Genomic DNA, 69,868 nt, shown 5'->3' on the forward strand with positions numbered 1-69,868 from the left:
CATTTCTATATACTAGATTGAAGAGTAGTTATGACAACAAAACAGAAATGTGTAAATATGCAATCCATACGCACAGCAGCAAACATGCCTTACACAATAAACAGGTCATTAGCATCACATCGACATAAGCAAATAAATGTTCATATGTAATCTTAATAAGTACACATGAAGGCGCAAGCAGATAAATCACAAAGTATAACTTACATATCTAACCACATCAGCACAATTAATCAGGTGACAATTATAATTTAAATAAATAAGCACAGCAGGCACATAATAGAAAAATATGACATCAGTGAAAAAGCATAGCAGCCAAGCGATGCATAATATACACAGGTAATAACACTGTTCATTAATCAATAATTGTCAAAATCAGCAAATGTACACAAGCACGTCGCTTCACAAGTAAATTCATAGAACATGAAATTTAGCACAAAGTATGAATCACGTAATCGCAAGCAGCAAATTACGTCTAAAGTACGTACCTAAGTGGAATTATGTTACCTGAAAAATAAACTCGATCAATAGTTACCCTTTTTAGTTTATTACCTTTTTTTTTTTTCGAAATTACATTCTTTCTGAAATTTTCTCCATAGTAAGTCGTCTTAACGTCGGACACGCACAGAATTTACCTGAAGGTCTTAAATATTTTACACACCGTATCCTGAAAAATACTGAACGTTAATAACATAATTTTTGAAGTCATTATAGCTTTATACTGAATTTAGTCGGAGAAATTAGACTGTGTATTTGTTTACGTCTGTCAGTGCATTCGCACTGAGCGCTCGATCAGCTGTAGGCGCGTGACGTAGGAAGTGATTGTTTGCGGTCAACGACTGCCTTGTGCGGCGCGCAGACTGACTGTTGCTTTGAGTATGTGCCGCCGCCAAAACACAGCGCGGTACTCTTGCATTCTCCGCATGTTTACGTAGCTGTTAGTTTCTCTAAAGTATGTCATTCTACAAAAATTTTTACGTTCGATATATGATGTATTCCCTTAGAGCGCCGAGATTTAAGAGTTTCTACTTCAACAGTGTTATCATGAATAATTTTGCGAACTCTATACGGACCGTTATAAAGCAGAAAAAATTTGCGACACAAGCCTTTTCCTTTATGAGATAAACGGTGGGACTTAATTAACACCTTCTGACCAACTGACAAAGTTTTTAAACGACCAGGACGCTTAGCTGATTTCTCTCTTCTAGCAGCTGCAGATGCAATATTTTGCAGAGCCAGGCTGACAACTTCAGAATGCCGCAGTTTCCGTGAAGGCGGAAAAGGAACGATTTCAGAAATGCGATTTGTTGGTACTTTATTTTTTAATATCAATAGAGGCGGTAAAGAAGTTGAGTCATTAGGAAGTTCATTCAGAATGTTTTGAAAAATATGAAGATACTGATCCCAAGTTCTGTGATTCTGATGACAATAAAGACGACACAGTTGATTGATTTCCTTCATCCATCTCTCTGAAGCATTAGATTGAGGGTGAAAAAGTGAAATGAAGATTGGTTTAATTTTACGACGCCGTAGAGTACGAAGCCAAATTTTAGAGCGAAACTGTGATCCATTATCTGATATAACCTTATCAACATGACCAACTTCTTTAAGAAAATGTTTGATGAAAGCATTAGATACTGAACGAGCTGTTGCTTTGCGTAAAGGTGTAAAACACACATATTTTGATGTCAATTCCACTGCTACGAAAATGTACGCAAAACCATTAGTAGAACGAACCACTGGACCGAACAAATCGACTGCAGCCATGTCCTTTAATTTCGCTGGAATGATAGGAAACAACGGTGCTCTGTGAGAAACTGTTGGCGGCTTAGCCTTTTGACATAATTTGCATTTGGCAAGAACAGATCGAATACGTTTTTCCATATTACTGAAGTAACAATTTTCTCGCAATTTATGAAAGCATTTTCTGGAACTAAAGTGCGCATAACTGAAATGTGTAAACGAGATGTGGCCAAATCATCCAATCTAACAAAGCGTCTAAGAAAATTACAGACTCCAAGGAAACTACGAACATCACGTTTTGTGGTAGGAACAGCATAATTACGAATAGCGTCTAATTTCTCTGGATCAGGGAGAATACCTTCTGTAGAAATAATGTGACCGAGAAATTTCACCTGAGAACGACCAAATTCAGATTTTTCAAAGTTCACAGTAATGCCAACTCTTGCAAAAATACGTAATAATGAATCCAAAATTTTGTTGTGCTCATTCCAAGAACGTTTAGCAATAAGGATGTCGTCAACATATGAAGTAATATTGTCACGAAGATAAACAGGTAAAATTTCATTTAAGCTACGAATGAATGCTGCAGAAAATATAGTAAGTCCAAACGGTAATTTCCCAAGTCACTTTCGGGTAAAACAGTCAAATCTGGTTATTCTTTACCTATTGTCTAGATAGATTGATAGTAGAAGAGTTGTTTTTATAGATGCAAAGAATAGTGAAAGAGTACGCAGCGGTGCAGAAAACTAAAAGGGAAATAGCACCACTACAGCTCGGGGCCCTGTGATCGCTACGGCACATATTCACTTAGTGTAGTGAATCCCCTGAGGACTTTAATAACTGCACATAAATTTCAGTTTGTGACTCAGTGGCAAATCTGGCGGAAGTGCGCACGTAAATCGATCCAACCATGAACATGGACGTCTGTCATTCCTAGAATTGCAAAAGATCTTAAATTTCCGAACAGTCAAGAAGTGTTCACAGTCAAAGCTTCCGCCTCGCGGCGACAAAGACCTACCACGTCTGTCCCAGTTTGAATGTCGATTATTGTCAAGTTCGCGCGCCTGGCGCTCTCTTGTTGCATCCCGTAAATGAAACAAATTACTTTCTTCAAACCCCTCTGGTATCTGTGTTTCTAAATTCCTTCTACTGTCTTTTCCTACGATTTCGCCTTCAGTTTGTTTGACTTGCTTTTGTAATGCCTCTACTTCCCTTTTAACGCGTTCATTAAACTTTCCCTGATTTTCAACATGCTTATTTATGTTCTGGTACTCTTCGGTTTCTGCAAATGGTAATGGAGCTGTATCATCCGAATCTCTGTCCCCATGTAAACTAAGATTTGTCAATTTATCTGAAATTTCCTCAACTCTTTCCGATAAGTCACCTATTTTTTCTCTCTGTTTACCTACGTCTTCCGTAAGTGTCGCGACTCGGGTTTCAGTGTTGACACATTTGGTAGTTAACTGTTCATATTGTTGTGTTAGGTTATTTATTCTGTCATTTGGTACGGATTCCTCGATTCTCTCAAATATCTCTTCCTTATCGTGTGCACGTTGTAAATTTAACTCTGAAAATTTTTGTACTATCACGCGATCTCTTTCTTCCTGTTCTCTATCCTGTTCCCTTTGTCTAATCTCTACTGCAACTAATCTACTATTGTGAGTATTCAAAATTGGTTGTACTTCTTCTCTGATTTCTCTCTTTAATTCATCTTTCATATTTTTAAAACAAGTCCCTATTCGTGAATCTAACCGTGTTTCCATTGTTTCCATCTGTGTTTTTAATTCAGATCTAAACTGTGTTTCCATTGTTCCCATATCATTTTTTAATTCAGATCCCAAAGTTCCCATCCGTGTTCCCATTCGTGTTTCCATTGTTCCCATCTGTGTTTTTAATTCAGATCCCAAATTTAATATTATACCCATCAACTGCTCCATTTGATCTGGTTCGAAATTCTTTTCGCCCCTATCATTTCTCGCAAAACCAGTTTCCTTCGTCATAGCTGTATAGCCATCTGTGTTCGATACTATTCCAGAATCTTCTGTCGTTAGTCTCGAATTCTGAAAATTTTCTAATTGTGAAAAGTTTTGAATTGGTTCCGGACTATTTTCCCGACTTATTACATTGTTTTCCACTTCATTATTCAACATACTGTTCTCTTGTGTTGGCGAGTTCGCCATGTCAACAATTTCATCATTCTCACTATTCATCATTTTTGCCTTTTTCATTGATCGCGTAATCATTTACAAAACAAACAAAACTCGTCACTGTACGAAAATTACACACAATGACTCTTTATCATCAACAATACCATTCACTCGAAATGTTTCCCTCAAACACGATTAACGAACAATTGAAATAATTGCACTAAATCGTCAAACGCGTATACAAGACAACAAATCAAATTCAGAGAAAAAATACCATTATAAGAATGACAATTACCAAATCTACACATGCAAAACAGACTATAATTACTAAACTACAAGTTACTACAACAATGCTACTGTCTACTATTTTTACAATCAGAAGATTCCAAGGGACGATCCGAAGCAGTGGTCGCCACGTGCATGGGGGCTTAATTCTATGTAATGAAAATAATTTTAATTTTTGCTTTAGTAGCTGTCTGTCCGTTTACGAAGTCTCGTAACGGTTGGCCCTGACTAGTATTATTACGCTATCTGACTGCATAGAACAACAACAAGGAATGAAATGGAAATTTTCATTAACACAATTAATTAATTAATTAATTAAGTCCCCAGCAACTATAAAACCTACGAAACCAAAGCACAAGTATCACTGTTCTGTGTGTGGGAGTGTGACTCAACGTACACATCTGGCACGGTTCTTCTTCAAAAGACAAGAATTTCAAATACCATTTATACTGAATTAATTAAAGAAAATACAAATACCATAATTACTCAAGAGAACCACAATTACACTCTAATCCAAGAACACAAGCCAGATGCTTTGTTGACTGAACCTGTAATGACACATTATTTAAAACATGGAAATAATGAAAAATAAATCAAGTTTCGTTACCTTCATATATTGACCAAAATCACTCTCATAATTACAATATATCTCCACACCGACTCGCTATTACCACATCTCAACAAGAACCTTTCAGCATCACATCTCAGCAAGCACTCCCTACTAGCACATCTGAACACGAACTGACTACCACGAGTCCTCGACAAGCACTGACTACTACGACATCCCAATAATCACTGCCCGTGGAGGCGGCGGAACAATGCTCTCTAGCGATCTCTGGCGCTGTGGCTCAGTGTAGCCACCTTTCATTCCCACATTTGCGTTTTTCCCACATTTGCGTTTTTCCCACATTTGCGTTTTTCCCACATTTGCGTTTTTCCCACATTTGCGTTTTTCCCACATTTGCGTTTTTCCCACATTTGCGTTTTTCCCACATTTGCGTTTTTCCCACATTTGCGTTTTTCCCACATTTGCGTTTTTCCCACATTTGCGTTTTTCCCACATTTGCGTTTTTCCCACATTTGCGTTTTTCCCACATTTGCGTTTTTCCCACATTTGCGTTTTTCCCACATTTGCGTTTTTCCCACATTTGCGTTTTTCCCACATTTGCGTTTTTCCCCACATTTGCGTTTTTCCCCACATTTGCGTTTTTCCCCACATTTGCGTTTTTCCCACATTTGCGTTTTTCCCACATTTGCGTTTTTCCCACATTTGCGTTTTTCCCACATTTGCGTTTTTCCCACATTTGCGTTTTTCCCACATTTGCGTTTTTCCCACATTTGCGTTTTTCCCACATTTGCGTTTTTCCCACATTTGCGTTTTTCCCACATTTGCGTTTTTCCCACATTTGCGTTTTTCCCACATTTGCGTTTTTCCCACATTTGCGTTTTTCCCACATTTGCGTTTTTCCCACATTTGCGTTTCTCCCATATATCTCCGACCAACCGAATCCTTCCTCTAGCCAAGTTGACCCACAAATTTCTCTTTTCCCATATTTTCGTTTTTCCCGTATTTGCGTCTTTCCCATCTTTGCGTCTTTCCAATCTTTGCGTCTTTCCAATCTTTGCGTCTTTCCCATCTTTGCGTCTTTCCCATCTTTGCGTCTTTCCCATCTTTGCGTCTTTCCCATCTTTGCGTCTTTCCCATCTTTGCGTCTTTCCCATCTTTGCGTCTTTCCCATCTTTGCATCTTTCCCATCTTTGCGTCTTTCCCATCTTTGCGTCTTTCCCATCTTTGCGTCTTTCCCATCTTTGCGTCTTTCCCATCTTTGCGTCTTTCCCATCTTTGCGTCTTTCCCATCTTTGCGTCTTTCCCATCTTTGCGTCTTTCCCATCTTTGCGTCTTTCCCATCTTTGCGTCTTTCCCATCTTTGCGTCTTTCCCATCTTTGCGTCTTTCCCATCTTTGCGTCTTTCCCATCTTTGCGTCTTTCCCATCTTTGCGTCTTTCCCATCTTTGCGTCTTTCCCATCTTTGCGTCTTTCCCATCTTTGCGTCTTTCCCATCTTTGCGTCTTTCCCATGTTTGCGTCTTTCCCATCTTTGGGTATTTCCCATCTTTGGGTATTTCCCATCTTTGCGTATTTCCCATCTTTGCGTATTTCCCATCTTTGCGTCTTTCCCATCTTTGCGTCTTTCCCGTCTTTGCGTCTTTCCCGTCTTTGCGTCTTTCCCGTCTTTGCGTCTTTCCCGTCTTTGCGTCTTTCCCGTCTTTGCGTCTTTCCCGTCTTTGCGTCTTTCCCGTCTTTGCGTCTTTCCCGTCTTTGCGTCTTTCCCGTCTTTGCGTCTTTCCCGTCTTTGCGTCTTTCCCGTCTTTGCGTCTTTCCCGCCTTTGCGTATTTCCCATCTTTGCGTATTTCCCATCTTTGCGTATTTCCCATCTTTGCGTATTTCCCATCTTTGCGTATTTCCCATCTTTGCGTATTTCCCATCTTTGCGTATTTCCCATCTTTGCGTATTTCCCATCTTTGCGTATTTCCCATCTTTGCGTCTTTCCCATCTTTGCGTCTTTCCCATCTTTGCGTATTTCCCATCTTTGCGTATTTCCCATCTTTGCGTATTTCCCATATTTGCGTTTTTCCCATCTTTGCGTTTTTCCCATCTTTGCGTTTTTCCCATCTTTGCGTTTTTCCCATATTTGCGTTTTTCCCATATTTGCGTTTTTCCCATATTTGCGTTTTTCCCATATTTGCGTTTTTCCCATATTTGCGTTTTTCCCATATTTGCTTTTTTCCCATATTTGCTTTTTTCCCATATTTGCTTTTTTCCCATATTTGCGTTTTTCCCATATTTGCGTTTTTCCCATATTTGCGTTTTTCCCATATTTGCGTTTTTCCCATATTTGCGTTTTTCCCATATTTGCGTTTTTCCCATATTTGCGTTTTTCCCATATTTGCGTTTTTCCCATATTTGCGTTTTTCCCATATTTGCGTTTTTCCCACATTTGCGTTTTTCCCACATTTGCGTTTTTCCCACATTTGCGTTTTTCCCATATTTGCGTTTTTCCCATATTTGCGTTTTTCCCATATTTGCGTTTTTCCCATATTTGCGTTTCTCCCATATTTGCGTTTCTCCCATATTTGCGTTTCTCCCATATTTGCGTTTCTCCCATATTTGCGTTTCTCCCATATTTGCGTTTCTCCCATATTTGCGTTTCTCCCATATTTGCGTTTCTCCCATATTTGCGTTTCTCCCATATTTGCGTTTTTCCCATATTTGCGTTTCTCCCATATATCTCCGACCAACCGAATCCTTCCTCTAGCCAAGTTGACCCACAAATTTCTCTTTCCCCATATTTTCGTTTTTCCCGTATTTGCGTCTTTCCCATCTTTGCGTCTTTCCCGTCTTTGCGTCTTTCCCGTCTTTGCGTCTTTCCCGTCTTTGCGTCTTTCCCGTCTTTGCGTCTTTCCCGTCTTTGCGTCTTTCCCGTCTTTGCGTCTTTCCCGCCTTTGCGTCTTTCCCGCCTTTGCGTCTTTCCCGCCTTTGCGTCTTTCCCGCCTTTGCGTCTTTCCCGCCTTTGCGTCTTTCCCGCCTTTGCGTCTTTCCCGCCTTTGCGTCTTTCCCGCCTTTGCGTCTTTCCCGCCTTTGCGTCTTTCTCGCCTTTGCGTCTTTCCCGCCTTTGCGTCTTTCCCGCCTTTGCGTCTTTCCCGCCTTTGCGTCTTTCCCGCCATTGCGTCTTTCCCGTCTTTGCGTCTTTCCCGTCTTTGCGTCTTTCCCGTCTTTGCGTCTTTCCCGTCTTTGCGTCTTTCCCGTCTTTGCGTCTTTCCCGTCTTTGCGTCTTTCCCGTCTTTGCGTCTTTCCCGTCTTTGCGTCTTTCCCGTCTTTGCGTCTTTCCCGTCTTTGCGTCTTTCCCGTCTTTGCGTCTTTCCCGTCTTTGCGTCTTTCCCGTCTTTGCGTCTTTCCCATACTGGCGTCTTTCCCGTCTTTGCGTCTTTCCCGTCTTTGCGTCTTTCCCATACTGGCGTCTCTCCCATACTGGCGTCTTTCCCATACTGGCGTCTTTCCCATACTGGCGTCTTTCCCATACTGGCGTCTTTCCCATACTGGCGTCTTTCCCATACTGGCGTCTTTCCCATACTGGCGTCTTTCCCATACTGGCGTCTTTCCCATACTGGCGTCTTTCCCATACTGGCGTCTTTCCCATACTGGCGTCTTTCCAATACTGGCGTCTTTCCCATACTGGCGTCTTTCCCATACTGGCGTCTTTCCCATACTGGCGTCTTTCCCATACTGGCGTCTTTCCCATACTGGCGTCTTCCCCATACTGGCGTCTTCCCCATACTGGCGTCTTCCCCATACTGGCGTCTTCCCCATACTGGCGTCTTTCCCATACTGGCGTCTTTCCCATACTGGCGTCTTTCCCATACTGGCGTCTTTCCCATACTGGCGTCTTTCCCATACTGGCGTCTTTCCCATACTGGCGTCTTTCCCATACTGGCGTCTTTCCCATACTGGCGTCTTTCCCATACTGGCGTCTTTCCCATACTGGCGTCTTTCCCATACTGGCGTCTTTCCCATACTGGCGTCTTTCCCATACTGGCGTCTTTCCCATACTGGCGTCTTTCCCATACTGGCGTCTTTCCCATACTGGCGACTTTCCCATACTGGCGACTTTCCCATACTGGCGTCTTTCCCATGCTGGCGTCTTTCCCATACTGGCGTCTTTCCCATACTGGCGTCTTTCCCATACTGGCGTCTTTCCCATACTGGCGTCTTTCCCATACTGGCGTCTTTCCCATACTGGCGTCTTTCCCATGCTGGCGTCTTTCCCATGCTGGCGTCTTTCCCATGCTGGCGTCTTTCCCATGCTGGCGTCTTTCCCATGCTGGCGTCTTTCCCATGCTGGCGTCTTTCCCATGCTGGCGTCTTTCCCATGCTGGCGTCTTTCCCATGCTGGCGTCTTTCCCATGCTGGCGTCTTTCCCATGCTGGCGTCTTTCCCATGCTGGCGTCTTTCCCATGCTGGCGTCTTTCCCATGCTGGCGTCTTTCCCATGCTGGCGTCTTTCCCATGCTGGCGTCTTTCCCATGCTGGCGTCTTTCCCATGCTGGCGTCTTTCCCATGCTGGCGTCTTTCCCATACTGGCGTCTTTCCCATACTGGCGTCTTTCCCATACTGGCGTCTTTCCCATACTGGCGTCTTTCCCATACTGGCGTCTTTCCCATACTGGCGTCTTTCCCATACTGGCGTCTTTCCCATACTGGCGTCGTTTCCCATACTGGCGTCGTTTCCCCATACTGGCGTCGTTTCCCCATACTGGCGTCGTTTCCCCATACTGGCGTCGTTTCCCCATACTGGCGTCGTTTCCCCATACTGGCGTCGTTTCCCCATACTGGCGTCGTTTCCCCATACTGGCGTCGTTTCCCCATACTGGCGTCGTTTCCCCATACTGGCGTCGTTTCCCCATACTGGCGTCGTTTCCCCATACTGGCGTCGTTTCCCCATACTGGCGTCGTTTCCCCATACTGGCGTCGTTTCCCCATACTGGCGTCGTTTCCCCATACTGGCGTCGTTTCCCCATACTGGCGTCGTTTCCCCATACTGGCGTCGTTTCCCCATACTGGCGTCGTTTCCCCATACTGGCGTCGTTTCCCCATACTGGCGTCGTTTCCCCATACTGGCGTCGTTTCCCCATACTGGCGTCGTTTCCCCATACTGGCGTCGTTTCCCCATACTGGCGTCGTTTCCCCATACTGGCGTCGTTTCCCCATACTGGCGTCGTTTCCCCATACTGGCGTCGTTTCCCCATACTGGCGTCGTTTCCCCATACTGGCGTCGTTTCCCCATACTGGCGTCGTTTCCCCATACTGGCGTCGTTTCCCCATACTGGCGTCGTTTCCCCATACTGGCGTCGTTTCCCCATACTGGCGTCGTTTCCCCATACTGGCGTCGTTTCCCCATACTGGCGTCGTTTCCCCATACTGGCGTCGTTTCCCCATACTGGCGTCGTTTCCCATATATCTCCGACCAACCGAATCCTTCCTCTAGCCAAGTTGACCCACAAATTTCTCTTTTCCCATATTTTCGTTTTTCCCATATTTTCGTTTTTCCCATATTTTCGTTTTTCCCATATTTTCGTTTTTCCCATACTTTCGTTTTTCCCATACTTTCGTTTTTCCCATACTTTCGTTTTTCCCATACTTTCGTTTTCCCCATACTTTCGTTTTTCCCATACTTTCGTTTTTGCCATACTTTCGTTTTTCCCATACTTTCGTTTTTGCCATACTTTCGTTTTTGCCATACTTTCGTTTTTCCCATACTTTCGTTTTTGCCATACTTTCGTTTTTCCCATACTTTCGTTTTTCCCATACTTTCGTTTTTCCCATACTTTCGTTTTTCCCATACTTTCGTTTTTCCCATACTTTCGTTTTTCCCATACTTTCGTTTTTCCCATACTTTCGTTTTTCCCATATTTGCGTTTTTCCCATATTTGCGTTTCTCCCATATTTGCGTTTCTCCCATATTTGCGTTTCTCCCATATTTGCGTTTCTCCCATATTTGCGTTTCTCCCATATTTGCGTTTCTCCCATATTTGCGTTTCTCCCATATTTGCGTTTTTGCCATATTTGCGTTTTTCCCATATTTGCGTTTTTCCCATATTTGCGTTTTTCCCATATTTGCGTTTTTCCCATATTTGCGTTTTTCCCATATTTGCGTTTTTCCCATATTTGCGTTTTTCCCATATTTGCGTTTTTCCCATATTTGCGTTTTTCCCATATTTGCGTTTCTCCCATATTTGCGTTTCTCCCATATTTGCGTTTCTCCCATATTTGCGTTTTTCCCATATTTGCGTTTCTCCCATATTTGCGTTTTTCCCATATTTGCGTTTCTCCCATATTTGCGTTTCTCCCATATTTGCGTTTCTCCCATATTTGCGTTTCTCCCATATTTGCGTTTCTCCCATATTTGCGTTTCTCCCATATTTGCGTTTCTCCCATATTTGCGTTTCTCCCATATTTGCGTTTCTCCCATATTTGCGTTTCTCCCATATTTGCGTTTTTCCCATATTTGCGTTTTTCCCATATTTGCGTTATTCCCATATTTGCGTTTCTCCCATATATCTCCGACCAACCGAATCCTTCCTCTAGCTAAGTTGACCCACAAATTTCTCTTTCCCCATATTTTCGTTTTTCCCGTATTTGCGTCTTTCCCATCTTTGCGTCTTTCCCATCTTTGCGTCTTTCCCATCTTTGCGTCTTTCCCGCCTTTGCGTCTTTCCCGTCTTTGCGTCTTTCCCGTCTTTGCGTCTTTCCCGTCTTTGCGTCTTTCCCGTCTTTGCGTCTTGCCCGTCTTTGCGTCTTTCCCGTCTTTGCGTCTTTCCCGTCTTTGCGTCTTTCCCGTCTTTGCGTCTTTCCCGTCTTTGCGTCTTTCCCGTCTTTGCGTCTTTCCCGTCTTTGCGTCTTTCCCGTCTTTGCGTCTTTCCCGTCTTTGCTTCTTTCCCGTCTTTGCTTCTTTCCCGTCTTTGCTTCTTTCCCGTCTTTGCTTCTTTCCCGTCTTTGCGTCTTTCCCGTCTTTGCGTCTTTCCCGTCTTTGCGTCTTTCCCGTCTTTGCGTCTTTCCCGTCTTTGCGTCTTTCCCGTCTTTGCGTCTTTCCCGTCTTTGCGTCTTTCCCGTCTTTGCGTCTTTCCCGTCTTTGCGTCTTTCCCGTCTTCCCGTCTTTGCGTCTTCCCGTCTTTGCGTCTTTCCCGTCTTTGCGTCTTTCCCGTCTTTGCGTCTTTCCCGTCTTTGCGTCTTTCCCATACTGGCGTCTTTCCCATACTGGCGTCTTTCCCATACTAGCGTCTTTCCCATACTGGCGTCTTTCCCATACTGGCGTCTTTCCCATACTGGCGTCTTTCCCATACTGGCGTCTTTCCCATACTGGCGTCTTTCCCATAGTGGCGTCTTTCCCATAGTGGCGTCTTTCCCATAGTGGCGTCTTTCCCATAGTGGCGTCTTTCACATAGTGGCGTCTTTCCCATAGTGGCGTCTTTCCCATAGTGGCGTCTTTCCCATAGTGGCGTCTTTCCCATAGTGGCGTCTTTCCCATACTGGCGTCTTTCCCATACTGGCGTCTTTCCCATACTGGCGTCTTTCCCATACTGGCGTCTTTCCCATACTGGCGTCTTTCCCATACTGGCGTCTTTCCCATACTGGCGTCTTTCCCATACTGGCGTCTTTCCCATACTGGCGTCTTTCCCATACTGGCGTCTTTCCCATACTGGCGTCTTTCCCATACTGGCGTCTTTCCCATACTGGCGTCTTTCCCATACTGGCGTCTTTCCCATACTGGCGTCTTTCCCATACTGGCGTCTTTCCCATACTGGCGTCTTTCCCATTCTGGCGTCTTTCCCATACTGGCGTCGTTTCCCATACTGGCGTCGTTTCCCATACTGGCGTCGTTTCCCATACTGGCGTCGTTTCCCATACTGGCGTCGTTTCCCCATACTGGCGTCGTTTCCCCATACTGGCGTCGTTCCCCATACTGGCGTCGTTCCCCATACTGGCGTCGTTTCCCCATACTGGCGTCGTTTCCCCATACTGGCGTCGTTTCCCCATACTGGCGTCGTTTCCCCATACTGGCGTCGTTTCCCCATACTGGCGTCGTTTCCCCATACTGGCGTCGTTTCCCCATACTGGCGTCGTTTCCCCATACTGGCGTCGTTTCCCCATACTGGCGTCGTTTCCCCATACTGGCGTCGTTTCCCCATACTGGCGTCGTTTCCCCATACTGGCGTCGTTTCCCCATACTGGCGTCGTTTCCCCATACTGGCGTCGTTTCCCCATACTGGCGTCGTTTCCCATATATCTCCGACCAACCGAATCCTTCCTCTAGCCAAGTTGACCCACAAATTTCTCTTTTCCCATATTTTCGTTTTTCCCATATTTTCGTTTTTCCCATATTTTCGTTTTTCCCATATTTTCGTTTTTCCCATACTTTCGTTTTTCCCATACTTTCGTTTTTCCCATACTTTCGTTTTTCCCATACTTTCGTTTTTCCCATACTTTCGTTTTTCCCATACTTTCGTTTTTCCCATACTTTCGTTTTTGCCATACTTTCGTTTTTGCCATACTTTCGTTTTTCCCATACTTTCGTTTTTGCCATACTTTCGTTTTTTCCATACTTTCGTTTTTCCCATACTTTCGTTTTTCCCATACTTTCGTTTTTCCCATACTTTCGTTTTTCCCATACTTTCGTTTTTCCCATAATTTCGTTTTTCCCATACTTTCGTTTTTCCCATACTTTCGTTTTTCCCATATTTGCGTTTTTCCCATATTTGCGTTTCTCCCATATTTGCGTTTCTCCCATATTTGCGTTTCTCCCATATTTGCGTTTCTCCCATATTTGCGTTTCTCCCATATTTGCGTTTCTCCCATATTTGCGTTTTTGCCATATTTGCGTTTTTCCCATATTTGCGTTTTTCCCATATTTGCGTTTTTCCCATATTTGCGTTTTTCCCATATTTGCGTTTTTCCCATATTTGCGTTTTTCCCATATTTGCGTTTTTCCCATATTTGCGTTTTTCCCATATTTGCGTTTTTCCCATATTTGCGTTTTTCCCATATTTGCGTTTTTCCCATATTTGCGTTTTTCCCATATTTGCGTTTCTCCCATATTTGCGTTTCTCCCATATTTGCGTTTCTCCCATATTTGCGTTTTTCCCATATTTGCGTTTTTCCCATATTTGCGTTTCTCCCATATTTGCGTTTCTCCCATATTTGCGTTTCTCCCATATTTGCGTTTCTCCCATATTTGCGTTTCTCCCATATTTGCGTTTCTCCCATATTTGCGTTTCTCCCATATTTGCGTTTTTCCCATATTTGCGTTTTTCCCATATTTGCGTTATTCCCATATTTGCGTTTCTCCCATATATCTCCGACCAACCGAATCCTTCCTCTAGCTAAGTTGACCCACAAATTTCTCTTTCCCCATATTTTCGTTTTTCCCGTATTTGCGTCTTTCCCATCTTTGCGTCTTTCCCATCTTTGCGTCTTTCCCATCTTTGCGTCTTTCCCGCCTTTGCGTCTTTCCCGTCTTTGCGTCTTTCCCGTCTTTGCGTCTTTCCCGTCTTTGCGTCTTTCCCGTCTATGCGTCTTGCCCGTCTTTGCGTCTTTCCCGTCTTTGCGTCTTTCCCGTCTTTGCGTCTTTCCCGTCTTTGCGTCTTTCCCGTCTTTGCGTCTTTCCCGTCTTTGCGTCTTTCCCGTCTTTGCGTCTTTCCCGTCTTTGCGTCTTTCCCGTCTTTGCTTCTTTCCCGTCTTTGCTTCTTTCCCGTCTTTGCTTCTTTCCCGTCTTTGCTTCTTTCCCGTCTTTGCGTCTTTCCCGTCTTTGCGTCTTTCCCGTCTTTGCGTCTTTCCCGTCTTTGCGTCTTTCCCGTCTTTGCGTCTTTCCCGTCTTTGCGTCTTTCCCGTCTTTGCGTCTTTCCCGTCTTTGCGTCTTTCCCGTCTTTGCGTCTTTCCCGTCTTCGCGTCTTTCCCGTCTTCCCGTCTTTGCGTCTTCCCGTCTTTGCGTCTTTCCCGTCTTTGCGTCTTTCCCGTCTTTGCGTCTTTCCCGTCTTTGCGTCTTTCCCATACTGGCGTCTTTCCCATACTGGCGTCTTTCCCATACTGGCGTCTTTCCCATACTGGCGTCTTTCCCATACTGGCGTCTTTCCCATACTGGCGTCTTTCCCATACTGGCGTCTTTCCCATACTGGCGTCTTTCCCATAGTGGCGTCTTTCCCATAGTGGCGTCTTTCCCATAGTGGCGTCTTTCCCATAGTGGCGTCTTTCCCATAGTGGCGTCTTTCCCATAGTGGCGTCTTTCCCATAGTGGCGTCTTTCCCATAGTGGCGTCTTTCCCATAGTGGCGTCTTTCCCATAGTGGCGTCTTTCCCATAGTGGCGTCTTTCCCATACTGGCGTCTTTCCCATACTGGCGTCTTTCCCATACTGGCGTCTTTCCCATACTGGCGTCTTTCCCATACTGGCGTCTTTCCCATACTGGCGTCTTTCCCATACTGGCGTCTTTCCCATACTGGCGTCTTTCCCATACTGGCGTCTTTCCCATACTGGCGTCTTTCCCATACTGGCGTCTTTCCCATACTGGCGTCTTTCCCATACTGGCGTCTTTCCCATACTGGCGTCTTTCCCATACTGGCGTCTTTCCCATACTGGCGTCTTTCCCATACTGGCGTCTTTCCCATACTGGCGTCTTTCCCATACTGGCGTCTTTCCCATACTGGCGTCTTTCCCATACTGGCGTCTTTCCCATTCTGGCGTCTTTCCCATACTGGCGTCGTTTCCCATACTGGCGTCGTTTCCCATACTGGCGTCGTTTCCCATACTGGCGTCGTTTCCCATACTGGCGTCGTTTCCCATACTGGCGTCGTTTCCAATACTGGCGTCGTTTCCCATACTGGCGTCGTTTCCCATACTGGCGTCGTTTCCCATACTGGCGTCGTTTCCCATACTGGCGTCGTTTCCCATACTGGCGTCGTTTCCCATACTGGCGTCGTTTCCCATACTGGCGTCGTTTCCCATACTGGCGTCGTTTCCCATATTTGCGTTTCTCCCATATATCTCCGACCAACCGAATCCTTCCTCTAGCCAAGTTGACCCACAAATTTCTCTTTTCCCATATTTTCGTTTTTCCCATATTTTCGTTTTTCCCATATTTTCGTTTTTCCCATATTTTCGTTTTTCCCATATTTTCGTTTTTCCCATACTTTCGTTTTTCCCATATTTTCGTTTTTCCCTTATTTTCGTTTTTCCCATACTTTCGTTTTTGCCATACTTTCGTTTTTGCCATACTTTCGTTTTTGCCATACTTTCGTTTTTGCCATACTTTCGTTTTTGCCATACTTTCGTTTTTGCCATACTTGCGTTTTTGCCATACTTGCGTTTTTGCCATATTTGCGTTTTTGCCATATTTGCGTTTTTGCCATATTTGCGTTTTTGCCATATTTGCGTTTTTGCCATATTTGCGTTTTTGCCATATTTGCGTTTTTGCCATATTTGCGTTTTTGCCATATTTGCGTTTTTGCCATATTTGCGTTTTTGCCATATTTGCGTTTTTGCCATATTTGCTTTTTTGCCATATTTGCGTTTTTGCCATATTTGCGTTTTTGCCATATTTGCGTTCCTCCCATATATCTCCGATCAACCGAATCCTTCCTCTAGCCAAGTTGACCCACAAATTTCTCTTTTCCCATATTTTCGTTTTTCCCGTATTTGCGTCTTTCCCATCTTTGCGTCTTTCCCATCTTTGCGTCTTTCCCATCTTTGCGTCTTTCCCATCTTTGCGTCTTTCCCATCTTTGCGTCTTTCCCATCTTTGCGTCTTTCCCATCTTTGCGTCTTTCCCATCTTTGCGTCTTTCCCATCTTTGCGTCTTTCCCATCTTTGCGTATTTCCCATCTTTGCGTCTTTCCCATCTTTGCGTCATTCCCATCTTTGCGTCTTTCCCATCTTTGCGTCTTTCCCATCTTTGCGTCTTTCCCATCTTTGCGTCTTTCCCATCTTTGCGTCTTTCCCATCTTTGCGTCTTTCCCATCTTTGCGTCTTTCTCACATTTGCGTCTTTCCCACATTTGCGTCTTTCCCACATTTGCGTCTTTCCCACATTTGCGTCTTTCCCACATTTGCGTCTTTCCCACATTTGCGTCTTTCCCACATTTCCGTCTTTCCCACATTTGCGTCTTTCCCACATTTGCGTCTTTCCCACATTGGCGTCTTTCCCACATTGGCGTCTTTCCCACATTGGCGTCTTTCCCATCTTTGCGTCTTTCCCATCTTTGCGTCTTTCCCATCTTTGCGTCTTTCCCATCTTTGCGTCTTTCCCATCTTTGCGTCTTTGCCATCTTTGCGTCTTTGCCATCTTTGCGTCTTTGCCATCTTTGCGTCTTTGCCATCTTTGCGTCTTTGCCATCTTTGCGTCTTTGCCATCTTTGCGTCTTTGCTATCTTTGCGTCTTTGCCATCTTTGCGTCTTTGCCGTCTTTGCGTCTTTGCCGCATTTGCGCTCTTCCCACATTTGCGCTCTTCCCACATTTGCGCTCTTCCCACATTTGCGCTCTTCCCACATTTGCGCTCTTCCCACTTTTGCGCTCTTCCCACATTTGCGCTCTTCCCACATTTGCGCTCTTCCCACATTTGCGCTCTTCCCACATTTGCGCTCTTCCCACATTTGCGCTCTTCCCACATTTGCGCTCTTCCCACATTTGCGCTCTTCCCACATTTGCGCTCTTCCCACATTTGCGCTCTTCCCACATTTACGCTCTTCCCACATTGCGCTCTTCCCACATTTGCGCTCTTCCCACATTTGCGCTCTTCCCACATTTGCGCTCTTCCCACATTTGCGCTCTTCCCACATTTGCGCTCTTCCCACATTTGCGCTCTTCCCACATTTGCGCTCTTCCCACATTTGCGCTCTTCCCACATTTGCGCTCTTCCCACATTTGCGCTCTTCCCACATTTGCGCTCTTCCCACATTTGCGCTCTTCCCACATTTGCGCTCTTCCCACATTTGCGCTCTTCCCACATTTGCGCTCTTCCCACATTTGCGCTCTTCCCACATTTGCGCTCTTCCCACATTTGCGCTCTTCCCACATTTGCGCTCTTCCCACATTTGCGCTCTTCCCACATTTGCGCTCTACCCACATTTGCGCTCTACCCACATTTGCGCTCTTCCCACATTTGCGCTCTTCCCACATTTGCGCTCTTCCCACATTTGCGCTCTTCCCACATTTGCGCTCTTCCCACATTTGCGCTCTTCCCACATTTGCGCTCTTCCCACATTTGCGCTCTTCCCACATTTGCGCTCTTCCCACATTTGCGCTCTTCCCACATTTGCGCTCTTCCCACATTTGCGCTCTTCCCACATTTGCGCTCTTCCCACATTTGCGCTCTTCCCACATTTGCGCTCTTCCCACATTTGCGCTCTTCCCACATTTGCGCTCTTCCCACATTTGCGCTCTTCCCACATTTGCGCTCTTCCCACATTTGCGCTCTTCCCACATTTGCGCTCTTCCCACATTTGCGCTCTTCCCACATTTGCGCTCTTCCCACATTTGCGCTCTTCCCACATTTGCCCTCTTCCCACATTTGCGCTCTTCCCACATTTGCGCTCTTCCAACATTTGCGCTCTTCCCACATTTGCGCTCTTCCCACATTTGCGCTCTACCCACATTTGCGCTCTTCCCACATTTGCGCTCTTCCCACATTTGCGCTCTTCCCACATTTGCGCTCTTCCCACATTTGCGCTCTTCCCACATTTGCGCTCTTCCCACATTTGCGCTCTTCCCACATTTGCGCTCTTCCCACATTTGCGCTCTTCCCACATTTGCGCTCTTCCCACATTTGCGCTCTTCCCACATTTGCGCTCTTCCCACATTTGCGCTCCTCCCACATTTGCGCTCTTCCCACATTTGCGCTCTTCCCACATTTGCGCTCTTCCCACATTTGCGCTCTTCCCACATTTGCGCTCTTCCCACATTTGCGCTCTTCCCACATTTGCGCTCTTCCCACATTTGCGCTCTTCCCACATTTGCGCTCTTCCCACATTTGCGTTTTTGCCACATTTGCGTTTTTGCCACATTTGCGTTTTTGCCACATTTGCGTTTTTGCCACATTTGCGTTTTTGCCACATTTGCGTTTTTGCCACATTTGCGTTTTTGCCACATTTGCATTTTTGCCATATTTCCGTTTTTGCCATATTTGCGTTTTTGCCATATTTGCGTTTTTGCCATATTAGCGTTTTTGCCATATTTGCGTTTTTGCCATATTTGCGTTTTTGCCATATTTGCGTCTTTGCCATATCTGCGTCTTTGCCATATCTGCGTCTTTGCCATATCTGCGTCTTTGCCATATCTGCGTCTTTGCCATATCTGCGTCTTTGCCATATCTGCGTCTTTGCCATATCTGCGTCTTTGCCATATCTGCGTCTTTGCCATATCTGCGTCTTTGCCATATCTGCGTCTTTGCCATATCTGCGTCTTTGCCATATCTGCGTTTTTGCCATATTTGCGTTTCTCCCATATATCTCCGACCAACCGAATCCTTCCTCTAGCCAAGTTGACCCACAAATTTCTCTTTTCCCATATTTTCGTTTTTCCCGTATTTGCATCTTTCCCGTATTTGCGTCATTCCCATCTTTGCGTCTTTCCCGTCTTTGCGTCTTTCCCGTCTTTGCGTCTTTCCCGTCTTTGCGTCTTTCCCATCTATGCGTCTTTCCCGTCTTTGCGTCTTTCCCGTCTTTGCGTCTTTCCCGTCTTTGCGTCTTTCCCGTCTTTGCGTCTTTCCCGTCTTTGCGTCTTTCCCGTCTTTGCGTCTTTCCCGTCTTTGCGTCTTTCCCGTCTTTGCGTCTTTCCCGTCTTTGCGTCTTTCCCGTCTTTGCGTCTTTGCCGTCTTTGCGTCTTTCCCATCTTTGCGTCTTTCCCATCTTTGCGTCTTTCCCATCTTTGCGTCTTTCCCATCTTTGCGTCTTTCCCATCTTTGCGGCTTTCCCATCTTTGCGTCTTTCCCATCTTTGCGTCTTTCCCATCTTTGCGTCTTTCCCATCTTTGCGTCTTTCCCATCTTTGCGTCTTTCCCATCTTTGCGTCTTTCCCATCTTTGCGTCTTTCCCATCTTTGCGTCTTTGCCATCTTTGCGTCTTTGCCATCTTTGCGTCTTTGCCATCTTTACGTCTTTGCCGTCTTTGCGTCTTTGCCGTCTTTGCGTCTTTGCCACATTTGCGCTCTTCCCACATTTGCGCTCTTCCGACATTTGCGCTCTTCCCACATTTGCGCTCTTCCCACTTTTGCGCTCTTCCCACATTAGCGCTCTTCCCACATTTGCGCTCTTCCCACATTTGCGCTCTTCCCACATTTGCGCTCTTCCCACATTTGCGCTCTTCCCACATTTGCGCTCTTCCCACATTTGCGCTCTTCCCACATTTGCGCTCTTCCCACATTTGCGCTCTTCCCACATTTGCGCTCTTCCCACATTTGCGCTCTTCCCACATTTGTGCTCTTCCCACATTTGCGCTCTTCCCACATTTGCGCTCTTCCCACATTTGCGCTCTTCCCACATTTGCGCTCTTCCCACATTTGCGCTCTTCCCACATTTGCGCTCTTCCCACATTTGCGCTCTTCCCACATTTGCGCTCTTCCCACATTTGTGCTCTTCCCACATTTGCGCTCTTCCCACATTTGCGCTCTTCCCACATTTGCGCTCTTCCCACATTTGCGCTCTTCCCACATTTGCGCTCTTCCCACATTTGCGCTCTTCCCACATTTGCGCTCTACCCACATTTGCGCTCTACCCACATTTGCGCTCTTCCCACATTTGCGCTCTTCCCACATTTGCGCTCTTCCCACATTTGCGCTCTTCCCACATTTGCGCTCTTCCCACATTTGCGCTCTTCCCACATTTGCGCTCTTCCCACATTTGCGCTCTTCCCACATTTGCGCTCTTCCCACATTTGCGCTCTTCCCACATTTGCGCTCTTCCCACATTTGCGCTCTTCCCACATTTGCGCTCTTCCCACATTTGCGCTCTTCCCACATTTGCGCTCTTCCCACATTTGCGCTCTTCCCACATTTGCGCTCTTCCCACATTTGCGCTCTTCCCACATTTGCGCTCTTACCACATTTGCGCTCTTCCCACATTTGCGCTCTTCCCACATTTGCGCTCTTCCCACATTTGCGCTCTTCCCACATTTGCGCTCTTCCCACATTTGCGCTCTTCCCACATTTGCGCTCTTCCCACATTTGCGCTCTTCCCACATTTGCCCTCTTCCCACATTTGCGCTCTTCCCACATTTGCGCTCTTCCCACATTTGCGCTCTTCCCACATTTGCGCTCTTCCCACATTAGCGCTCTTCCCACATTTGCGCTCTTCCCACATTTGCGCTCTTCCCACATTTGCGCTCTTCCCACATTTGCGCTCTTCCCACATTTGCGCTCTTCCCACATTTGCGCTCTTCCCACATTTGCGCTCTTCCCACATTTGCGCTCTTCCCACATTTGCGCTCTTCCCACATTTGCGCTCTTCCCACATTTGCGCTCTTCCCACATTTGCGCTCTTCCCACATTTGCGCTCTTCCCACATTTACGCTTTTCCCACATATCTCCGACCAACCGAATCCTTCCTCTACCTAAGTTGAGCCACAAATTTCTCTTTTCCCATTTTTTCGTTTTTCCAATTTTTTCGTTTTTCCCATTTTTTCGTTTTTCCCATTTTTTCGTTTTTCCCATTTTTGCGTTTTTCCCATATTTGCGTTTTTCCCATATTTGCGTTTTTCTCATATTTGCGTTTTTCCCATATTTGCGTTTTTCGTCTATTTGCGCTTTTCCCGTATTTGCGCTTTTCCCATAATTGCGCTTTTCCCGTATTTGCGCTTTTCCCGTATTTGCGCTTTTCCCATATTTGCGCTTTTCCCGTATTTGCGCTTTTCCCGTATTTGCGCTTTTCGCATATTTGCGTTTTTCGCATATTTGCGTTTTTCGCATATTTGCGCTTTTCCCATATTTGCGCTTTTCCCATATTTGCGCTTTTCCCATATTTGCGCTTTTCCCATATTCGCGCTTTTCCCATATTTGCGCTTTTCCCATATTTGCGCTTTTCCCATATTTGCGCTTTTCCCATATTTGCGCTTTTCCCATATTTGCGCTTTTCCCATATTTGCGCTTTTCCCATATTTGCGCTTTTCCCATATTTGCGCTTTTCCCATATTTGCGCTTTTCCCATATTTGCGCTTTTCCCATATTTGCGCTTTTCCCATATTTGCGCTTTTCCCATATTTGCGCTTTTCCCATATTTCTCCGACCAACCGAATCCTTCCTCTAGCTAAGTTGAGCCACAAATTTCTCTTTTCCCATATTTTCGTTTTTCCCATACTTTAATTTTCCCATACTTTAATTTTCCCATACTTTAATTTTCCCATACTTTAATTTTCCCATACTTTGTTTTTCCCATACTTTGTTTTTCCCATACTTTGTCTTTCCCATATTTTCGTTTTCCCCAAATTTTTGTTTTTCCCATACTTGCGTTTTTCCCATATTTGCGCTTTTCCCACATTTGCGCTTTTCCCATATTTACGTTTTTCCCATATATCTCGACCAACCGAATCCTTCCTCTACCTAAGTTGAGCCACAAATTTCTCTTTTCCCATATTTTCGTTTTTCCCATACTTTAATTTTCCCATACTTAGTTTTTCCCATACTTAGTTTTTCCCATACTTTGTTTTTCCCATACTTTGTTTTTCCCATATTTTCGTTTTCCCCAAATTTTCGTTTTTCCCATATTTGCATTTTTCCCATATTTGCATTTTTCCCATATTTGCGTTTTTCCCATATTTGCGTTTTTCCCGTATTTGCGTCTTTCCCGTATTTGCGTCTTTCCCGTATTTGCGTCTTTCCCGTATTTGCGTCTTTCCCATCTTTGCGTCTTTCCCATCTTTGCGTCTTTCCCATCTTTGCGTCTTTCCCATTTTTGCATCTTTCCCATCTTTGCGTCTTTCCCATCTTTGCGTCTTTCCCATCTTTGCGTCTTTCCCATCTTTGCGTCTTTCCCATCTTTGCGTCTTTCCCATCTTTGCGTCTTTCCCATCTTTGCGTCTTTCCCATCTTTGCGTCTTTCCCATCTTTGCGTCTTTCCCATCTTTGCGTCTTTCCCATCTTTGCGTCTTTCCCATCTTTGCTTCTTTCCCATCTTTGCGTCTTTCCCATCTTTGCGTCTTTCCCATCTTTGCGTCTTTCCCATCTTTGCGTCTTTCCCATCTTTGCGTCTTTCCCATCTTTGCGTCTTTCCCATCTTTGCGTCTTTCCCATCTTTGCGTCTTTCCCATCTTTGCGTCTTTCCCATCTTTGCGTCTTTCCCATCTTTGCGTCTTTCCCATCTTTGCGTCTTTCCCATCTTTGCGTCTTTCCCATATTTGCGTCTTTCCCATATTTGCGTCTTTCCCATATTTGCGTCTTTCCCATATTTGCGTCTTTCCCATATTTGCGTCTTTCCCATATTTGCGTCTTTCCCATATTTGCGTCTTTCCCATATTTGCGTCTTTCCCATATTTGCGTCTTTCCCATATTTGCGTCTTTCCCATATTTGCGTTTTTACCATATTTGCGTTTTTCCCATATTTGCGTTTTTACCATATTTGCGTTTTTCCCATATTTGCGTTTTTCCCATATTTGCGTTTTTCCCATATTTGCGTTTTTCCCATATTTGCGTTTTTCCCATATTTGCGTTTTTCCCATATTTGCGTTTTTCCCATATTTGCGTTTTTCCCATATTTGCGTTTTTCCCATATTTGCGTTTTTCCCATATTTGCGTTTTTCCCATATTTTCGTTTTTCCCATATTTTCGTTTTTCCCATATTTTCGTTTTTCCCATATTTTCGTTTTTCCCATATCTGCGTTTTTCCCATATCTGCGTTTTTCCCATATCTGCGTTTTTCACATATCTGCGTTTTTCCCATATCTGCGTTTTTCCCATATCTGCGTTTTTCCCATATCTGCGTTTTTCCCATATCTGCGTTTTTCCCATATTTGCGTTTTTCCCATATCTGCGTTTTCCCATATCTGCGTTTTTCCCATATCTGCGTTTTTCCCATATCTGCGTTTTTCCAATATCTGCGTTTTTCCCATATCTGCGTTTTTCCCATATCTGCGTTTTTCCCATATCTGCGTTTTTCCCATATCTGCGTTTTTCCCATATCTGCGTTTTTCCCATATCTGCGTTTTTCCCATATCTGCGTTTCTCCCATATCTGCGTTTTTCCCATATCTGCATTTTTCCCATATCTGCGTTTTTCCCATATCTGCGTTTTTCCCATATCTGCGTTTTTCCCATATCTGCGTTTTTCCCATATCTGCGTTTTTCCCATATCTGCGTTTTTCCCATATCTGCGTTTTTCCCATATCTGCGTTTTTCCCATATCTGCGTTTTTCCCATATCTGCGTTTTTGCCATATCTGCGTTTTTGCCATATCTGCGTTTTTGCCATATCTGCGTTTTTGCCATATCTGCGTTTTTGCCATATTTGCGTTTTTGCCATATTTGCGTTTTTGCCATATTTGCGTTTTTGCCATATTTGCGTTTTTGCCATATTTGCGTTTTTGCCATATTTGCGTTTTTGCCATATTTGCGTTTTTGCCATATTTGCGTTTCTGCCATATTTGCGTTTTTGCCATATTTGCGTTTCTGCCATATTTGCGTTTCTCCCATATTTGCGTTTCTCCTATATTTGCGGTTCTCCCATATTTGCGTTTCTCCCATATTTGCGTTTCTCCCATATTTGCGTTTCTCCCATATCTGCGTTTCTCCCATATCTGCGTTTCTCCCATATCTGCGTTTCTCCCATATCTGCGTTTCTCCCATATCTGCGTTTCTCCCATATCTGCGTTTCTCCCATATCTGCGTTTCTCCCATATTTGCGTTTCTCCCATATTTGCGTTTCTCCCATATTTGCGTTTCTCCCATATTTGCGTTTCTCCCATACTTGCGTTTCTCCCATATTTGCGTTTCTCCCATACTTGCGTTTCTCCCATACTTGCGTTTCTCCCATATATCTCCGACCAACCGAATCCTTCCTCTAGCCAAGTTGACCCACAAATTTCTCTTTTCCCATATTTTCGTTTCTCCCGTATTTGCGTCTTTCCCATCTTTGCGTCTTTCCCATCTTTGCGTCTTTCCCATCTTTGCATCTTTCCCATCTTTGCGTCTTTCCCATCTTTGCATCTTTCCCATCTATGCGTCTTTCCCGTCTTTGCGTCTTTCCCGTCTTTGCGTCTTTCCCGTCTTTGCGTCTTTCCCGTCTTTGCGTCTTTCCCGTCTTTGCGTCTTTCCCGTCTTTGCGTCTTTCCCGTCTTTGCGTCTTTCCCGTCTTTGCGTCTTTCCCGTCTTTGCGTCTTTCCCGTCTTTGCGTCTTTCCCATTTTTGCGTCTTTCCATTTTTGCGTCTTTCCCATCTTTGCGTCTTTCCCATCTTTGCGTCTTTCCCATCTTTGCGTCTTTCCCATCTTTGCGTCTTTCCCATCTTTGCGTCTTTCCCATCTTTGCGTCTTTCCCGTCTTTGCGTCTTTCCCGTCTTTGCGTCTTTCCCGTCTTTGCGTCTTTCCCGTCTTTGCGTCTTTCCCGTCTTTGCGTCTTTCCCGTCTTTGCGTCTTTCCCGTCTTTGCGTCTTTCCCGTCTTTGCGTCTTTCCCGTCTTTGCGTCTTTCCCGTCTTTGCGTCTTTCCCGTCTTTGCGTCTTTCCCGTCTTTGCGTCTTTCCCGTCTTTGCGTCTTTCCCGTCTTTGCGTTTTCCCGTCTTTGCGTCTTTCCCGTCTTTGCGTCTTTCCCGTCTTTGCGTCTTCCCCGTCTTTGCGTCTTTCCCGTCTTTCCCGTCTTTGCGTCTTTCCCGTCTTTGCGTCTTTCCCACCTTTGCGTCTTTCCCATTTTTGCGTCTTCCCATCTTTGCGTCTTTCCCATCTTTGCGTCTTTCCCATCTTTGCGTCTTTCCCATCTTTGCGTCTTTCCCACCTTTGCGTCTTTCCCACCTTTGCGTCTTTCCCACCTTTGCGTCTTTCCCACCTTTGCGTCTTTCCCACCTTTGCGTCTTTCCCACCTTTGCGTCTTTCCCATCTTTGCGTCTTTCCCATCTTTGCGTCTTTCCCATCTTTGCGTCTTTCCCATCTTTGCGTCTTTCCCATCTTTGCGTCTTTCCCATCTTTGCGTCTTTCCCATCTTTGCGTCTTTCCCATCTTTGCGTCTTTCCCATCTTTGCGTCTTTCCCATCTTTGCGTCTTTCCCATCTTTGCGTCTTTCCCATGTTTGCGTCTTTCCCATGTTTGCGTCTTTCCCATGTTTGCGTCTTTCCCATGTTTGCGTCTTTCCCATGTTTGCGTCTTTCCCATGTTTGCGTCTTTCCCATGTTTGCGTCTTTCCCATGTTTGCGTCTTTCCCATGTTTGCGTCTTTCCCATCTTTGCGTCTTTCCCATCTTTGCGTCTTTCCCATCTGTGCGTCTTTCCCATATTTGCGTCTTTCCCATCTTTGCGTCTTTCCCACATTTGCGTCTTTCCCACATTTGCGTCTTTCCCACATTTGCGTCTTTCCCACATTTGCGTCTTTCCCACATTTGCGTCTTTCCCACATTTGCGTCTTTCCCACATTTGCGTCTTTCCCACATTTGCGTCTTTCCCACATTTGCGTCTTTCCCACATTTGCGTCTTTCCCACATTTGCGCTTTTCCCACATTTGCGCTTTTCCCACATTTGCGCTTTTCCCACATTTGCGCTGTTCCCACATTTGCGCTCTTCCCAAATTTGCGCTCTTCCCACATTTGCGCTCTTCCCACATTTGCGCTCTTCCCACATTTGCGCTCTTCCCACATTTGCGCTCTTCCCACATTTGCGCTCTTCCCACATTTGCGCTCTTCCCACATTTGCGCTCTTCCCACATTTGCGCTCTTCCCACATTTGCGCTCTTCCCACATTTGCGCTCTTCCCACATTTGCGCTCTTCCCACATTTGCGCTCTTCCCACATTTGCGCTCTTCCCACATTTGCGCTCTTCCCACATTTGCGCTCTTCCCACATTTGCGCTCTTCCCACATTTGCGCTCTTCCCACATTTGCGCTCTTCCCACATTTGCGCTCTTCCCACATTTGCGCCCTTCCCACATTTGCGCTCTTCCCACATTTGCGCTCTTCCCACATTTGCGCTCTTCCCACATTTACGCTTTTCCCACATATCTCCGACGAACCGAATCCTTCCTCTACCTAAGTTGAGCCACAAATTTCTCTTTTCCCATATTTTCGTTTTTCCCATATTTTCGTTTTTCCCATATTTTCGTTTTTCCCATATTTTCGTTTTTCCCATATTTTCGTTTTTCCCATATTTTCGTTTTTCCCATATTTTAGTTTTTCCCATATTTTCGTTTTTCCCATATTTTCGTTTTTCCCATATTTTCGTTTTTCCCATATTTTCCTTTTCCCATATTTTCGTTTTTCCCATATCTGCATTTTTCCCATATCTGCGTTTTTCCCATATCTGCGTTTTTCCCATATCTGCGTTTTTCCCATATCTGCGTTTTTCCCATATTTGCGTTTTTCCCATATTTGCGTTTTTCCCATATTTGCGTTTTTCCCATATTTGCGTTTTTCCCATATTTGCGTTTTTCCCGTATTTGCGTTTTTCCCGTATTTGCGTTTTTCCCATATTTGCGTTTTTCCCGTATTTGCGTTTTTCCCGTATTTGCGTTTTTCCCGTATTTGCGTTTTTCCCGTATTTGCGTTTTTCCCGTATTTGCGTTTTTCCCGTATTTGCGTTTTTCCCGTATTTGCGTTTTTCCCGTATTTGCGTTTTTCCCGTATTTGCGCTTTTCCCGTATTTGCGCTTTTCCCGTATTTGCGCTTTTCCCGTATTTTCGCTTTTCCCGTATTTGCGCTTTTCCCATATTTGCGCTTTTCCCCATCTTTGCGCTTTTCCCATATTTGCGCTTTTCCCATATTTGCGCTTTTCCCATATTTGCGCTTTTCCCATATTTTCGTTTTTCCCATATCTGCATTTTTCCCATATCTGCGTTTTTCCCATATCTGCGTTTTTCCCATATCTGCGTTTTTCCCATATCTGCGTTTTTCCCATATTTGCGTTTTTCCCATATTTTCGTTTTTCCCATTTTTTCGTTTTTCCCATTTTTGCGTTTTTCCCATTTTTGCGTTTTTCTCATATTTGCGTTTTTCCCGTATTTGCGTTTTTCCCGTATTTGCGCTTTTCCCGTATTTGCGCTTTTCCCGTATTTGCGCTTTTCCCGTATTTGCGCTTTTCCCGTATTTGCGCTTTTCCCGTATTTGCGCTTTTCGCATATTTGCGTTTTTCGCATATTTGCGCTTTTCGCATATTTGTGCTTTTCCCATATTTGTGCTTTTCCCATATTTGCGCTTTTCCCATATTTGCGCTTTTCCCATATTTGCGCTTTTCCCATATTTGCGCTTTTCCATATTTCTCCGATCAACCGAATCCTTCCTCTAGCTAAGTTGAGCCACAAATTTCTCTTTTCCCATATTTTCGTTTTTCCCATACTTTAATTTTCCCATACTTTAATTTTCCCATACTTTAATTTTCCCATACTTTAATTTTCCCATACTTTGTTTTTCCCATACTTTGTTTTTCCCATACTTTGTCTTTCCCATATTTTCGTTTTCCCCAAATTTTTGTTTTTCCCATATTTGCGGTTTTCCCATATTTGCGCTTTTCCCACATTTGCGCTTTTCCCATATTTACGTTTTTCCCATATATCTCGACCAACCGAATCCTTCCTCTACCTAAGTTGAGCCACAAATTTCTCTTTTCCCATATTTTCGTTTTTCCCATACTTTAATTTTCCCATACTTAGTTTTTCCCATACTTAGTTTTTCCCATACTTTGTTTTTCCCATACTTTGTTTTTCCCATATTTTCGTTTTCCCCAAATTTTCGTTTTTCCCATATTTGCATTTTTCCCATATTTGCATTTTTCCCATATTTGCGTTTTTCCCGTATTTGCGTTTTTCCCGTATTTGCGTCTTTCCCGTATTTGCGTCTTTCCCGTATTTGCGTCTTTCCCATCTTTGCGTCTTTCCCATCTTTGCGTCTTTCCCATCTTTGCGTCTTTCCCAACTTTGCGTCTTTCCCATCTTTGCGTCTTTCCCATCTTTGCGTCTTTCCCATCTTTGCGTCTTTCCCATCTTTGCGTCTTTCCCATCTTTGCGTCTTTCCAATCTTTGCGTCTTTCCCATCTTTGCGTCTTTCCCATCTTTGCGTCTTTCCCATCTTTGCGTCTTTCCCATCTTTGCGTCTTTCCCATCTTTGCGTCTTTCCCATCTTTGCGTCTTTCCCATCTTTGCGTCTTTCCCATCTTTGCGTCTTTCCCATCTTTGCTTCTTTCCCATCTTTGCGTTTTTCCCATCTTTGCTTCTTTCCCATCTTTCCTTCTTTCCCATCTTTGCGTCTTTCCCATCTTTGCGTCTTTCCCATCTTTGCGTCTTTCCCATCTTTGCGTCTTTCCCATCTTTGCGTCTTTCCCAACTTTGCGTTTTTCCCATATTTGCGTTTTTCCCATATTTGCGTTTTTCCCATATTTGCGTTTTTCCCATATTTGCGTTTTTCCCATATTTGCGTTTTTCCCATATTTGCGTTTTTCCCATATTTGCGTTTTTCCCATATTTGCGTTTTTCCCATATTTGCGTTTTTCCCATATTTGCGTTTTTCCCATATTTGCGTTTTTCCCATATTTTCGCTTTTCCCATATTTGCGTTTTTCCCATATTTGCGTTTTTCCCATATTTTCGATTTTCCCATATTTTCGTTTTTCCCATATTTTCTTTTTTCCCATATTTTCGTTTTTCCCATATTTTCGTTTTTCCCATATTTTCGTTTTTCCCATATCTGCGTTTTTCCCATATCTGCGTTTTTCCCATATCTGCGTTTTTCCCATATCTGCGTTTTTCCCATATCTGCGTTTTTCCCATATCTGCGTTTTTCCCATATCTGCGTTTTTCCCATATCTGCGTTTTTCCCATATCTGCGTTTTTCCCATATCTGCGTTTTTCCCATATCTGCGTTTTTCCCATATCTGCGTTTTTCCCATATCTGCGTTTTTCCCATATCTGCGTTTTTCCCGTATCTGCGTTTTTCCCGTATCTGCGTTTTTCCCGTATCTGCGTTTTTCCCGTATCTGCGTTTTTCCCGTATCTGCGTTTTTCCCGTATTTGCGTTTTTCCCGTATTTGCGTTTTTCCCGTATTTGCGTTTTTCCCGTATTTGCGTTTTTCCCGTATTAGCGTTTTTCGCGTATTTGCGCTTTTCCCGAATTTGCGCTTTTCCCGTATTTGCGCTTTTCCCGTATTTGCGCTTTTCCCGTATTTGCGCTTTTCCCGTATTTGCGCTTTTCCCGTATTTGCGCTTTTCCCGTATTTGCGCTTTTCCCGTATTTGCGCTTTTCCCATATTTTCGTTTTTCCCATATTTTCGTTTTTCCCATTTTTTCGTTTTTCCCATTTTTTCGTTTTTCCAATTTTTTCGTTTTTCCCATTTTTTCGTTTTTCCCATATTTGCGTTTTTCCCATATTTGCGTTTTTCCCATATTTGCGCTTTTCGCCTATTTGCGCTTTTCCCGTATTTGCGCTTTTCCCGTATTTGCGCTTTTCCCGTATTTGCGCTTTTCCCGTATTTGCGCTTTTCGCATATTTGCGTTTTTCGCATATTTGCGCTTTTCGCATATTTGTGCTTTTCCCATATTTGCGCTTTTCCCATATTTGCGCTTTTCCCATATTTGCGCTTTTCCCATATTTGCGCTTTTCCCATATTTCTCCGACCAACCGAATCCTTCCTCTAGCTAAGTTGAGCCACAAATTTCTCTTTTCCCATATTTTCGTTTTTCCCATACTTTAAATTTCCCATACTTTAATTTTCCCATACTTTAATTTTCCCATACTTTAATTTTCCCATACTTTGTTTTTCCCATACTTTGTTTTTCCCATACTTTGTCTTTCCCATATTTTCGTTTTCCCCAAATTTTTGTTTTTCCCATATTTGCGTTTTTCCCATATTTGCGCTTTTCCCACATTTGCGCTTTTCCCATATTTACGTTTTCCCATATATCTCGACCAACCGAATCCTTCCTCTACCTAAGTTGAGCCACAAATTTCTCTTTTCCCAAATTTTCGTTTTTCCCATACTTTAATTTTCCCATACTTAGTTTTTCCCATACTTAGTTTTTCCCATACTCTGTTTTTCCCATACTTTGTTTTTCCCATATTTTCGTTTTCCCCAAATTTTCGTTTTTCCCATATTTGCATTTTTCCCATATTTGCATTTTTCCCATATTTGCGTTTTTCCCGTATTTGCGTTTTTCCCGTATTTGCGTCTTTCCCGTATTTGCGTCTTTCCCGTATTTGCGTCTTTCCCATCTTTGCGTCTTTCCCATCTTTGCGTCTTTCCCATCTTTGCGTCTTTCCCAACTTTGCGTCTTTCCCATCTTTGCGTCTTTCCCATCTTTGCGTCTTTCCCATCTTTGCGTCTTTCCAATCTTTGCGTCTTTCCCATCTTTGCGTCTTTCCCATCTTTGCGTCTTTCCCATCTTTGCGTCTTTCCCATCTTTGCGTCTTTCCCATCTTTGCGTCTTTCCCATCTTTGCGTCTTTCCCATCTTTGCGTCTTTCCCATCTTTGCGTCTTTCCCATCTTTGCGTCTTTCCCATCTTTGCGTCTTTCCCATCTTTGCGTCTTTCCCATCTTTGCTTCTTTCCCGTCTTTGCGTCTTTCCCGTCTTTGCTTCTTTCCCGTCTTTGCTTCTTTCCCATCTTTGCTTCTTTCCCATCTTTGCGTCTTTCCCATCTTTGCGTCTTTCCCATCTTTGCGTCTTTCCCATCTTTGCGTCTTTCCCATCTTTGCGTCTTTCCCATCTTTGCGTCTTTCCCATATTTGCGTCTTTCCCATATTTGCGTCTTTCCCATATTTGCGTCTTTCCCATATTTGCGTCTTTCCCATATTTGCGTCTTTCCCATATTTGCGTCTTTCCCATATTTGCGTTTTTCCCATATTTGCGTTTTTCCCATATTTGCGTTTTTCCCATATTTGCGTTTTTCCCATAATTGCGTTTTTCCCATATTTGCGTTTTTCCCATAATTGCGTTTTTCCCATAATTGCGTTTTTCCCATAATTGCGTTTTTCCCATATTTGCGTTTTTCCCATATTTGCGTTTTTCCCATATTTGCGTTTTTCCCATATTTGCGTTTTTCCCATATTTGCGTTTTTCCCATATTTGCGTTTTTCCCATATTTGCGTTTTTCCCATATTTGCGTTTTTCCCATATTTGCGTTTTTCCCATATTTGCGTTTTTCCCATATTTCGTTTTTCCCATATTTGCGTTTTTCCCATATTTGCGTTTTTCCCATATTTGCGTTTTTCCCATATTTGCGTTTTTCCCATATTTGCGTTTTTCCCATATTTGCGTTTTTCCCATATTTGCGTTTTTCCCATATTTGCGTTTTTCCCATATTTTCGTTTTTCCCATATTTTCGTTTTTCCCATATTTTCGTTTTTCCCATATTTGCGTTTTTCCCATATTTGCGTTTTTCCCATATCTGCGTTTTTCCCATATCTGCGTTTTTCCCATATCTGCTTTTTTCCCATATCTGCGTTTTTCCCATATCTGCGTTTTTCCCATATCTGCGTTTTTCCCATATCTGCGTTTTTCCCATATCTGCGTTTTTCCCATATCTGCGTTTTTCCCATATCTGCGTTTTTCCCATATCTGCGTTTTTCCCATATCTGCGTTTTTCCCATATCTGCGTTTTTCCCATATCTGCGTTTCTCCCATATCTGCGTTTCTCCCATATCTGCGTTTTTCCCATATCTGCGTTTTTCCCATATCTGCGTTTTTCCCATATCTGCGTTTTTCCCATATCTGCGTTTTTCCCATATCTGCGTTTTTCCCATATCTGCGTTTTTCCCATATCTGCGTTTTTCCCATATCTGCGTTTTTCATATATCTGCGTTTTTCCCATATCTGCGTTTTTCCCATATCTGCGTTTTTCCCATATCTGCGTTTTTCCCATATCTGCGTTTTTCCCATATCTGCGTTTTTCCCATATCTGCGTTTTTCCCATATCTGCGTTTTTCCCATATCTGCGTTTTTCCCATATCTGCGTTTTTCCCATATCTGCGTTTTTCCCATATCTGCGTTTTTGCCATATCTGCGTTTTTGCCATATCTGCGTTTTTGCCATATCTGCGTTTTTGCCATATCTGCGTTTTTGCCATATCTGCGTTTTTGCCATATCTGCGTTTTTGCCATATTTGCGTTTTTGCCATATTTGCGTTTTTGCCATTTTTGCGTTTTTGCCATTTTTGCGTTTTTGCCATTTTTGCGTTTTTGCCATTTTTGCGTTTTTGCCATATTTGCGTTTTTGCCATATTTGCGTTTTTGCCATATTTGCGTGTTTGCCATATTTGCGTTTTTGCCATATTTGCGTTTTTGCCATATTTGCGTTTTTGCCATATTTGCGTTTCTCCCATATTTGCGTTTCTCCCATATTTGCGTTTCTCCCATATTTGCGTTTCTCCCATATCTGCGTTTCTCCCATATCTGCGTTTCTCCCATATTTGCGTTTCTCCCATATCTGCGTTTCTCCCATATTTGCGTTTCTCCCATATTTGCGTTTCTCCCATACTTGCGTTTCTCCCATACTTGCGTTTCTCCCATACTTGCGTTTCTCCCATACTTGCGTTTCTCCCATATATCTCCGACCAACCGAATCCTTCCTCTAGCCAAGTTGACCCACAAAATTCTCTTTTCCCATATTTTCGTTTCTCCCGTATTTGCGTCTTTCCCATCTTTGCGTCTTTCCCATCTTTGCGTCTTTCCCATCTTTGCGTCTTTCCCATCTTTGCGTCTTTCCCATCTTTGCGTCTTTCCCATCTTTGCGTCTTTCCCATCTTTGCGTCTTTCCCATCTTTGCGTCTTTCCCATCTTTGCGTCTTTCCCATCTTTGCGTCTTTCCCATCTTTGCGTCTTTCCCATCTTTGCGTCTTTCCCATCTTTGCGTCTTTCCCATCTTTGCGTCTTTCCCACCTTTGCGTCTTTCCCACCTTTGCGTCTTTCCCACCTTTGCGTCTTTCCCACCTTTGCGTCTTTCCCACCTTTGCGTCTTTCCCACCTTTGCGTCTTTCCCACCTTTGCGTCTTTCCCACCTTTGCGTCTTTCCCACCTTTGCGTCTTTCCCACCTTTGCGTCTTTCCCACCTTTGCGTGTTTCCCACCTTTGCGTCTTTCCCACCTTTGCGTCTTTCCCAGATTTGCGTCTTTCCCACATTTGCGTCTTTCCCACATTTGCGTCTTTCCCACCTTTGCGTCTTTCCCACCTTTGCGTCTTTCCCACCTTTGCGTCTTTCCCACCTTTGCGTCTTTCCCACCTTTGCGTCTTTCCCACCTTTGCGTCTTTCCCACATTTGCGTCTTTCCCACATTTGCGTCTTTCCCACATTTGCGTCTTTCCCACATTTGCGTCTTTCCCACATTTGCGTCTTTCCCACATTGGCCTCTTTCCCACATTGGCGTCTTTCCCACATTGGCGTCTTTCCCACATTGGCGTCTTTCCCACATTGGCGTCTTTCCCACATTGGCGTCTTTCCCACATTGGCGTCTTTCCCACATTGGCGTCTTTCCCACATTGGCGTCTTTCCCACATTGGCGTCTTTCCCACATTGGCGTCTTTCCCACATTGGCGTCTTTCCCACATTGGCGTCTTTCCCACATTGGCGTCTTTCCCACATTGGCGTCTTTCCCACATTGGCGTCTTTCCCACATTGGCGTCTTTCCCACATTGGCGTCTTTCCCACATTGGCGTCTTTCCCACATTGGCGTCTTTCCCACATTGGCGTCTTTCCCACATTGGCGTCTTTCCCACATTGGCGTCTTTCCCATCTTTGCGCCTTTCCCATCTTTGCGCCTTCCCCATCTTTGCGCCTTTCCCATCTTTGCGCCTTTCCCATCTTTGCGCCTTTCCCATCTTTGCGCCTTTCCCATCTTTGCGCCTTTCCCATCTTTGCGCCTTTCCCATCTTTGCGCCTTTCCCATCTTTGCGCCTTTCCCATCTTTGCGCCTTTCCCATCTTTGCGCCTTTCCCATCTTTGCGCCTTTCCCATCTTTGCGCCTTTCCCATCTTTGCGCCTTACCCATCTTTGCACCTTTCCCATCTTTGCGCCTTTCCCATCTTTGCGTCTTTCCCATCTTTGCGTCTTTCCCATCTTTGCGTCTTTCCCATCTTTGAGTCTTTCCCATCTTTGCCCTTTTCCCACATTTGCGCTCTTCCCACATTTGCGCTCTTCCCACATTTGCGCTCTTCCCACACTTGCGCTCTTCCCACACTTGTGCTCTTCCCACACTTGCGCTCTTCCCAAACTTGCGCTCTTCCCACACTTGCGCTCTTCCACACTTGCGCTCTTCCCACACTTGCGCTCTTCCCACACTTGCGCTCTTCCCACACTTGCGCTCTTCCCACACTTGCGCTCTTCCCACACTTGCGCTCTTCCCACACTTGCGCTCTTCCCACACTTGCGCTCTTCCCACACTTGCGCTCTTCCCACACTTGCGCTCTTCCCACACTTGCGCTCTTCCCACACTTGCGCTCTTCCCACACTTGCGCTCTTCCCACACTTGCGCTCTTCCCACACTTGCGCTCTTCCCACACTTGCGCTCTTCCCACACTTGCGCTCTTCCCACACTTGCGCTCTTCCCACACTTGCGCTCTTCCCACACCTGCGCTCTTCCCACACTTGCGCTCTTCCCACACTTGCGCTCTTCCCACACTTGCGCTCTTCCCACACTTGCGCTCTTCCCACACTTGCGCTCTTCCCATATTTGCGCTTTTCCCACATATCTCCGACCAACCGAATCCTTCCTCTACCTAAGTTGAGCCACAAATTTCTCTTTTCCAATATTTTCGTTTTTCCCATACTTTAATTTTCCCATACTTTGTTTTTCCCATACTTTGTTTTTCCCATACTTTGTTTTTCCCACATTTTCGTTTTCCCCAAATTTTCGTTTTCCCCAAATTTTCGTTTTTCCCATATTTTCGTTTTTCCCATATTTTCGTTTTTCCCATATTTTCGTTTTTCCCATATTTTCGTTTTTCCCATATTTTCGTTTTTCCCATATTTTCGTTTTCCCATATTTTCGTTTTTCCCATATTTTCGTTTTTCCCATATTTTCGTTTTTCCCATATTTTCGTTTTTCCCATATTTTCGTTTTTCCCATATTTTCGTTTTTCCCATATTTTCGTTTTTCCCATATTTTCGTTTTTCCAATATTTTCGTTTTTCCCATATTTTCGTTTTTCCCATATTTTCGTTTCTCCCATATTTTCGTTTTTCCCATATTTTCGTTTTTCCCATATTTTCGTTTTTCCCATATTTTCGTTTTCCCATATTTTCGTTTTCCCATATTTTCGTTTTCCCATATTTTCGTTTTTTCCATATTTTCGTTTTTCCCATATTTTCGTTTTTCCCATATTCTCCTTTTCCCATATTTTCCTTTTCCCATATTTTCGTTTTTCCCATATCTGCATTTTTCCCATATCTGCGTTTTTCCCATATCTGCGTTTTTCCCATATCTGCGTTTTTCCCATATCTGCGTTTTTCCCAAATTTGCGTTTTACCCATATTTGCGTTTTTCCCTAATTTGCGTTTTTCCCGTATTTGCGTTTTTCCCGTATTTGCGTTTTTCCCGTATTTGCGTTTTTCCCGTATTTGCGTTTTTCCCGTATTTGCGTTTTTCCCGTATTTGCGCTTTTCCCGTATTTGCGCTTTTCCCGTATTTGCGCTTTTCCCGTATTTGCGCTTTTCCCGTATTTGCGCTTTTCCCGTATTTGCGCTTTTCCCGTATTTGCGCTTTTCCCGTATTTGCACTTTTCCCGTATTTTCGTTTTTCCCGTATTTGCGCTTTTCCCGTATTTTCGTTTTTCCCATATTTTCGTTTTTCCCATATTTTCGTTTTTCCCATATTTTCGTTTTTCCCATATTTTCGTTTTTCCCATATTTTCGTTTCTCCCATATTTTCGTTTTTCCCCTATTTGCCTTTTTCCCGTATTTGACTTTTTCACGTATTTGGCTTTTTCCCGTATTTGCCTTTTTCCCGTATTTGCCTTTTTCCCGTATTTGCCCTTTTCCCGTATTTGCCTTTTTCCGGTATTTGCCTTTTTCCCGTATTTGCCTTTTTCCCGTATTTGCCTTTTTCCCGTATTTGCCTTTTTCCCGTATTTGCCTTTTTCCCGTATTTGCCTTTTTCCCGTATTTGCCTTTTTCCCGTATTTGCCTTTTTCCCGTATTTGCCTTTTTCCCGTATTTGCCTTTTTCCCGTATTTGCGTTTTTCCCGTGTTTGCGTTTTTCCCGTATTTGCGTTTTTCGCATATTTGCGTTTTTCGCATATTTGTGTTTTTCCCATATTTGCGTTTTTCCCATATTTGCGTTTTTCCCATATTTGCGTTTTTCGCATATTTGCGTTTTTCGCATATTTGCGTTTTTCGCATATTTGCGTTTTTCGCATATTTGCGTGTTTCCCATATTTGCGTGTTTCCCATATTTGCGTGTTTCCCATATTTGCGTGTTTCCCATATTTGCGTGTTTCCCATATTTGCGTGTTTCCCATATTTGCGTTTTTCGCATATTTGCGTTTTTCGCATATTTGCGTTTTTCGCATATTTGCGTTTTTCTCATATTTGCGTTTTTCGCATATGTGCGTTTTTCGCATATTTGCGTTTTTCGCATATTTGCGATTTTCGCATATTTGCGTTTTTCGCATATTTGCGTTTTTCGCATATTTGCGTTTTTCGCATATTTGCGTTTCTCCCATATTTGCGTTTCTCCCATATATCTCCGACCAACCGAATCCTTCCTCTAGCCAAGTTGACCCACAAATTTCTCTTTTCCCGTATTTTCGTTTTCCCGTATTTGCGTCTTTCCCATCTTTGCGTCTTTCCCATCTTTGCGTCTTTCCCATCTTTGCGTCTTTCCCATCTTTGCGTCTTTCCCATCTTTGCGTCTTTCCCATCTTTGCGTCTTTCCCATCTTTGCGTCTTTCCCATCTTTGCGTCTTTCCCACCTTTGCGTATTTCCCACCTTTGCGTATTTCCCACATTTGCGTCTTTCCCATACTGGCGTCTTTCCCATACTGGCGTCTTTCCCATACTGGCGTCTTTCCCATACTGGCGTCTTTCCCATACTGGCGTCTTTCCCATACTGGCGTCTTTCCCATACTGGCGTCTTTCCCATACTGGCGTCTTTCCCATACTGGCGTCTTTCCCATACTGGCGTCTTTCCCATACTGGCGTCTTTCCCATACTGGCGTCTTTCCCATACTGGCGCCTTTCCCATACTGGCGTCTTTCCCATACTGGCGTCTTTCCCATACTGGCGTCTTTCCCATACTGGCGTCTTTCCCATACTGGCCCATATTGGCGTCTTTCCCATATTGGCGTCTTTCCCATATTGGCGTCTTTCCCATATTGGCGTCTTCCCATATTGGCGTCTTTCCCATATTGGCGTCTTTCCCATATTGTCGTCTTTCCCATATTGGCGTCTTTCCCATATTGGCGTCTTTCCCATATTGGCGTCTTTCCCATCCTTGCGTCTTTCCCATCCTTGCGTCTTTCCCATCCTTGCGTCTTTCCCATATCGGCGTCTTTCCCATCCTTGCGTCTTTCCCATCCTTGCATCTTTCCCATCCTTGCGTCTTTCCCATCCTTGCGTCTTTCCCATCCTTGCGTCTTTCCCATCCTTGCGTCTTTCCCATCCTTGCGTCTTTCCCATCCTTGCGTCTTTCCCATCTTTGCGTCTTTCCCATCTTTGCGTCTTTCCCATCTTTGCGTCTTTCCCATCTTTGCGTCTTTCCCATCTTTGCGTCTTTCCCATCTTTGCGTCTTTCCCATCTTTGCGTCTTTCCCATCTTTGCGTCTTTCCCATCTTTGCGTCTTTCTCATCTTTGCGTCTTTCCCATCTTTGCGTCTTTCCCATCTTTGCGTCTTTCCCATCTTTGTGTCTTTCCCATATTTGGGTTTTTCGCATATTTGCGTTTTTCCCATATTTGGGTTTTTCGCATATTTGCGCTTTTCGCATATTTGCGCTTTTCGCATATTTGCGCTTTTCGCATATTTGCGCTTTTCGCATATTTGCGCTTTTCCCATATTTGCGCTTTTCCCATATTTGCGCTTTTCCCATATTTGCGCTTTTCCCATATTTGCGCTTTTCCCATATTTGCGCTTTTCCCATATTTGCGCTTTTCCCATATTTGCGCTTTTCCCATATTTGCGCTTTTCCCATATTTGCGCTTTTCCCATATTTGCGCTTTTCCCATATTTGCGCTTTTCCCATATTTGCGCTTTTCCCATATTTGCGCTTTTCCCATATTTGCGCTTTTCCCATATTTGCGCTTTTCCCATATTTGCGCTTTTCCCATATTTGCGCTTTTCCCATATTTGCGCTTTTCCCATATTTGCGCTTTTCCCATATTTGCGCTTTTCCCATATTTTCGCTTTTCCCATATATTCGCTTTTCTTATATTTTCGTTTTTCCCATATTTTCGTTTTTCCCATATTTTCGTTTTTCCCATGTTTGCGTTTTTCCCATATTTGCGTTTTTCACATATTTGCGTTTTTCCCATATTTGCGTTTTTCCCATATTTGCGTTTTTCCCATGTTTGCGTTTTTCCCATGTTTGCGTTTTTCCCATGTTTGCGTTTTTCCCATGTTTGCGTTTTTCCCATGTTTGCGTTTTTCCCATGTTTGCGTTTCTCCCATGTTTGCGTTTCTCCCATATTTGCGTTTCTCCCATATTTGCGTTTCTCCCATATTTGCGTTTCTCCCATATTTGCGTATCTCCCATATTTGCGTTTCTCCCATATTTGCGTTTCTCCCATATTTGCGTTTCTCCCATATTTGCGTTTTTCGCATATTTGCGTTTTTCGCATATTTGCGTTTCTCCCATATTTGCGTTTCTCCCATATTTGCGTTTTTCGCATATTTGCGTTTTTCGCATATTTGCGTTTTTCGCATATTTGCGTTTTTCGCATATTTGCGTTTTTCGCATATTTGCGTTTTTCGCATATTTGCGTTTTTCGCATATTTGCGTTTCTCCCATATTTGCGTTTCTCCCATATTTGCGTTTTTCGCATATTTGCGTTTTTCGCATATTTGCGTTTTTCGCATATTTGCGTTTTTCGCATATTTGCGTTTTTCGCATATTTGCGTTTTTCGCATATTTGCGTTTTTCGCATGTTTGCGTTTTTCCCATATTTGCGTTTTTCCCATGTTTGCGTTTTTCCCATATTTGCGTTTTTCCCATGTTTGCGTTTTTCCCATATTTGCGTTTCTCCCATATTTGCGTTTCTCCCATATTTGCGTTTCTCCCATATTTGCGTTTCTCCCATATTTGCGTTTCTCCCATATTTGCGTTTTTCCCATGTTTGCGTTTTTCCCATGTTTGCGTTTTTCCCATGTTTGCGTTTCTCCCATGTTTGCGTTTCTCCCATGTTTGCGTTTCTCCCATATTTGCGTTTCTCCCATATTTGCGTTTCTCCCATATTTGCGTTTCTCCCATATTTGCGTTTCTCCCATATTTGCGTTTCTCCCATATTTGCGTTTCTCCCATATTTGCGTTTCTCCCATATTTGCGTTTCTCCCATATTTGCGTATCTCCCATATTTGCGTTTCTCCCATATTTGCGTTTCTCCCATATTTGCGTTTCTCCCATATTTGCGTTTCTCCCATATTTGCGTTTCTCCCATATTTGCGTTTCTCCCATGTTTGCGTTTTTCGCATGTTTGCGTTTTTCGCATGTTTGCGTTTCTCGCACGTTTGCGTTTTTCGCATGTTTGCGTTTCTCGCATGTTTGCGTTTCTCGCATGTTTGCGTTTCTCCCATGTTTGCGTTTCGCCCATGTTTGCGTTTCTCCCATGTTTGCGTTTCTCCCATGTTTGCGTTTCTCCCATGTTTGCGTTTCTCCCATGTTTGCGTTTCTCCCATGTTTGCGTTTCTCCCATGTTTGCGTTTCTCCCATGTTTGCGTTTCTCCCATGTTTGCGTTTCTCCCATGTTTGCGTTTCTCCCATGTTTGCGTTTCTCCCATGTTTGCGTTTCTCCCATGTTTGCGTTTTTCCCATGTTTGCGTTTTTCCCATGTTTGCGTTTTTCCCATATTTTCGTTTTTCCCATTTTTTCGTTTTTCCCATATTTTCGTTTTTCCCATATTTTCGTTATTCCCATATTTGCGTTTTTCCCATATTTGCGTTTTTCCCATATTTTCGTTTTTCCCATATTTTCGTTTTTCCCATATTTTCGTTTTTCCCATATTTTCGTTTTTCCCATATTTTCGTTTTTCGCATATTTGCGTTTTTCGCATATTTGCGTTTTTCGCATATTTTCGTTTTTCCCATATTTTCGTTTTTCCCATATTTTCGTTTTTCCCATATTTTCGTTTTTCCCATATTTTCGTTTTCCCATATTTTCGTTTTCCCATATTTTCGTTTTTCCCATATTTTCGTTTTCCCATATTTTCGTTTTCCCATATTTTCGTTTTCCCATATTTTCGTTTTCCCATATTTTCGTTTTCCCATATTTTCGTTTTCCCATATTTTCGTTTTTCCCATATTTTCGATATTCCCATATTTTCGATCTTCCCATATTTTCGATCTTCCCATATTTTCGATTTTCCCATATTTTCGATTTTCCCATATTTGCCTTTTTCCCATATTTGCCTTTTTCCCATATTTGCCGTTTTCCCATATTTGCCTTTTTCCCATATTTGCCTTTTTCCCATATTTGCCTTTTTCCCATATTTGCCTTTTTCCCATATTTGCCTTTTTCCCATATTTGCCTTTTTCCCATATTTGCCTTTTTCCCATATTTGCCTTTTTCCCATATTTGCCTTTTTCCCATATTTGCCTTTTTCCCATATTTGCGTTTTTCCCATATTTGCGGCTTTCCCATATTTGCGGCTTTCCCATATTTGCGGCTTTCCCATATTTGCGGCTTTCCCATATTTGCGGCTTTCCCATATTTGCGGCTTTCCCATATTTGCGGCTCTCCCATATTTGCGGCTCTCCCACATTGGCGGCTCTCCCAAATTGGCGGCTCTCCCACCTTGGCGGCTCTCCCACGCTGGCGGCTCTCCCACGCTGGCGGCTCTCCCACGCTGGCGGCTCTCCCACGCTGGCGGCTCTCCCACGCTGGCGGCTCTCCCACGCTGGCGGCTCTCCCACGCTGGCGGCTTTCCCACGCTGGCGGCTCTCCCACGCTGGCGGCTCTCCCACGCTGGCGGCTTTCCCACGCTGGCGGCTTTCCCACGCTGGCGGCTTTCCCACGCTGGCGGCTTTCCCACGCTGGCGGCTTTCCCACGCTGGCGGCTTTCCCACGCTGGCGGCTTTCCCACGCTGGCGGCTTTCCCACGCTGGCGGCTTTCCCACGCTGGCGGCTTTCCCACGCTGGCGGCTTTCCCACGCTGGCGGCTTTCCCACGCTGGCGGCTTTCCCACGCTGGCGGCTTTCCCACGCTGGCGGCTTTCCCACGCTGGCGGCTTTCCCACGCTGGCGGCTTTCCCACGCTGGCGGCTTTCCCACGCTGGCGGCTTTCCCACGCTGGCGGCTTTCCCACGCTGGCGGCTTTCCCACGCTGGCGGCTTTCCCACGCTGGCGGCTTGGCCACGCTGGCGGCTTGGCCACGCTGGCGGCTTGGCCACGCTGGCGGCTTGGCCACGCTGGCGGCTTGGCCACGCTGGCGGCTTGGCCACGCTGGCGGCTTGGCCACGCTGGCGGCTTGGCCACGCTGGCGGCTTGGCCACGCTGGCGGCTTGGCCACGCTGGCGGCTTGGCCACGCTGGCGGCTTGGCCACGCTGGCGGCTTGGCCACGCTGGCGGCTTGGCCACGCTGGCGGCTTGGCCACGCTGGCGGCTTGGCCACGCTGGCGGCTTGGCCACGCTGGCGGCTTGGCCACGCTGGCGGCTTGGCCACGCTGGCGGCTTGGCCACGCTGGCGGCTTGGCCACGCTGGCGGCTTGGCCACGCTGGCGGCTTGGCCACGCTGGCGGCTTGGCCACGCTGGCGGCTTGGCCACGCTGGCGGCTTGGCCACGCTGGCGGCTTGGCCACGCTGGCGGCTTGGCCACGCTGGCGGCTTGGCCACGCTGGCGGCTTGGCTACGCTGGCGGCTTGGCCACGCTGGCGGCTTGGCCACGCTGGCGGCTTGGCCACGCTGGCGGCTTTCCCGCGCTCGCTGGCGGCTTTCCCGCGCTCGCTGGCGGCTTTCCCGCGCTCGCTGGCGGCTTTCCCGCGCTCGCTGGCGGCTTTCCCGCGCTCGCTGGCGGCTTTCAGGCGCTCGCTGGCGGCTTTCCCTCGCTCGCTGGCGGCTTTCCCGCGCTCGCTGGCGGCTTTCCCGCGCTCGCTGGCGGCTTTCCCGCGCTCGCTGGCAGCTTTCCCACGCTGGCGGCTTATCCACGCTGGCGGCTTTTCCACGCTGGCGTCTTTCCCATCCTTGCGTCATTCCCATCCTTGCGTCTTTCCCATCCTTGCGTCTTTCCCATATTGGCGTCTTTCCCATATTGGCGTCTTTCCCATCCTTGCGTCTTTCCCATCCTTGCGTCTTTCCCATCCTTGCGTCTTTCCCATCTTTGCGTCTTTCACATCTTTGCGTCTTTCCCATCTTTGCGTCTTTCCCATCTTTGCGTCTTTCCCGTCTTTGCGTCTTTCCCGTCTTTGCGTCTTTCCCGTCTTTGCGTCTTTCCCATCTTTCCCATCTTTGCGTCTTTCCCATCTTTGCGTCTTTCCCATCTTTGCGTCTTTCCCATCTTTGCGTCTTTACCATCTTTGCGTCTTTACCATCTTTGCGTCTTTACCATCTTTGCGTCTTTACCATCTTTGCGTCTTTCCCATCTTTGCGTCTTTCCCATCTTTGCGTCTTTCTCATCTTTGCGTCTTTCCCATCTTTGCGTCTTTCCCATCTTTGCGTCTTTCCCATCTTTGCGTCTTTCCCATCTTTGCGTCTTTCCCATCTTTACGTCTTTCCCATCTTTGCGTCTTTCCCATCTTTGCGTCTTTCCCATCTTTGCGTCGTTCCCATCTTTGCGTCTTTCCCATCTTTGCGTCTTTCCCATCTTTGCGTCGTTCCCATCTTTGCGTCTTTCCCATCTTTGCGTCTTTCCCACATTTGCGTCTTTCCCACATTTGCGTCTTTCCCACATTTGCGTCTTTCCCACATTTGCGTCTTTCCCACATTTGCGTCTTTCCCACATTTGCGTCTTTCCCACATTTGCGTCTTTCCCACATTTGCGTCTTTCCCACATTTGCGTCTTTCCCACATTTGCGTCTTTCCCACATTTGCGTCTTTCCCACATTTGCGTCTTTCCCACATTTGCGTCTTTCCCACATTTGCGTCTTTCCCACATTTGCGTCTTTCCCACATTTGCGCTTTTCCCACATTTGCGCTTTTCCCACATTTGCGCTTTTCCCACATTTGCGCTTTTCCCACATTTGCGCTTTTCCCACATTTGCGCTTTTCCCACATTTGCGCTTTTCCCACATTTGCGCTTTTCCCACATTTGCGCTTTTCCCATATATTCGCTTTCCCATATTTTCGTTTTTCCCATATTTTCGTTTTTCCCATGTTTTCGTTTTTCCCATATTTTCGTTTTTCCCATGTTTGCGTTTTTCCCATGTTTGCGTTTTTCCCATGTTTGCGTTTTTCCCATGTTTGCGTTTTTCCCATGTTTGCGTTTTTCCCATGTTTGCGTTTTTCCCATGTTTGCGTTTTTCCCATGTTTGCGTTTTTCCCATGTTTGCGTTTCTCCCATATTTGCGATTCTCCCATATTTGCGATTCTCCCATATTTGCGTTTCTCCCATATTTGCGTTTCTCCCATATTTGCGTTTCTCCCATATTTGCGTTTCTCCCATATTTGCGTTTCTCCCATATTTGCGTTTCTCCCACATTTGCGTTTCTCCCATATTTGCGTTTCTCCCATATTTGCGTTTCTCCCATATTTGGGTTTCTCCCATATTTGCGTTTTTCGCATATTTGCGTTTCTCCCATATTTGCGTTTCTCCCATATTTGCGTTTCTCCCATATTTGCGTTTCTCCCATATTTGCGTTTCTCCCATATTTGCGTTTCTCCCATATTTGCGTTTCTCCCATATTTGCGTTTCTCCCATATTTGCGTTTCTCCCATATTTGCGTTTCTCCCATATTTGCGTTTCTCCCATATTTGCGTTTCTCCCATATTTGCGTTTCTCCCATATTTGCGTTTCTCCCATATTTGCGTTTCTCCCATGTTTGCGTTTCTCCCATGTTTGCGTTTTTCGCTTGTTTGCGTTTCTCGCATGTTTGTGTTTCTCCCATGTTTGCGTTTCTCCCATGTTTGCGTTTTTCCCATGTTTGCGTTTTTCCCATATTTGCGGCTCTCCCACATTTGCGGCTCTCCCACATTTGCGGCTCTCCCACGCTGGCGGCTCTCCCACGCCGGCGGCTCTCCCACGCCGGCGGCTCTCCCACGCCGGCGGCTCTCCCACGCCGGCGGCTCTCCCACGCCGGCGGCTCTCCCACGCCGGCGGCTCTCCCACGCCGGCGGCTCTCCCACGCCGGCGGCTCTCCCACGCTGGCGGCTCTCCCACGCTGGCGGCTCTCCCACGCTGGCGGCTCTCCCACGCTGGCGGCTTTCCCACGCTGGCGGCTTTCCCACGCTGGCGGCTTTCCCACGCTGGCGGCTTTCCCACGCTGGCGGCTTTCCCACGCTGGCGGCTTTCCCACGCTGGCGGCTTTCCCACGCTGGCGGCTTTCCCACGCTGGCGGCTTTCCCACGCTGGCGGCTTTCCCACGCTGGCGGCTTTCCCACGCTGGCGGCTTTCCCACGCTGGCGGCTTTCCCACGCTGGCGGCTTTCCCACGCTGGCGGCTTTCCCACGCTGGCGGCTTTCCCACGCTGGCGGCTTTCCCACGCTGGCGGCTTTCCCACGCTGGCGGCTTTCCCACGCTGGCGGCTTTCCCACGCTGGCGGCTTTCCCACGCTGGCGGCTTTCCCACGCTGGCGGCTTTCCCACGCTGGCGGCTTTCCCACGCTGGCGGCTTTCCCACGCTGGCGGCTTTCCCACGCTGGCGGCTTTCCCACGCTGGCGGCTTTCCCACGCTGGCGGCTTTCCCACGCTGGCGGCTTGGCCACGCTGGCGGCTTGGCCACGCTGGCGGCTTGGCCACGCTGGCGGCTTGGCCACGCTGGCGGCTTGGCCACGCTGGCGGCTTGGCCACGCTGGCGGCTTGGCCACGCTGGCGGCTTGGCCACGCTGGCGGCTTGGCCACGCTGGCGGCTTGGCCACGCTGGCGGCTTGGCCACGCTGGCGGCTTGGCCACGCTGGCGGCTTGGCCACGCTGGCGGCTTGGCCACGCTGGCGGCTTGGCCACGCTGGCGGCTTGGCCACGCTGGCGGCTTGGCTACGCTGGCGTTTTTCCCATATATCTCCGACCAACCGAATCCTTCCTCTAGCCAAGTTGACCCCCAAATTTCTCTTTTCCCATATTTTCGTTTTCCCATATTTTCGTTTTTCCCGTATTTGCGTCTTTCCCGTATTTGCGTCTTTCCCGTATTTGCGTCTTTCCCACCTTTGCGTCTTTCCCACCTTTGCGTCTTTCCCATCTTTGCTTCTTTCCCACCTTTGCTTCTTTCCCATCTTTGCGTCTTTCCCATATTTGCGTCTTTCCCATCTTTGCGTCTTTCCCATATTTGCGTCTTTCCCATATTTGCGGCTTTCCCATATTTGCGGCCTTCCCATACTTGCGTCTTTCCCATACTTGCGTCTTTCCCATACTTGCGGCTTTCCCATACTTGCGGCTTTCCCACGCTGGCGGCTTTCCCACACTGGCGGCTTTCCCACGCTCGCTGGCGGCTTTCCCACACTCGCTGGCGGCTTTCCCACGCTGGCGGCTTTCCCACGCTCGCTGGCGGCTTTCCCACGCTCGCTGGCGGCTTTCCCATGCTGGCGCCTTGGCCACGCTGGCGCCTTGGCCACGCTGGCGCCTTGGCCACGCTGGCGCCTTGGCCACGCTGGCGCCTTGGCCACGCTGGCGCCTTGGCCACGCTGGCGCCTTGCCCACGCTGGCGCCTTGGCCACGCTGGCGGCTTGGCCACGCTGGCGGCTTGGCCACGCTGGCGGCTTGGCCACGCTGGCGGCTTGGCCACGCTGACGGCTTGGCCACGCTGGCGTCTTGGCCACGCTGGCGGCTTGGCCACGCTGGCGGCTTGGCCACGCTGGCGGCTTGGCCACGCTGGCGGCTTGGCCACGCTGGCGGCTTGGCCACGCTGGCGGCTTGGCCACGCTGGCGGCTTGGCCACGCTGGCGGCTTGGCCACGCTGGCGGCTTGGCCACGCTGGCGGCTTGGCCACGCTGGCGGCTTGGCCACGCTGGCGGCTTGGCCACGCTGGCGGCTTGGCCACACTGGCGTTTTTCCCATATATCTCCGACCAAACGAATCCTTCCTCTAGCCAAGTTGACCCACAAATTTCTCTTTTCCCATATTTTCGTTTTCCCATATTTTCGTTTTTCCCGTATTTGCGTCTTTCCCGTATTTGCGTCTTTCCCGTATTTGCGTCTTTCCCGTATTTGCGTCTTTCCCGTATTTGCGTCTTTCCCGTCTTTGCGTCTTTCCCATCTTTGCGTCTTTCCCATCTTTGCGTCTTTCCCATCTTTGCGTCTTTCCCATCTTTGCGTCTTTCCCGTCTTTGCGTCTTTCCCATCTTTGCGTCTTTCCCGTCTTTGCGTCTTTCCCGTCTATGCGTCTTTCCCGTCTTTGCTTCTTTCCCATCTTTGCTTCTTTCCCGTCTTTGCGTCTTTCCCATCTTTGCGTCTTTCCCATCTTTGCGTCTTTCCCATCTTTGCGTCTTTCCCATCTTTGCGTCTTTCCCATCTTTGCGTCTTTCCCATCTTTGCGTCTTTCCCATCTTTGCGTCTTTCCCATCTTTGCGTCTTTCCCATCTTTGCGTCCTTCCCATCTTTGCGTCTTTCCCATTTTGCGTCTTTCCCATCTTTGCGTCTTTCCCATCTTTGCGTCTTTCCCATCTTTGCGTCTTTCCCATCTTTGCGTCTTTCCCATCTTTGCGTCTTTCCCATCTTTGCGTCTTTCCCATCTTTACGTCTTTCCCATATTTGCGTCTTTCCCATATTTGCGGCTTTCCCGCGCTCGCTGGCGGCTTTCCCGCGCTCGCTGGCGCCTTAGCCACGCTGGCGCCTTGGCCACGCTGGCGCCTTGGCCACGCCGGCGCCTTGGCCACGCCGGCGCCTTGGCCACGCCGGCGCCTTGGCCACGCCGGCGCCTTGGCCACGCTGGCGCCTTGGCCACGCTGGCGCCTTGGCCACGCTGGCGCCTTGGCCACGCTGGCGCCTTGGCCACGCTGGCGCCTTGGCCACGCTGGCGGCTTGGCCACGCTGGCGGCTTGGCCACGCTGGCGGCTTGGCCACGCTGGCGGCTTGGCCACGCTGGCGGCTTGGCCACGCTGGCGGCTTGGCCACGCTGGCGGCTTGGCCACGCTGGCGTTTTTCCCATATATCTCCGACCAAACGAATCCTTCCTCTAGCCAAGTTGACCCACAAATTTCTCTTTTCCCATATTTTCGTTTTCCCATATTTTCGTTTTTCCCGTATTTGCGTCTTTCCCGTATTTGCGTCTTTCCCGTATTTGCGTCTTTCCCGTATTTGCGTCTTTCCCGTCTTTGCGTCTTTCCAATCTTTGCGTCTTTCCCAACTTTGCGTCTTTCCCATCTTTGCGTCTTTCCCGTCTTTGCGTCTTTCCCGTCTTTGCGTCTTTCCCGTCTTTGCTTCTTTCCCATCTTTGCTTCTTTCCCGTCTTTGCTTCTTTCCCGTCTTTGCGTCTTTCCCATCCTTGCGTCTTTCCCATCTTTGCGTCTTTCCCATCTTTGCGTCTTTCCCATCTTTGCGTCTTTCCCATCTTTGCGTCTTTCCCATCTTTGCGTCTTTCCCATCTTTGCGTCTTTCCCATCTTTGCGTCTTTCCCATCTTTGCGTCTTTCCCATCTTTGCGTCTTTCCCATCTTTGCGTCTTTCCCATCTTTGCGTCTTTCCCATCTTTGCGTCTTTCCCATCTTTGCGTCTTTCCCATCTTTGCGTCTTTCCCATCTTTGCGTCTTTCCCATATTTGCGTCTTTCCCATATTTGCGTCTTTCCCATATTTGCGTCTTTCCCATATTTGCGTCTTTCCCATATTTGCGTCTTTCCCATATTTGCGTCTTTCCCATATTTGCGTCTTTCCCATATTTGCGTCTTTCCCATATTTGCGTCTTTCCCATATTTGCGGCTTTCCCATATTTGCGGCTTTCCCATATTTGCGGCTTTCCCATACTGGCGGCTTTCCCGCGCTCGCTGGCGGCTTTCCCGCGCTCGCTGGCGGCTTTCCCGCGCTCGCTGGCGGCTTTCCCGCGCTCGCTGGCGGCTTTCCCACGCTCGCTGGCGGCTTTCCCACGCTCGCTGGCGGCTTTCCCACGCTCGCTGGCGGCTTTCCCACGCTCGCTGGCGGCTTTCCCACGCTGGCGCCTTGGCCACGCTGGCGCCTTGGCCACGCTGGCGCCTTGGCCACGCTGGCGCCTTGTCCACGCTGGCGCCTTGGCCACGCTGGCGCCTTGGCCACGCTGGCGCCTTGTCCACGCTGGCGCCTTGGCCACGCTGGCGGCTTGGCCACGCTGGCGGCTTGGCCACGCTGGCGCCTTGGCCACGCTGGCGCCTTGGCCACGCTGGCGGCTTGGCCACGCTGGCGGCTTGGCCACGCTGGCGGCTTGGCCACGCTGGCGGCTTGGCCACGCTGGCGGCTTGGCCACGCTGGCGGCTTGGCCACGCTGGCGGCTTGGCCACGCTGGCGGCTTGGCCACGCTGGCGGCTTGGCCACGCTGGCGGCTTGGCCACGCTGGCGGCTTGGCCACGCTGGCGGCTTGGCCACGCTGGCGGCTTGGCCACGCTGGCGGCTTGGCCACGCTGGCGGCTTGGCCACGCTGGCAGCTTGGCCACGCTGGCGTTTTTCCCATATATCTCCGACCAACCGAATCCTTCCTCTAGCCAAGTTGACCCACAAATTTCTCTTTTCCCATATTTTCGTTTTCCCATATTTTCGTTTTTCCCGTATTTGCGTCTTTCCCGTATTTGCGTCTTTCCCGTATTTGCGTCTTTCCCGTATTTGCGTCTTTCCCGTATTTGCGTCTTTCCCGTATTTGCGTCTTTCCCGTATTTGCGTCTTTCCCGTATTTGCGTCTTTCCCGTATTTGCGTCTTTCCCATCTTTGCTTCTTTCCCATCTTTGCTTCTTTCCCATCTTTGCTTCTTTCCCATCTTTGCGTCTTTCCCATCTTTGCGTCTTTCCCATCCTTGCGTCTTTCCCATCCTTGCGTCTTTCCAATCCTTGCGTCTTTCCCATCCTTGCGTCTTTCCCATCTTTGCGTCTTTCCCATCTTTGCGTCTTTCCCATCTTTGCGTCTTTCCCATCTTTGCGTCTTTCCCATCTTTGCGTCTTTCCCATCTTTGCGTCTTTCCCATCTTTGCGTCTTTCCCATCTTTGCGTCTTTCGCATATTTGCGTCTTTCCCATATTTGCGTCTTTCCCATATTTGCGTCTTTCCCATATTTGCGTCTTTCCCATATTTGCGGCTTTCCCATATTTGCGGCTTTCCCATATTTGCGGCTTTCCCATATTTGCGGCTTTCCCATACTTGCGGCTTTCCCATACTGGCGGCTTTCCCGCGCTCGCTGGCGGCTTTCCCGCGCTCGCTGGCGGCTTTCCCGCGCTCGCTGGCGGCTTTCCCCCGCTCGCTGGCGGCTTTCCCGCGCTCGCTGGCGGCTTTCCCACGCTCGCTGGCGGCTTTCCCACGCTCGCTGGCGGCTTTCCCACGCTCGCTGGCGGCTTTCCCACGCTGGCGGCTTTCCCACGCTGGCGGCTTTCCCACGCTGGCGGCTTTCCCACGCTGGCGGCTTTCCCACGCTGGCGGCTTTCCCACGCTCGCTGGCGGCTTTCCCACGCTCGCTGGCGGCTTTCCCACGCTCGCTGGCGGCTTTCCCACGCTCGCTGGCGGCTTTCCCACGCTGGCGGCTTGGCCACGCTGGCGGCTTGGCCACGCTGGCGGCTTGGCCACGCTGGCGGCTTGGCCACGCTGGCGGCTTGGCCACGCTGGCGGCTTGGCCACGCTGGCGGCTTGGCCACGCTGGCGGCTTGGCCACGCTGGCGGCTTGGCCACGCTGGCGGCTTGGCCACGCTGGCGGCTTGGCCACGCTGGCGGCTTGGCCACGCTGGCGGCTTGGCCACGCTGGCGGCTTGGCCACGCTGGCGGCTTGGCCACGCTGGCGGCTTGGCCACGCTGGCGGCTTGGCCACGCTTGCGGCTTGGCCACGCTGGCGGCTTGGCCACGCTGGCGGCTTGGCCACGCTGGCGGCTTGGCCACGCTGGCGGCTTGGCCACGCTGGCGGCTTGGCCACGCTGGCGGCTTGGCCACGCTGGCGGCTTGGCCACGCTGGCGGCTTGGCCACGCTGGCGTTTTTCCCATATATCTCCGACCAACCGAATCCTTCCTCTAGCCAAGTTGACCCACAAATTTCTCTTTTCCCATATTTTCGTTTTCCCATATTTTCGTTTTTCCCGTATTTGCGTCTTTCCCGTATTTGCGTCTTTCCCGTATTTTCGTCTTTCCCGTCTTTGCGTCTTTCCTGTCTTTGCGTCTTTCCCATATTTGCGTCTTTCCCATATTTGCGTCTTTCCCATATTTGCGGCTTTCCCATATTTGCGGCTTTCCCATATTTGCGGCTTTCCCATACTGGCGGCTTTCCCGCGCTCGCTGGCGGCTTTCCCGCGCTCGCTGGCGGCTTTCCCGCGCTCGCTGGCGGCTTTCCCGCGCTCGCTGGCGGCTTTCCCGCGCTCGCTGGCGGCTTTCCCACGCTCGCTGGCGGCTTTCCCACGCTCGCTGGCGGCTTTCCCACGCTCGCTGGCGGCTTTCCCACGCTCGCTGGCGGCTTTCCCACGCTGGCGCCTTGGCCACGCTGGCGCCTTGGCCACGCTGGCGCCTTGGCCACGCTGGCGCCTTGTCCACGCTGGCGCCTTGGCCACGCTGGCGCCTTGGCCACGCTGGCGCCTTGTCCACGCTGGCGCCTTGGCCACGCTGGCGGCTTGGCCACGCTGGCGCCTTGGCCACGCTGGCGGCTTGGCCACGCTGGCGCCTTGGCCACGCTGGCGCCTTGGCCACGCTGGCGGCTTGGCCACGCTGGCGGCTTGGCCACGCTGGCGGCTTGGCCACGCTGGCGGCTTGGCCACGCTGGCGGCTTGGCCACGCTGGCGGCTTGGCCACGCTGGCGGCTTGGCCACGCTGGCGGCTTGGCCACGCTGGCGGCTTGGCCACGCTGGCGGCTTGGCCACGCTGGCGGCTTGGCCACGCTGGCGGCTTGGCCACGCTGGCGGCTTGGCCACGCTGGCAGCTTGGCCACGCTGGCGTTTTTCCCATATATCTCCGACCAACCGAATCCTTCCTCTAGCCAAGTTGACCCACAAATTTCTCTTTTCCCATATTTTCGTTTTCCCATATTTTCGTTTTTCCCGTATTTGCGTCTTTCCCGTATTTGCGTCTTTCCCGTATTTGCGTCTTTCCCGTATTTGCGTCTTTCCCGTATTTGCGTCTTTCCCGTATTTGCGTCTTTCCCGTATTTGCGTCTTTCCCGTATTTGCGTCTTTCCCGTATTTGCGTCTTTCCCATCTTTGCTTCTTTCCCATCTTTGCTTCTTTCCCATCTTTGCTTCTTTCCCATCTTTGCGTCTTTCCCATCTTTGCGTCTTTCCCATCCTTGCGTCTTTCCCATCCTTGCGTCTTTCCAATCCTTGCGTCTTTCCCATCCTTGCGTCTTTCCCATCTTTGCGTCTTTCCCATCTTTGCGTCTTTCCCATCTTTGCGTCTTTCCCATCTTTGCGTCTTTCCCATCTTTGCGTCTTTCCCATCTTTGCGTCTTTCCCATCTTTGCGTCTTTCCCATCTTTGCGTCTTTCGCATATTTGCGTCTTTCCCATATTTGCGTCTTTCCCATATTTGCGTCTTTCCCATATTTGCGTCTTTCCCATATTTGCGGCTTTCCCATATTTGCGGCTTTCCCATATTTGCGGCTTTCCCATATTTGCGGCTTTCCCATACTTGCGGCTTTCCCATACTGGCGGCTTTCCCATACTGGCGGCTTTCCCGCGCTCGCTGGCGGCTTTCCCGCGCTCGCTGGCGGCTTTCCCCCGCTCGCTGGCGGCTTTCCCGCGCTCGCTGGCGGCTTTCCCACGCTCGCTGGCGGCTTTCCCACGCTCGCTGGCGGCTTTCCCACGCTCGCTGGCGGCTTTCCCACGCTGGCGGCTTTCCCACGCTGGCGGCTTTCCCACGCTGGCGGCTTTCCCACGCTGGCGGCTTTCCCACGCTGGCGGCTTTCCCACGCTGGCGGCTTTCCCACGCTCGCTGGCGGCTTTCCCACGCTCGCTGGCGGCTTTCCCACGCTCGCTGGCGGCTTTCCCACGCTGGCGGCTTTCCCACGCTGGCGGCTTTCCCACGCTGGCGGCTTTCCCACGCTGGCGGCTTTCCCACGCTGGCGGCTTTCCCACGCTGGCGGCTTTCCCACGCTGGCGGCTTTCCCACGCTCGCTGGCGGCTTTCCCACGCTCGCTGGCGGCTTTCCCACGCTCGCTGGCGGCTTTCCCACGCTGGCGGCTTGGCCACGCTGGCGGCTTGGCCACGCTGGCGGCTTGGCCACGCTGGCGGCTTGGCCACGCTGGCGGCTTGGCCACGCTGGCGGCTTGGCCACGCTGGCGGCTTGGCCACGCTGGCGGCTTGGCCACGCTGGCGGCTTGGCCACGCTGGCGGCTTGGCCACGCTGGCGGCTTGGCCACGCTGGCGGCTTGGCCACGCTGGCGGCTTGGCCACGCTGGCGGCTTGGCCACGCTGGCGGCTTGGCCACGCTGGCGGCTTGGCCACGCTGGCGGCTTGGCCACGCTGGCGGCTTGGCCACGCTGGCGGCTTGGCCACGCTGGCGGCTTGGCCACGCTGGCGGCTTGGCCACGCTGGCGGCTTGGCCACGCTGGCGGCTTGGCCACGCTGGCGGCTTGGCCACGCTGGCGGCTTGGCCACGCTGGCGGCTTGGCCACGCTGGCGGCTTGGCCACGCTGGCGTTTTTCCCATATATCTCCGACCAACCGAATCCTTCCTCTAGCCAAGTTGACCCACAAATTTCTCTTTTCCCATATTTTCGTTTTCCCATATTTTCGTTTTTCCCGTATTTGCGTCTTTCCCGTATTTGCGTCTTTCCCGTATTTTCGTCTTTCCCGTCTTTGCGTCTTTCCTGTCTTTGCGTCTTTCCCATATTTGCGTCTTTCCCATATTTGCGTCTTTCCCATATTTGCGGCTTTCCCATATTTGCGGCTTTCCCATATTTGCGGCTTTCCCATACTGGCGGCTTTCCCGCGCTCGCTGGCGGCTTTCCCGCGCTCGCTGGCGGCTTTCCCGCGCTCGCTGGCGGCTTTCCCGCGCTCGCTGGCGGCTTTCCCGCGCTCGCTGGCGGCTTTCCCACGCTCGCTGGCGGCTTTCCCACGCTCGCTGGCGGCTTTCCCACGCTCGCTGGCGGCTTTCCCACGCTCGCTGGCGGCTTTCCCACGCTGGCGCCTTGGCCACGCTGGCGCCTTGGCCACGCTGGCGCCTTGGCCACGCTGGCGCCTTGTCCACGCTGGCGCCTTGGCCACGCTGGCGCCTTGGCCACGCTGGCGCCTTGTCCACGCTGGCGGCTTGGCCACGCTGGCGCCTTGGCCACGCTGGCGGCTTGGCCACGCTGGCGCCTTGGCCACGCTGGCGGCTTGGCCACGCTGGCGGCTTGGCCACGCTGGCGGCTTGGCCACGCTGGCGGCTTGGCCACGCTGGCGGCTTGGCCACGCTGGCGGCTTGGCCACGCTGGCGGCTTGGCCACGCTGGCGGCTTGGCCACGCTGGCGGCTTGGCCACGCTGGCGGCTTGGCCACGCTGGCGGCTTGGCCACGCTGGCGGCTTGGCCACGCTGGCGGCTTGGCCACGCTGGCGGCTTGGCCACGCTGGCGGCTTGGCCACGCTGGCAGCTTGGCCACGCTGGCGTTTTTCCCATATATCTCCGACCAACCGAATCCTTCCTCTAGCCAAGTTGACCCACAAATTTCTCTTTTCCCATATTTTCGTTTTCCCATATTTTCGTTTTTCCCGTATTTGCGTCTTTCCCGTATTTGCGTCTTTCCCGTATTTGCGTCTTTCCCGTATTTGCGTCTTTCCCGTATTTGCGTCTTTCCCGTATTTGCGTCTTTCCCGTATTTGCGTCTTTCCCGTATTTGCGTCTTTCCCGTATTTGCGTCTTTCCCATCTTTGCTTCTTTCCCATCTTTGCTTCTTTCCCATCTTTGCTTCTTTCCCATCTTTGCGTCTTTCCCATCTTTGCGTCTTTCCCATCCTTGCGTCTTTCCCATCCTTGCGTCTTTCCAATCCTTGCGTCTTTCCCATCCTTGCGTCTTTCCCATCTTTGCGTCTTTCCCATCTTTGCGTCTTTCCCATCTTTGCGTCTTTCCCATCTTTGCGTCTTTCCCATCTTTGCGTCTTTCCCATCTTTGCGTCTTTCCCATCTTTGCGTCTTTCCCATCTTTGCGTCTTTCGCATATTTGCGTCTTTCCCATATTTGCGTCTTTCCCATATTTGCGTCTTTCCCATATTTGCGTCTTTCCCATATTTGCGGCTTTCCCATATTTGCGGCTTTCCCATATTTGCGGCTTTCCCATATTTGCGGCTTTCCCATACTTGCGGCTTTCCCATACTGGCGGCTTTCCCATACTGGCGGCTTTCCCGCGCTCGCTGGCGGCTTTCCCGCGCTCGCTGGCGGCTTTCCCCCGCTCGCTGGCGGCTTTCCCGCGCTCGCTGGCGGCTTTCCCGCGCTCGCTGGCGGCTTTCCCACGCTCGCTGGCGGCTTTCCCACGCTCGCTGGCGGCTTTCCCACGCTCGCTGGCGGCTTTCCCACGCTGGCGGCTTTCCCACGCTGGCGGCTTTCCCACGCTGGCGGCTTTCCCACGCTGGCGGCTTTCCCACGCTGGCGGCTTTCCCACGCTGGCGGCTTTCCCACGCTCGCTGGCGGCTTTCCCACGCTCGCTGGCGGCTTTCCCACGCTCGCTGGCGGCTTTCCCACGCTGGCGGCTTGGCCACGCTGGCGGCTTGGCCACGCTGGCGGCTTGGCCACGCTGGCGGCTTGGCCACGCTGGCGGCTTGGCCACGCTGGCGGCTTGGCCACGCTGGCGGCTTGGTCACGCTGGCGGCTTGGCCACGCTGGCGGCTTGGCCACGCTGGCGGCTTGGCCACGCTGGCGGCTTGGCCACGCTGGCGGCTTGGCCACGCTGGTGGCTTGGCCACGCTGGTGGCTTGGCCACGCTGGCGGCTTGGCCACGCTGGCGGCTTGGCCACGCTGGCGGCTTGGCCACGCTTGCGGCTTGGCCACGCTGGCGGCTTGGCCACGCTGGCGGCTTGGCCACGCTGGCGGCTTGGCCACGCTGGCGGCTTGGCCACGCTGGCGGCTTGGCCACGCTGGCGTTTTTCCCATATATCTCCGACCAACCGAATCCTTCCTCTAGCCAAGTTGACCCACAAATTTCTCTTTTCCCATATTTTCGTTTTCCCATATTTTCGTTTTTCCCGTATTTGCGTCTTGCCCGTATTTGCGTCTTTCCCGTATTTTCGTCTTTCCCGTCTTTGCGTCTTTCCTGTCTTTGCGTCTTTCCCATCTTTGCGTCTTTCCCATCTTTGCGTCTTTCCCATCTTTGCGTCTTTCCCATCTTTGCGTCTTTCCCATCTTTGCGTCTTTCCCATCTTTGCGTCTTTCCCATCTTTGCGTCTTTCCCATCTTTGCGTCTTTCCCATCTTTGCGTCTTTCCCATGTTTGCGTCTTTCCCATCTTTGCTTCTTTCCCATCTTTGCTTCTTTCCCATCTTTGCGGTTTTCCCATCCTTGCGTCTTTCCCATCCTTGCGTCTTTCCCATCCTTGCGTCTTTCCCATCCTTGCGTCTTTCCCATCCTTGCGTCTTTCCCATCCTTGCGTCTTTCCCATCCTTGCGTCTTTCCCATCCTTGCGTCTTTCCCATCTTTGCGTCGTTCCCATATTTGCGTCTTTCCCATATTTGCGTCTTTCCCATATTTGCGTCTTTCCCATATTTGCGTCTTTCCCATATTTGCGTCTTTCCCATATTTGCGTCTTTCCCATATTTGCGTCTTTCCCATATTTGCGGCTTTCCCATACTGGCGTCGTTTCCCATACTGGCGTCGTTTCCCATACTGGCGGCTCTCCCACACTGGCGTCGTTTCCCATACTGGCGTCGTTTCCCATACTGGCGTCGTTTGCCATACTGGCGTCGTTTGCCATACTGGCGTCGTTTGCCATACTGGCGTCGTTTGCCATACTGGCGTCGTTTGCCATGCTGGCGTCGTTTGCCTTCCTGGCGTCCTTTGCCATACTGGCGTCGTTTGCCATACTGGGGTCGTTTGCCATACTGGCGTCGTTTGCCATACTGGCGTCGTTTGCCATACTGGCGTCGTTTGCCATACTGGCGTCGTTTGCCATACTGGCGTCGTTTGCCATACTGGCGTCGTTTGCCATACTGGCGTCGTGTGCCATACTGGCGTCGTTTGCCATACTGGCGTCGTTTGCCATACTGGCGTAGTGTGCCATACTGGCGTCGTTTGCCATACTGGCGTCGTTTGCCATACTGTCGTCGTTTGCCATACTGGCGTCGTTTGCCATACTGGCGTCGTTTGCCTTACTGGCGTCGTTTGCCATACTGGCGTCGTTTGCCATACTGGCGTCGTTTGCCTTACTGGCGTCGTTTGCCATACTGGCGTCGTTTGCCATACTGGCGTCGTTTGCCTTACTGGCGTCGTTTGCCTTACTGGCGTCGTTTGCCTTACTGGCGTCGTTTGCCTTACTGGCGTCGTTTGCCTTACTGGCGTCGTTTGCCTTACTGGCGTCGTTTGCCTTACTGGCGTCGTTTGCCATACTGGCGTCGTTTGCCATACTGGCGTCGTTTGCCATACTGGCGTCGTTTGCCATACTGGCGTCTTTCCCATATATCACCGACCAACCGAATCCTTCCTCTAGCCAAGTTGACCCACAAATTTCTCTTGTCCCATATTTTCTTTTTTCCCGTATTTGCGTCTTTCCCGTCTTTGCGTCTTTCCCGTCATTGCGTCTTTCCCGTATTTGCGTCTTTCCCGTCTTTGCGTCTTTCCCGTCTTTGCGTGTTTCCCGTCTTTGCGTCTTTCCCGTCTTTGCGTCTTTCCCATCTTTGCGCCTTTCCCATCTTTGCGTCTTTCCCATCTTTGCGCCTTTCCCGTCTTTGCGCCTTTCCCGTCTTTGCGTCTTTCCCGTCTTTGCGCCTTTCCCGTCTTTGCGCCTTTCCCATCTTTGCGCCTTTCCCATCTTTGCGCCTTTCCCATCTTTGCGCCTTTCCCATCTTTGCGCCTTTCCCATCTTTGCGCCTTTCCCATCTTTGCGCCTTTCCCATCTTTGCGCCTTTCCCATCTTTGCGCCTTTCCCATCTTTGCGCCTTTCCCATCTTTGCGCCTTTCCCATCTTTGCGCCTTTCCCATCTTTGCGCCTTTCCCATCTTTGCGCCTTTCCCATCTTTGCGTCTTTCCCATCTTTGCGTCTTTCCCATCTTTGCGTCTTTCCCATCTTTGCGTCTTTCCCATCTTTGCGTCTTTCCCATCTTTGCGTCTTTCCCATCTTTGCGTCTTTCCCATCTTTGTGTCTTTCCCATCTTTGCGTCTTTCCCATCTTTGCGTCTTTCCCATCTTTGCGTCATTCCCATATTTGCGTCTTTCCCATATTTGCGACTTTCCCATCTTTGCGCCTTTCCCATATTTGCGACTTTCCTATATTTGCGTCTTTCCCATATTTGCGGCTTTCCCGCGCTCGCTGGCGGCTTTCCCGCGCTCGCTGGCGGCTTTCCCGCGCTCGCTGGCGGCTTTCCCGCGCTCGCTGGCGGCTTTCCCGCGCTCGCTGGCGGCTATCCCGCGCTCGCTGGCGGCTTTCCCGCGCTCGCTGGCGGCTTTCCCGCGCTCGCTGGCGGCTTTCCCACGCTGGCGCCTTGGCCACGCTGGCGCCTTGGCCACGCTGGCGCCTTGGCCACGCTGGCGCCTTGGCCACGCTGGCGCCTTGGCCACGCTGGCGCCTTGGCCACGCTGGCGCCTTGGCCACGCTGGCGGCTTGGCCACGCTGGCGGCTTGGCCACGCTGGCGGCTTGGCCACGCTGGCGGCTTGGCCACGCTGGTGGCTTGGCCACGCTGGCGGCTTGGCCACGCTGGCGGCTTGGCCACGCTGGCGGCTTGGCCACGCTGGCGGCTTGGCCACGCTGGCGTTTTTCCCATATATCTCCGACCAAACGAATCCTTCCTCTAGCCAAGTTGACCCACAAATTTCTCTTTTCCCATATTTTCGTTTTCCCATATTTTCGTTTTTCCCGTATTTGCGTCTTTCCCGTATTTGCGTCTTTCCCGTATTTGCGTCTTTCCCGTATTTGCGTCTTTCCCGTCTTTGCGTCTTTCCCATCTTTGCGTCTTTCCCATCTTTGTGTCTTTCCCATCTTTGCGTCTTTCCCATCTTTGCGTCTTTCCCATCTTTGCGTCTTTCCCATCTTTGCGTCTTTCCCATCTTTGCTTCTTTCCCGTCTATGCGTCTTTCCCGTCTTTGCTTCTTTCCCATCTTTGCTTCTTTCCCGTCTTTGCGTCTTTCCCATCTTTGCGTCTTTCCCGTCTTTGCGTCTTTCCCATCTTTGCGTCTTTCCCATCTTTGCGTCTTTCCCATCTTTGCGTCTTTCCCATCTTTGCGTCTTTCCCATCTTTGCGTCTTTCCCATCTTTGCGTCTTTCCCATCTTTGCGTCTTTCCCATCTTTGCGTCTTTCCCATCTTTGCGTCTTTCCCATCTTTGCGTCTTTCCCATATTTGCGTCTTTCCCATATTTGCGTCTTTCCCATATTTGCGTCTTTCCCATATTTGCGTCTTTCCCATATTTGCGGCTTTCCCATATTTGCGGCTTTCCTATATTTGCGGCTTTCCCGCGCTCGCTGGCGGCTTTCCCGCGCTCGCTGGCGGCTTTCCCGCGATCGCTGGCGGCTTTCCCGCGCTCGCTGGCGGCTTTCCCGCGCTCGCTGGCGGCTTTCCCGCGCTCGCTGGCGGCTTTCCCGCGCTCGCTGGCGGCTTTCCCGCGCTCGCTGGCGCCTTAGCCACGCTGGCGCCTTGGCCACGCTGGCGCCTTGGCCACGCCGGCGCCTTGGCCACGCCGGCGCCTTGGCCACGCCGGCGCCTTGGCCACGCCGGCGCCTTGGCCACGCCGGCGCCTTGGCCACGCCGGCGCCTTGGCCACGCTGGCGCCTTGGCCACGCTGGCGCCTTGGCCACGCTGGCACCTTGGCCACGCTGGCGCCTTGACCACGCTGGCGGCTTGGCCACGCTGGCGGCTTGGCCACGCTGGCGGCTTGGCCACGCTGGCGGCTTGGCCACGCTGGCAGCTTGGCCACGCTGGCGGCTTGGCCACGCTGGCGGCTTGGCCACGCTGGCGGCTTGGCCACGCTGGCGGCTTGGCCACGCTGGCGGCTTGGCCACGCTGGCGGCTTGGCCACGCTGGCGTCTTGGCCACGCTGGCGGCTTGGCCACGCTGGCGGCTTGGCCACGCTGGCGGCTTGGCCACGCTGGCGGCTTGGCCACGCTGGCGGCTTGGCCACGCTGGCGTTTTTCCCATATATCTCCGACCAAACGAATCCTTCCTCTAGCCAAGTTGACCCACAAATTTCTCTTTTCCCATATTTTCGTTTTCCCATATTTTCGTTTTTCCCGTATTTGCGTCTTTCCCGTATTTGCGTCTTTCCCGTATTTGCGTCTTTCCCGTATTTGCGTCTTTCCCGTATTTGCGTCTTTCCCGTCTTTGCGTCTTTCCCATCTTTGCGTCTTTCCCATCTTTGCGTCTTTCCCATCTTTGCGTCTTTCCCGTCTTTGCGTCTTTCCCGTCTTTGCGTCTTTCCCGTCTTTGCTTCTTTCCCATCTTTGCTTCTTTCCCGTCTTTGCTTCTTTCCCGTCTTTGCGTCTTTCCCATCCTTGCGTCTTTCCCATCTTTGCGTCTTTCCCATCTTTGCGTCTTTCCCATCTTTGCGTCTTTCCCATCTTTGCGTCTTTCCCATCTTTGCGTCTTTCCCATCTTTGCGTCTTTCCCATCTTTGCATCTTTCCCATCTTTGCGTCTTTCCCATCGTTGCGTCTTTCCCATCTTTGCGTCTTTCCCATCTTTGCGTCTTTCCCATCTTTGCGTCTTTCCCATCTTTGCGTCTTTCCCATCTTTGCGTCTTTCCCATCTTTGCGTCTTTCCCATCTTTGCGTCTTTCCCATCTTTGCGTCTTTCCCATCTTTGCGTCTCTCCCATCTTTGCGTCTTGCCCATCTTTGCGTCTTTCCCATCTTTGCGTCTTTCCCATATTTGCGTCTTTCCCATATTTGCGTCTTTCCCATATTTGCGTCTTTCCCATATTTGCGTCTTTCCCATATTTGCGTCTTTCCCATATTTGCGTCTTTCCCATATTTGCGTCTTTCCCATATTTGCGTCTTTCCCATATTTGCGTCTTTCCCATATTTGCGGCTTTCCCATATTTGCGGCTTTCCCATACTGGCGGCTTTCCCGCGCTCGCTGGCGGCTTTCCCGCGCTCGCTGGCGGCTTTCCCGCGCTCGCTGGCGGCTTTCCCGCGCTCGCTGGCGGCTTTCCCGCGCTCGCTGGCGGCTTTCCCGCGCTCGCTGGCGGCTTTCCCACGCTCGCTGGCGGCTTTCCCACGCTCGCTGGCGGCTTTCCCACGCTCGCTGGCGGCTTTCCCACGCTGGCGCCTTGGCCACGCTGGCGCCTTGTCCACGCTGGCGCCTTGGCCACGCTGGCGCCTTGTCCACGCTGGCGCCTTGGCCACGCTGGCGCCTTGGCCACGCTGGCGCCTTGGCCACACTGGCGGCTTGGCCACGCTGGCGGCTTGGCCACGCTGGCGGCTTGGCCACGCTGGCGGCTTGGCCACGCTGGCGGCTTGGCCACGCTGGCGGCTTGGCCACGCTGGCGGCTTGGCCACGCTGGCGGCTTGGCCACGCTGGCGGCTTGGCCACGCTGGCGGCTTGGCCACGCTGGCGGCTTGGCCACGCTGGCGGCTTGGCCACGCTGGCGGCTTGGCCACGCTGGCGTTTTTCCCATATATCTCCTTCCTCTAGCCAAGTTGACCCACAAATTTCTCTTTTCCCATATTTTCGTTTTCCCATATTTTCGTTTTTCCCGTATTTGCGTCTTTCCCGTATTTGCGTCTTTCCCGTATTTGCGTCTTTCCCGTATTTGCGTCTTTCCCGTCTTTGCGTCTTTCCCGTCTTTGCGTCTTTCCCATCTTTGCATCTTTCCCATCTTTGCATCTTTCCCATCTTTGCGTCTTTCCCATCTTTGCGTCTTTCCCATCTTTGCGTCTTTCCCATCTTTGCGTCTTTCCCATGTTTGCGTCTTTCCCATGTTTGCGTCTTTCCCATCTTTGCTTCTTTCCCATCTTTGCGTCTTTCCCATCCTTGCGTCTTTCCCATCCTTTCGTCTTTCCCATCCTTGCGTCTTTCCCATCGTTGCGTCTTTCCCATCCTTGCGTCTTTCCCATCCTTGCGTCTTTCCCATCCTTGCGTCTTTCCCATCCTTGCGTCTTTCCCATCTTTGCGTCTTTCCCATATTTGCGTCTTTCCCATATTTGCGTCTTTCCCATATTTGCGTCTTTCCCATATTTGCGTCTTTCCCATATTTGCGTCTTTCCCATATTTGCGTCTTTCCCATATTTGCGGCTTTCCCATACTGGCGTCGTTTCCCATACTGGCGTCGTTTCCCATACTGGCGGCTCTCCCATACTGGCGTCGTTTGCCTTACTGGCGTCGTTTGCCTTACTGGCGTCGTTTGCCTTACTGGCGTCGTTTGCCTTACTGGCGTCGTTTGCCTTACTGGCGTCGTTTGCCTTACTGGCGTCGTTTGCCTTACTGGCGTCGTTTGCCATACTGGCGTCGTTTGCCATACTGGCGTCGTTTGCCATACTGGCGTCTTTCACATATATCACCGACCAACAGAATCCTTCCTCTAGCCAAGATGACCCACAAATTTCTCTTGTCCCATATTTTCTTTTTTCCCGTATTTGCGTCTTTCCCGTCTTTGCATCTTTCCCATCTTTGCGTCTTTCCCATCTTTGCGTCTTTCCCATCTTTGCGTCTTTCCCATCTTTGCGTCTTTCCCATCTTTGCGTCTTTCCCATGTTTGCGTCTTTCCCATGTTTGCGTCTTTCCCATCTTTGCGTCTTTCCCATCTTTGCGTCTTTCCCATCTTTGCGTCTTTCCCATCTTTGCGTCTTTCCCGTCTTTGCGTCTTTCCCGTCTTTGCTTCTTTCCCATCTTTGCTTCTTTCCCGTCTTTGCTTCTTTCCCGTCTTTGCGTCTTTCCCATCCTTGCGTCTTTCCCATCTTTGCGTCTTTCCCATCTTTGCGTCTTTCCCATCTTTGCGTCTTTCCCATCTTTGCGTCTTTCCCATCTTTGCGTCTTTCCCATCTTTGCGTCTTTCCCATCTTTGCGTCTTTCCCATCTTTGCGTCTTTCCCATCGTTGCGTCTTTCCCATCTTTGCGCCTTTCCCATCTTTGCGCCTTTCCCATCTTTGCGCCTTTCCCATCTTTGCGCCTTTCCCATCTTTGCGCCTTTCCCATCTTTGCGCCTTTCCCATCTTTGCGCAATTCCCATCTTTGCGCCTTTCCCATCTTTGCGCCTTTCCCATCTTTGCGCCTTTCCCATCTTTGCGCCTTTCCCATCTTTGCGCCTTTCCCATCTTTGCGCCTTTCCCATCTTTGCGCCTTTCCCATCTTTGCGCCTTTCCCATCTTTGCGCCTCTCCCATCTTTGCGCCTCTCCCATCTTTGCGCCTCTCCCATCTTTGCGCCTCTCCCATCTTTGCGCCTCTCCCATCTTTGCGCCTCTCCCATCTTTGCGCCTCTCCCATCTTTGCGCCTCTCCCATCTTTGCGCCTCTCCCATCTTTGCGCCTCTCCCATCTTTGCGCCTCTCCCATCTTTGCGCCTCTCCCATCTTTGCGCCTCTCCCATCTTTGCGCCTCTCCCATCTTTGCGCCTCTCCCATCTTTGCGCCTCTCCCATCTTTGCGCCTCTCCCATCTTTGCGCCTCTCCCATCTTTGCGCCTCTCCCATCTTTGCGCCTCTCCCATCTTTGCGCCTCTCCCATCTTTGCGCCTCTCCCATCTTTGCGCCTCTCCCATCTTTGCGCCTCTCCCATCTTTGCGCCTCTCCCATCTTTGCGCCTCTCCCATCTTTGCGCCTCTCCCATCTTTGCGCCTCTCCCATCTTTGCGCCTCTCCCATCTTTGCGCCTCTCCCATCTTTGCGCCTCTCCCATCTTTGCGCCTCTCCCATCTTTGCGCCTCTCCCATCTTTGCGCCTCTCCCATCTTTGCGCCTCTCCCATCTTTGCGCCTCTCCCATCTTTGCGCCTCTCCCATCTTTGCGCCTCTCCCATCTTTGCGCCTCTCCCATCTTTGCGCCTCTCCCATCTTTGCGCCTCTCCCATCTTTGCGCCTCTCCCATCTTTGCGCCTCTCCCATCTTTGCGCCTCTCCCATCTTTGCGCCTCTCCCATCTTTGCGCCTCTCCCATCTTTGCGCCTCTCCCATCTTTGCGCCTCTCCCATCTTTGCGCCTCTCCCATCTTTGCGCCTCTCCCATCTTTGCGCCTCTCCCATCTTTGCGCCTCTCCCATCTTTGCGCCTCTCCCATCTTTGCGCCTCTCCCATCTTTGCGCCTCTCCCATCTTTGCGCCTCTCCCATCTTTGCGCCTCTCCCATCTTTGCGCCTCTCCCATCTTTGCGCCTCTCCCATCTTTGCGCCTCTCCCATCTTTGCGCCTCTCCCATCTTTTCGCCTCTCCCATCTTTGCGCCTCTCCCATCTTTGCGCCTCTCCCATCTTTGCGCCTCTCCCATCTTTGCGCCTCTCCCATCTTTGCGCCTCTCCCATCTTTGCGCCTCTCCCATCTTTGCGCCTCTCCCATCTTTGCGCCTCTCCCATCTTTGCGCCTCTCCCATCTTTGCGCCTCTCCCATCTTTGCGCCTCTCCCATCTTTGCGCCTCTCCCATCTTTGCGCCTCTCCCATCTTTGCGCCTCTCCCATCTTTGCGCCTCTCCCATCTTTGCGCCTCTCCCATCTTTGCGCCTCTCCCATCTTTGCGCCTCTCCCATCTTTGCGCCTCTCCCATCTTTGCGCCTCTCCCATCTTTGCGCCTCTCCCATCTTTGCGCCTCTCCCATCTTTGCGCCTCTCCCATCTTTGCGCCTCTCCCATGTTTGCGCCTCTCCCATCTTTGCGCCTCTCCCATGTTTGCGCCTCTCCCATCTTTGCGCCTCTCCCATCTTTGCGCCTCTCCCATCTTTGCGCCTCTCCCATCTTTGCGCCTCTCCCATCTTTGCGCCTCTCCCATCTTTGCGCCTCTCCCATCTTTGCGCCTCTCCCATCTTTGCGCCTCTCCCATCTTTGCGCCTCTCCCATCTTTGCGCCTCTCCCATCTTTGCGCCTCTCCCATCTTTGCGCCTCTCCCATCTTTGCGCCTCTCCCATCTTTGTGCCTCTCCCATCTTTGCGCCTCTCCCATCTTTGCGCCTCTCCCATCTTTGCGCCTCTCCCATCTTTGCGCCTCTCCCATCTTTGCGCCTCTCCCATCTTTGCCTCTCTCCCATCTTTGCCTCTCTCCCATCTTTGCCTCTCTCCCATCTTTGCCTCTCTCCCATCTTTGCCTCTCTCCCATCTTTGCCTCTCTCCCATCTTTGCCTCTCTCCCATCTTTGCCTCTCTCCCATCTTTGCCTCTCTCCCATCTTTGCCTCTCTCCCATCTTTGCCTCTCTCCCATCTTTGCCTCTCTCCCATCTTTGCCTCTCTCCCATCTTTGCCTCTCTCCCATCTTTGCCTCTCTCCCATCTTTGCCTCTCTCCCATCTTTGCCTCTCTCCCATCTTTGCCTCTCTCCCATCTTTGCCTCTCTCCCATTTTGCCTCTCTCCCATCTTTGCCTCTCTCCCATCTTTGCCTCTCTCCCATCTTTGCCTCTCTCCCATCTTTGCCTCTCTCCCATCTTTGCCTATCTCCCATCTTTGCCTCTCTCCCATCTTTGCCTCTCTCCCATCTTCGCCTCTCTCCCATCTTCGCCTCTTTCCCATCTTCGCCTCTTTCCCTTCTTCGCCTCTTTCCCTTCTTCGCCTCTTTCCCATCTTCGCCTCTTTCCCATCTTCGCCTCTTTCCCATCTTCGCCTCTTTCCCATCTTCGCCTCTTTCCCATCTTCGCCTCTTTCCCATCTTCGCCACTTTCCCATCTGTGCCTCTTTCCCATCTTTGCCTCTTTCCCATCTTTGCCTCCTTCCCATCTTTGCCTCTTTCCCATCTTTGCGTCTTTCCCGTCTTTGCGTCTTTCCCATATTTGCGTCTTTCCCATATTGGCGTCTTTTCCATATTGGCGTCTTTCCATATATCTCCGACCAACCGAATCCTTCCTCTAGCCAAGTTGACCCACAAATTTCTCTTTTCCCATATTTTCTCTTTTCCCATATTTTCGTTTTTCCCATATTTTCGTTTTTCCCGTATATGCGTCTTTCCCATATTTGCGTCTTTCCCATATTTGCGTCTTTCCCATATTTGCGTCTTTCCCATATTTGCGTCTTTCCCATATTTGCGTCTTTCCCATATTTGCGTCTTTCCCATATTGGCGTCTTTCCCATATTGGCGTCTTTCCCATATTGGCGTTCCTCCCATATATCTCCGACCAACCGAATCCTTCCTCTAGCCAAGTTGACCCACAAATTTCTCTTTTCCCATATTTTCTCTTTTCCCATATTTTCGTTTTTCCCATATTTTCGTTTTTCCCGTATATGCGTCTTTCCCTTATTTGCGTCTTTCCCGTATTTGCGTCTTTCCCGTATTTGCGTCTTTCCCATCTTTGCGTCTTTCGCATCTTTGCGTCTTTCCCATCTTTGCGTCTTTCCCATCTTTGCGTCTTTCCCATCTTTGCGTCTTTCCCATCTTTGCGTCTTTCCCATCTTTGCGTCTTTCCCATCTTTGCGTCTTTCCCATCTTTGCGTCTTTCCCATCTCTGCGACTTTCCCATCTCTGCGCCTTTCCCATCTCTGCGCCTTTCCCATCTCTGCGCCTTTCCCATCTCTGCGCCTTTCCCATCTCTGCGCCTTTCCCGCATTTGCGCCTTTCCCGCATTTGCGCCTTTCCCGCATTTGCGCCTTTCCCGCATTTGCGCCTTTCCCGCATTTGCGCCTTTCCCGCATTTGCGCCTTTCCCGCATTTGCGCCTTTCCCGCAAATTGCGCCTTTCCCGCATTTGCGCCTTTCCCGCATTTGCGCCTTTTCCCACATTTGCGGATCTCCCCGCATTTGCGGCTTTCCCCGCATTGGCGGCTTTCCCCGCATTGGCGGCTTTCCCCGCATTGGCGGCTTTCCCCGCATTGGCGGCTTTCCCCGCAATGGCGGCTTTCCCACACTGGCTGCTTTCCCGCACTGGCTGCTTTCCCGCACTGGCTGCTTTCCCGCACTGGCTGCTTTCCCGCACTGGCTGCTTTCCCGCACTGGCTGCTTTCCCGCACTGGCTGCTTTCCCGCACTGGCTGCTTTCCCGCACTGGCTGCTTTCCCGCACTGGCTGCTTTCCCGCACTGGCTGCTTTCCCGCACTGGCTGCTTTCCCGCACTGGCTGCTTTCCCGCACTGGCGGCTTTCCCGCACTGGCTGCTTTCCCGCACTGGCGGCTTTCCCGCACTGGCTGCTTTCCCGCACTGGCTGCTTTCCCGCACTGGCTGCTTTCCCGCACTGGCTGCTTTCCCGCACTGGCTGCTTTCCCGCACTGGCTGCTTTCCCGCACTGGCTGCTTTCCCGCACTGGCGGCTTTCCCGCACTGGCGGCTTTCCCGCACTGGCGGCTTTCCCGCACGGGCGGGTTTCCCGCACTGGCGGCTTTCCCGCACTGGCGGCTTTCCCGCACTGGCGGCTTTCCCGCACTGGCGGCTTTCCCGCACTGGCGGCTTTCCCGCACTGGCGGCTTTCCCGCACTGGCGGCTTCCCCGCACTGGCGGCTTCCCCGCACTGGCGGCTTCCCCGCACTGGCGGCTTTCCCGCACTGGCGGCTTTCCCGCACTGGCGGCTTTCCCGCACTGGCGGCTTTCCCGCACTGGCGGCTTTCCCGCACTGGCGGCTTTCCCGCACTGGCGGCTTTCCCGCACTGGCGGCTTTCCCGCACTGGCGGCTTTCCCGCACTGGCGGCTTTCCCGCACTGGCGGCTTTCCCGCACTGGCGGCTTTCCCGCACTGGCAGCTTTCCCGCACTGGCGGCTTTCCCGCACTGGCGGCTTTCCCGCACTGGCGGATTTCCCGCACTGGCGGCTTTCCCGCACTGGCGGCTTTCCCGCACTGGCGGATTTCCCACACTGGCGGATTTCCCGTACTGGCGGATTTCGCACACTGGCGGATTTCGCACACTGGCGGCTTTCGCACACTGGCGGCTTTCGCACACTGGCGGCTTTCGCACACTGGCGGCTTTCGCACACTGGCGGCTTTCGCACACTGGCGGCTTTCGCACACTGGCGGCTTTCGCACACTGGCGGCTTTCGCACACTGGCGGCTTTCGCACACTGGCGGCTTTCCCGTACTGGCGGCTTTCCCGTACTGGCGGCTTTCGCACACTGGCGGCTTTCCCGTACTGGCGGCTTTCGCACACTGGCGGCTTTCCCGTATTGGCGGCTTTCCCGTACTGGCGGCTTTCCCGTACTGGCGGCTTTCCCGTACTGGCGGCTTTCCCGTACTGGCGGCTATCCCGTACTGGCGGCTTTCCCGTACTGGCGGCTTTCCCGTACTGGCGGTTTCCCGTACTGGCGGCTTTCCCGTACTGGCGGCTTTCCCGTACTGGCGGCTTTCCCGTACTGGCGGCTTTCCCGTACTGGCGGCTTTCCCGTACTGGCGGCTTTCCCACGTTGGCGGCTTTCCCACGCTGGCGGCTTTCCCACGCTGGCGGATTTCCCACGCTGGCGGATTTCCCACGCTGGCGGCTTTCGCACGCTGGCGGCTTTCGCACGCTGGCGGCTTTCGCACGCTGGCGGCTTTCGCACGCTGGCGGCTTTCGCACGCTGGCGGCTTTCGCACGCTGGCGGCTTTCGCACGCTGGCGGCTTTCGCACGCTGGCGGCTTTCGCACGCTGGCGGCTTTCGCACGCTGGCGGCTTTCGCACGCTGGCGGCTTTCGCACGCTGGCGGCTTTCGCACGCTTGCGGCTTTCGCACGCTGGCGGCTTTCGCACGCTGGCGGCTTTCGCACGCTGGCGGCTTTCGCACGCTGGCGGCTTTCGCACGCTGGCGGCTTACGCACGCTGGCGGCTTCCCCACGCTGGCGGCTTCCCCACGCTGGCGGCTTCCCCACGCTGGCGGCTTCCCCACGCTGGCGGCTTCCCCACGCTGGCGGCTTCCCCACGCTGGCGGCTTCCCCACGCTGGCGGCTTCCCCACGCTGGCGGCTTCCCCACGCTGGCGGCTTCCCCACGCTGGCGGCTTCGCCACGCTGGCGGCTTCACCACGGAGGCGGCTTCGCCACGGCGGCGGCTTCGCCACGGCGGCGGCTTCGCCACGGCGGCGGCTTCGCCACGACGGCGGCTTCCCCACGTCGGCGGCCTCCCCACGTCGGCGCCTCTCCAATATATCTCCGACCAACCGAATCCTCCTCCTAGCCAAGTTGAGCCACAAATTTCTCTTTTCCCGTATTTGCGCTTTGCCCGTATTTGCGCTTTGCCCATATTTGCGTTCTTCCCATAATTGCGTTCTTCCCGTATATCTCCGACCAACTGAATCCTTCCTCTAGCTAAGTTGAGCCACAAATTTCTCTTTTCCCATATTTTCGTTTTTCCCATACTTTTTTTATCCCATACTTTTTTTCCCATATTTGGTTTTTCCCATATTTTGTTTTTCCCATATTTTCGTTTTTCCCATATTTTCGTTTTTCCCATATTTTCGTCTTTCCCATGTTGGCGTCTTTCCCATGTTGGCGTCTTTCCCATGTTGGCGTCTTTCCCATGTTGGCGTCTTTCCCATGTT

The 69,868-nt window shown here is 49.9% G+C and overlaps 2 protein-coding genes across 2 annotated transcripts; both read right to left on the reverse strand.

Annotated features, from left to right (window-relative positions):
• Positions 1-32,654: 32,654 nt before the first annotated feature.
• On the reverse strand, positions 32,655-56,280 carry LOC126235425 (protein PRRC2A-like). The gene is made up of 10 exons (XM_049944149.1): positions 55,491-56,280; positions 54,135-54,818; positions 52,848-53,870; positions 51,492-52,175; positions 50,396-51,207; positions 49,044-49,686; positions 46,517-47,146; positions 45,110-46,150; positions 41,798-43,147; positions 32,655-32,662 (listed from the first exon to the last, which is right to left on the reverse strand). Exons 1-10 carry the CDS (start codon positions 56,278-56,280, stop codon positions 32,655-32,657), a joined length of 7,665 nt encoding a protein of 2,554 aa, XP_049800106.1.
• Positions 56,281-58,604: 2,324 nt separating this feature from the next.
• Positions 58,605-59,099, reverse strand: LOC126235426 (caldesmon-like). The gene has a single exon (XM_049944150.1). It carries the CDS (start codon positions 59,097-59,099, stop codon positions 58,605-58,607), a length of 495 nt encoding a protein of 164 aa, XP_049800107.1.
• Positions 59,100-69,868: the final 10,769 nt, after the last annotated feature.

The sequence above is a fragment of the Schistocerca nitens genome, chromosome 2 (genome assembly GCF_023898315.1).
Source record: "Schistocerca nitens isolate TAMUIC-IGC-003100 chromosome 2, iqSchNite1.1, whole genome shotgun sequence".
Taxonomy (NCBI): Eukaryota; Metazoa; Arthropoda; class Insecta; order Orthoptera; family Acrididae; genus Schistocerca; species Schistocerca nitens.

What these genes read in the sequence shown, in the direction of transcription:
- LOC126235425 (XM_049944149.1), bottom strand. Translation starts at nt 56,280, where the DNA reads ATGGGAAAAACGCCAGCGTGGCCAAGCCGCCAGCGTGGCCAAGCCGCC. An exon ending in CGAGCGCGGGAAAGCCGCCA is followed by an intron (nt 53,871 to 54,134) that starts GTATGGGAAAGC and finishes GGTTGGTCGGAG; the next exon opens with ATATATGGGAAAAACGCCAG. An exon ending in CCAGTATGGGAAAGCCGCAA is followed by an intron (nt 49,687 to 50,395) that starts GTATGGGAAAGC and finishes CCAAGCTGCCAG; the next exon opens with CGTGGCCAAGCCGCCAGCGT.
- LOC126235426 (XM_049944150.1), bottom strand. Translation starts at nt 59,099, where the DNA reads ATGGGAAAAACGCCAGCGTGGCCAAGCCGCCAGCGTGGCCAAGCCGCC.